This window comes from Lepidothrix coronata, unplaced genomic scaffold, assembly GCF_001604755.1.
Source record: "Lepidothrix coronata isolate B3197 unplaced genomic scaffold, Lepidothrix_coronata-1.0 Scaffold50, whole genome shotgun sequence".
Classification (NCBI taxonomy): Eukaryota; Metazoa; Chordata; class Aves; order Passeriformes; family Pipridae; genus Lepidothrix; species Lepidothrix coronata.
The window spans coordinates 35,868-107,956 of record NW_016690230.1 but is presented as its reverse complement, the minus strand read 5'-3'; the positions used below and the strand labels follow the sequence as shown (position 1 = coordinate 107,956).

General features: G+C 36.9%; 2 long non-coding RNA genes across 2 annotated transcripts; both read left to right on the top strand.

Moving 5' to 3' along the window:
* Positions 1-12,751: 12,751 nt before the first annotated feature.
* On the top strand, positions 12,752-38,359 carry LOC108497617. Its single transcript, XR_001874905.1, has 5 exons — positions 12,752-12,854; positions 21,127-21,257; positions 30,146-30,292; positions 37,545-37,668; positions 38,247-38,359. It is a non-coding gene; the product is annotated as an uncharacterized LOC108497617 (long non-coding RNA).
* Positions 38,360-44,202: 5,843 nt separating this feature from the next.
* Positions 44,203-45,814, top strand: LOC108497613. The gene is made up of 3 exons (XR_001874902.1): positions 44,203-44,261; positions 45,036-45,125; positions 45,751-45,814. It is a non-coding gene; the product is annotated as an uncharacterized LOC108497613 (long non-coding RNA).
* Positions 45,815-72,089: the final 26,275 nt, after the last annotated feature.

The window sequence follows — 72,089 nt, the reverse complement described above, 5'->3', positions numbered from 1 at the left end:
TCAAGATCTTTGAAATTTATGTGTATGTGTGTGCATATATATATATATAGATATAGATATAGATACATAGATATATATATGTCCCTGTATATATTATATATAGATATATCTATTTTTATAGGTATTGAATGTCTTGGAATCCTCTTTCTGGATTGTTCCTTTACTGGAGAAAAAGAGATTTAGTGTTTTCCCTGGTTTGATCTGAAATGAAACCTCTACTACCCCAGTTAAATTTTTACAAAATAGTTTCAGTGTTGAAAAAGAATCAGATTAAATTCCCTTGAGACACTACACACCTTTTATTATGCTCTTCAAGGCCAAGTGAAGATTCTATTGAAATAGTTATAAATTATTATTTAGTTTAATTCAAATATTTTTTTTTTTAAAATCTGACATTTTTAAAAATCTGACAAAGACTATTGCATTGAATGTTATGTTTCAGGTGATTAGATGTATGGTTTGTGTGCTCACAAATAATAAAAGAAAAGCACATCATACAATCAGACCTTTTAGTGGGAGAAAAAATAATTAAAAAATAACAAGGAAGAGATTGTGTAGACAAGTATTTGGTGAACTTGCTTATTTTTCTGGAATAATTTGTTTCCATGAATATTACAGCAGTAAAAATGGAAATTATAAGGCCACGAGACTTATATGGAACATTAAAGTAAAAGTAATAGAGGAAAGTTGAAATCCAAATTAGAAGTCATAAAAAAATCAGGTTTGTATTGATACATATGCATGTGTGAAGCTACGTGTCTATATAAATGGGCCAAATTCAACAGTATGTGGTTCAACAAGACCAAGTGCCAGGTCCTGTACTTTGGCCACAACAACCCTCTGCAGCACTACAGGTTGGGCACAGAGCAGCTAGAGAGCAGCCAGGCAGACAGGGACCTGAAGGTACTGACTGATAGCAGGCTGAACATGATCCAGCAGTGTGCCCAGGTGGAAAGAAGCCCAGTGGCACCCTGGCCTGGATCAGGAATAGTGTGACCGGCAGGACCACAGCAGTGATTCTTCCCCTGTACTCAGCACCGGTGAGGCTCCACCTTGACTACTGTGTCCAGTTCTGTGCCCTTCAATTTAGTAAGGATGTTGAGGTGCTGGAGTGTGTCCAGAGATGGGCAACAAGGCTGGTGAAGGGTCTGGAGCACAAGTCCTATGAGAAGTGGCTGAGGGAGCTGGGATTGTTTAGCCTGGAGAAGAGGCCCGGGAGAGACCTTATCACGCTCTACAACTCTGAAATGAAACTGTAGCCAGGTGGGGGTCTGTTTGTTCTCCCAGGGTACTAGCAGTAGGACAAGAGGGCGCAGTCTTGAGCTGCTCCAGGGGAGGTTTAGATTTGACATTAGGAAGAAGTTCTTTACAGAAGGAGTGACTGGGAATTGGAATGGGCTGCCCAGGGAGGTGGTGGAGTCACTGTCCCTAGGGGGTATTTAAGAAGAGACTGGATGTGGCACTTAGTGCCATGGTCTAGTTGACAAGGTGGTGTTAGGCCGTAGGTTGGACTCAATGATTTCAGAGGTCTTTTCCAACCTAGTCGATTCTGTGATTCTGTGATAATCATGGCTAGGCTTCGCGAACGAAGATTTGGGAAGGCTCTATCCACATTTGATACAGGCACGCTGGTGGCTTATGAGGCCAATACGTGACAGACATATCTGATTGCAAAAGGCCAACAGAAAGATTCCTTAGATGGCGTATTCTGCAATACACGGTTCTTTCTGCGTTGCCTTTTTTCCTCAAGAGTGATCCTGTGTGTGTTCTCGAAGGAGACAGCTGCGTTATAGATGGTGTGTCTCCAGGCCTCCCGATTTGAGGCCAGAGTAGACCAGTTATGGTGATCAATATGGTCAAGGCTGAGATGTTGTTTCAGGGAGTCCTTGTATCTTTTCTTCGGGGCTCCTCTCATGCGGCAACCAGTGGCAAGTTCACCATAGAGCAGGATCTTAGGGAGGCGGTGGTCCTTCATCCTTCAGACGTGCCCTGCCCATCGCAGCTACGTTCTCAGTAACATGGCCTCAATACTTGTGACAGCTGCTTGCACTAGAACAAATGTATTGGTCACATAATCTGACCAGTGGATGTTTAAGATTGAACGGAGGCAGCGTTGATGGAAGCGTTCTAGGAGACGTAGGTGGTGGCGGTAGATGACCCATGATTCGGAACCATACAAGAGAGTAGACAACACTATGGCTCTGTAAACACTGATCTTGGTGCTTTTCTTCAAGTGTTTATTACGCCATACTCTTTTGAGGAGTTTTCCAAAAGCACTATATGCCTTTGCTAACCTCTTGTCTATCTCTCCGTCGATCTTATCATCTGAGGAGATGAGGCTACCAAGATAATTAAACTGTTGGACTGATTTGAGCTCTGATTGGCCAATGGTGATATGGGGATGATGGGGGACTTCCTGAGGTGCAGGTTGATGGAGGACCTCTGTCTTCTTTAAGCTGACTTCCAGCCCAAAGAGCTCAGCAGCATCTGCAAAGCAGGATGTTAAACGCTGCAGGGCTGCTTCTGTGTGGGCAACAAGGGCGGCGTCATCAGCATAGAGTAGCTCCCGGAAAAGATGGTTTAAGGTCCTAATGTGGGCCTTCAGTCGCCTTAGATTGAATAGACTTCCATCGGTACAGTATCGAATGTAGATACCGTCCTGATCATCGAGGTCTGCCGTGGCCCTTTGGAGCATCATGCTAAAGAAGACGGTGAATAGGGTAGGAGCGAGAACGCAGCCTTGTTTCACACCATTCTTAATTAAAAATTAAAAAGGGCTCAGAAAGTGTGTTGCCATATCTGACTTGGCCGTGCTGATCCTCATGGAGTGAGATGATCATTTTAAGGAACTTGGGGGGACAACGTAAACGTTCCAAAATCTTCCACAGACCTTTTCTGCTCACAGTATCAAAAGCCTTGGTGAGGTCGACAAAGGTTACATAGAGACCTTTGTTCTGTTCCCTACACTTCTCTTGCAGTTGTCTGAGGACAAATACCATGTCTGTGGTGCTCCTGTTGGCTCTGAAACCGCACTGACTTTCAGGAAGGATTCCCTCTGCAATGGCGGGTATTAGTCTGTTCAAGAGTATTCTTGCCAGGATTTTGCCAGCAATGGAGAGCAGAGTAATACCACGATAGTTTGAGCAATCTGATTTAATACCTTTCTTCTTATACAAGGTGATGATGACTGCATCACGAAGGTCTGATGGTAGTTCACCGAGCTCCCAACAGCGCACCACAAACTCGTGAAATTTGGTGTGGAGTGCAAGGCCCCCATGTTTCCAGACTTCAGGTGGAATTCCATCAACCCCAGCTGCCTTGCCGATTTTCACCTGCTGTATGGCCTTGAGGGTTTCTCCTAAAGTGCGGGCAGTATCCAATTCATACTTTACTGGTTGTTGTGTGATGGACTGAATTGCTGAGTCTTGGAGTGAATTGCTGAGTCTTGGTTCTGTGATAAATTATTCTCATATACGTACACTTTTTCTTCACATATATTTCTTTTATTGGAAAGTTGAGAACAAAACTTTTAATCCACTGTGGTCACAACAGTAATGCAAATGTAGTATTCCTCATAGAACAATGTTCATAGAAGTTATAAAAGATTGTTTTGCTAGCATGGTACTAATGAAGTGTGTGTTATTTTTTTCAGATTTGTGACCTGCAGTTGACTGCAAGCATTGAGTGTTGCTCTATTCAGTGACTGGGGTATTTATAACATGCCTCTCTGTGGTTTAATAGAAAGCTGAAGAACTTTTCTTTACTGAAATTTTTTTTCACAGAACTTGAGGAAACTTCATTATCCTCATGCCTTTTTGTCTTTATTGATTTAAAACTGCTAGTGAGCTCAAAAACATTTTTCATGATGACATACAGAGAGACAGACACAGGTAAACATACAAAGATCACTACATGAAATTGTTTTCTAAGAAAACAAGGATAAAACCAGCTCATCAGGTAGATATCTCTGTATACCATACTGTTGTTGATAAAATATGGAGTTATGTCATTTTGAATGCTTTCAATATACTGTAATCGGTAGGTGACATAACACTGACACCAAGTGCTTTCAAATTATCTTTCATATTTAGGCCTTCTATATCCATTTGATAGACAGTGCTGTATTAAACAGTTTCTCAAAACAAAATCAGACTAAAAAGTTGCAGTTTTCTGTCAATATGTACTTCTGGAAATGACAGTTCTAATCTTTCTGTGCCTGCAGATAATGGATGTTCAAAGATCCTTTCATCACAAATGACCTCTAGAAATCTGGATTCTAAGCAGGGAAAGACTTCAAAATAAAGAACAGTCCTCTAAGCTGGAAAAAGTAATGAAAATAGTGACCATTATGTCAATCAACTTAAAGGGAAAAAAAGAAAAAGACAAGGAAAAGGAAGGTTTTGGTTTTTGGGGTTTTTTGGCCATATTTTTTGTTTAAGGATAATCTGGGTATGACCATCTCAGCTTTATCTTTCAAAGAAATTCATTATATTATCAGGTAGAGTTTTGTTTGAGTCTCAATTTTTCTGAAGCAATGTCTACTTTGTTACCAATACAATCTTACAAAGCTTACAGATTCATACATTTAGTCATAGATTAATGGGATAATTTTATCAATATATAAAGTTAGCCAAATATTCTGAAGTAGTTTATGGTCAATTTTCAACACAATTAATTTTATTCTTATCTTTTGAGCTATCTTTTTCCAAGGATGTAGTGTAAAAAATGATAGTTTTTGCAAAATCTGAAATCAGAGGTATTTTTTTCATTACTGGTTTTTACCTGAAAATTCATTGGTTCAGATGCTGACATTCTCCTGTATCTGGTCTAATAAATTTCATGCTTATATTAGGAGAGGCAAATAGTACCTTCTGATTTATAAACAGGGCCTAATCATGGTTCAAATAAATCATTACCAAGTAATAATTTATGTATAATATATGTGAACACTGAACCAGTTCACAGCTGATGAAAAAGATTTAAGATTTTTTGCAAAACTTAGTTTATAAGCAGTTCTTGTTCTAATTGTGACTGGACTGACATTTCAGTAAAATTGTTTGTGATTCACACCAGAATACTGAAAGCAGAATTTAGACTCACATAAACTTGTGTGCATGTCCTGGACAAAGGAACCTGAAAGCAGTGCTATAACATGTGGGTTTGTAACATGATTTCTATAGGATAGAATAGACAGAAATTCTATTCTATCAAATCATATAATCATGGTATCTCATCTCTAGGGTTTCAGAGAATCCAAAACCAAGGGTCTTTTCGAGATGTTATTCCTTACATTTCCTTTGTGAGCATCTGTAGCACTAAATCTGATGAGGAACTTGTTTAAACATGTCTTAAAGTGGCTCTTTGTGGTCTCTTTGCAAACACGTGTTTCTTCTCCCTTGCCGATCCCGCCGATCCCTCCTGCGCCCTGCTCCTGCCGCACACAGTACCCCCCAAGGCCCACCATGCGGCCGCAGCAGCCACCGCTCCCCCCTCCGGACGCCAGGACTGCCTCCGAGAAACAGAAGAAAACAACCATTTGGACTCTAATGAAACTAAATTAACAGCAATAAGTAGTTTGTTTGGTTCAGCAGTAAATTGGAAGTTTGTGTAAGTGAAAAACTTGTTTATGAATACATCAATAAAAACCTTTTTAAATTCTGTTTTATAGGGACACCCTCAGACACTACGAGAATGGGGTAAATTTAAAATCCATATATCAATAAAGACATATTCATCTTTAAAGAATAAAAAGGGTTGGGATGTAGCACTAAATCTGATGAGAAACTTGTTTAAACGTCTTAAAATGGCCTTTTGTGGTCTCTTTGCAAACACGTGTTTCTTCTTCCCAACACCCCCCACAACAGGTTATCTCCCATGCAGGAATGTCCTGGGAAAGGTGTTTCCCATTAGACCTTGTTAACCCCATCCTGTGATTGGGTGTTCCTGTAAGCCCCTTGAGACTTCTAATTGGTTACTCTGTGAATCCTCCTATAAATGTAACATCCCCAGCAATAAACGCTCTCTTGCCTCCTCTCCACGCCGGTATCTCTGTGCCTGCCATGGGGCCACGTGCGTGGGGGGAGGGGAGGGCACCTCTCCCCTCCAGGCTCGGGGTCTGAAAAACCCTGTAGCTGGAGTTCCCTTTCCCCATCCCTACAAGACGTCAGAATGGTTCATCAGATGGAGATGGAACTAGAACTGGGCTTCCCCCACGCTGTGGGTGGGGAAAGGGATCCAGAAGCATCATGATATAAAAAGATTACCTCTCTGTCCTGGAGGCAGATACTGTAAGAACCTTCTCTTCTATGAAAGATTCCTGGTCCTTTACTGGGATTGGTGTCAGTTATGAGATGCCCATGAGAAGAGAAAATAGAGTGGAAGTTTTCAGCTGTGTGTATCTGGGAAAAAAAAAAAAAAACCTACAGAAGGTATTGCTTATCTCAGATTTTCTCCTTAACATTTGGATGGCCACAAATTCAAGCTGAAAGGTATTGGGCTGGTAGACAACGTGGATATGTGCAACTCTTACAGCACAATATAGATGTGGTAAAGTGAGGCTTGTAAAGAGAGAACACTCCTGAAGGGAGTTGCACATATCCACACAGTCTACCTGCTCAATAGGATGCCTATGACCTTGCAGTCATATACTAAAGTAAAATCAATGAAAAAGTAAATAAAATGCAGAGGATTAATATGCCACTTTTAAAAGTCAAATAGCAGATAAACAGACACATTCTTTTTAAAGTACCTGCACCCTCCAGTGTAAAGCTGTAATCTTAAAGTTGCTCTGGCAACAAGAGGAACACTTCCATACCTGACAACTGAACTGGATGAGCAAGTAAGGATTTTTATTAACATAACATGTCTTCAAAAAAGTCTCCAAGCTATAAAAATCAGAACTAATGGTAAATACATGCATCAACAACATTCATTATTAGTTTTATTGAAACCAAACTGTAGATGCTAAACAAAAATCAATACTTATCATGAAATCAGATGAAAGGCATCATGTTGAAGTGAATTTAACTCACAATTAATGTACAGCTTTAATTGAAAAACCCAAAATGAAATCTGGAAGACCAGAAGGGCAATAGAACCAAAGAAATGTTTTTATAGTGCGCTTCAGAACAGAATTACCCCATCCTGTCATCATTCTTCATATTTAAAAAAAAATATGTAGTCCAGACAGATGACATTTATTATATCATGATAATAAAGTAAGTTTCTAAAAGGGTAGATTTGAAAATTTGAAAAAGAATAGTTTTCCTCTTCCATTTATCTTCCCATATTATTTACAGATCTCTTCATTTTGACTCATACAAGCAGATGAACACCACCAAAACCTTTACTCCTTGTATTCTCTAAATATAGGTCATCGCAGTTTCTGTTATTCTGTAAAAGTTAACAGAGGGAAAATTAGCATTTTACTCCAATTCGGTTAGCCATATGCTACACTAAATGATAGCTATAGTTTAAGGGATGGAATTATTTCTGGTATGTTGCATACCACTTTATTGTTTTTAATGTTGTTTATGTTAGGTCATGCTTAGGTGCCTCATGCAAGGTTTTACTACCATTGGACAGATATATGTGATGGAATATCACTGAGTGGGCTTCTTATTTCTATGGAATGCACTGGAAATACTCAATTTGTAATTCCTTGATGACTACAAATAAAAGGATTTCAACCCAGAGGAGGGATAGTTCTATATGAAGAAATATCATGGAATGGTTTGGGTTGGAAGTGACCTCAAAGATCATCTAGTTCCAACACCCTTGCCAGGGACATCTTTCACTAGGCTAGGTTGCTCAAAGCCCTGTTCAGCACTTCCAGGGATAGAACATCCATAGCTTCCCTACATGCTCTTGTAAAAATTCCCTCTCCAACTTTCTTGTAGCCCCCTTTAAGTACTAGAAGGAACTATAACTACTGCTATAAGGTCTACCAGACCCTTTTCTTCTCCAAGCTGAACAACCCCAACTCTGTCAGCCTGTCTTTATAGAAGTGTTCCAGCCAGATCACTTTGGTGGCCCTACTCTGGACTTGCTCTAGCAGGTCTATGTTCTTCTTATGTTTGGGACCGCAGAGCTGGATGCAATACTCCAGGTGGAGTCTCATGAAACAGGAATAAGGGGGCAGAATCACCTCCCTTGACGTGTTGGCCACACTCCTTTTGATGCAGCCCACGATACAGTTGGCTTCCTCGGCTGTGAGTGCACATTGCCAGGTCATGTATAAATTCTCACTCACCAACACCTCCGAGTCCTTCTCTTCAGGGCTTTGCTCTCACTCCAGTCTCTGCCGTCTGTGTATGTACTTGGGATTTCCTTGAACCAGGTGTAGGACCTTGCACTTGGTCTCGCTGAACTTCATAAGGTTCACAAGGTTCGCACTGGTCCACCTCTCAGGCCTGTGAAGGTCCTTCTGTATGGCACCACTTCCCTCCAGTCTGTCGACTGCAACCCTTAGCTTGCTGTCATCAGCACACCCGCTGAGTGCATACTTGATACCACTGTTCATGCTCCTGTCAAAGATTTAAAGAAACGTTGGTCCCAATGTCAGTCCCTGAGCTGTGCCACTTGTACACTTGTCTTCACTTGTACATCGAGCCATTGACTCTTTGAGTGCAACCACCCAGCCTGCTGAAGACTGAGGAAAAAAGGCATTGAGTACCTCAGCTTTCTCTGAGGTATCCCGGGTAACCAGGTCTCTCATTTCCTTCTAGAGACAGCTCACACTTTCCCTAGTCTTCCTTTTATCACCAACATGCCAATAGAACCTTTTCATTTTGCCCTTGACATTTCCGGCCAGTTTTAATTCTATCAGGGCTTTAGCTTTCCTAACCTGATTCCTGCCTGCTTGGACAATTTCTCTGTATTCCTCTCAAGCTATCTTTCCCTGCTTCCACACTTTGTAGGCTGCCTTTTTTGTGTTTGAGTTTTTCCAGGAGCTCCTTGTTCATCCATGCAGGCCCCCCAGAATTTTTGCCTGACTCCCTCTTTTTTTGGGATGCATTGCTCCTCAGCTTGGAGGCAGTGATCCTTGAATATTAATCAGCTTTCTTGGGCTTCTCTTCCCTCTATGGTTTTATCCAATACTCTGCCAAGTGGATCCCTGAATAGGCCCAAGTCTGTTCTCCTGAAGCTGAGTATAGTGAGCTTGAGGTATGCCCTCCTCTTCGCCCTAAGGATCTTGAACTCCACCATTTCATGGTCACTACAGCCAAGGCTACCCTTGAGCTTCACATTCCACACCAGTCACTTCTTGTTGGTGAGAACAGCATAATACCTCTCCTTGTTGTCCCCTCTGCCACTTAGAAAAGAAAGTGAAATGTATCTCTATCAGTGAAATGTATCCTCTCTCACTCGCAGAAGGAAATGAAGTATATACATATATAAACTCAGGTGAATTTATTCAGATGTTGTGGTCGGGAAAGGCCAGGATGAACTCAGAGAATTCAGTCCTTCAGTAAAGATTTTCAGAAAAGTTTTAGGACTAACAACGGTTTTGATTCCTATGACAATATTATTATCATCTATTACCACTTTTGTTGCAACAGGATTTAGAAGAACCAGTCTTGCTGAAATCAGTGTGTGTGTACACACACACATACTGCTATTTATATGAAAGATACATGTATGTGACAGATGGGAATACCTTGATTTTTGCCAACTACTCGTTATTTCACAAGGGGCTCTGCTGAGTCTGTTCTTTTGATAGAGGGTATTACTTGGCACCAAAATGATGCTGTACTTACTGACCCATTCATAAAGCTCTCTTGCTCTACAGACTTTAAAATGTAAAGACCTCATATTACAGAAGGATTAAAAAAAAGAACAAAAATAATAGGATATTTTAATACGGACACACTGTGTGTGCAATTTTAGATAGTTGTGGTTTAATCCTAGACAGCTGTTCAGCTCTACACCACTGCTTGTTCACTCCCCTCCAGTACGGTGGGGGAGAGAATCAGAAGAGACACGTGAGAAAACTCTTGGGTTGAGATAAAGATGGTTTAATAGATAAAACAAAAGGCATGTACACAACCCTTAGACTATTTATGAGATCATGTAGTGATAGGAGAAGAGGCAATTGCCACGGTCTGGGGGAGAGGAGAGTGGGACCGCAACACTGCACAAAGGGTCCGAGTCGAGGCTGAAGGTCTGGTGCAATGGCGGTTCATTGAGGGTGTGCAGGGGTTTATATAAGCTCTGGCATGGAAAGGGCCAGAAAATGGGGTGGAGCATGAGAGAGACAACCAGGGGAACGAATAGGAGTAAGGACTCGGGAGAAGAGGGAGGAACTGGGGAGGAACTGACCAATGGTTGCTCTCTCCACACTGCAGTTTCTTCAGCCAATCAGAGGGAGAAGCAGGGAGAGCAGGGGACAGACAACTCGAGGCATGTCTGGACATGCCCAGGTAGTACAACTGTAGGGGTAACATACAATGCACATATTTGAAACCATGTAAGAACTGTAAAATACATATAATAAAGTCCTTTTTCAATTGTTGTATATCTTTTTCCACGCCTGGAACCGTTCCCACTCTGATTCCCGCTCCTCTACAGGTAATGGTTTCAAATTGAAAGAGAGTAGGTTTAGATCAGATGTTAGTAAGAAATTATTTCCTGTGAGGGCGGTGAGGCACTGGAACAGCATGCCCAGAGAAACTGTGAATGCCTCATCCCTGCCAGTGTTTAAGGCCAGGTTGGATGGAGCTCTGAGCAGCTTGGTCTTGTGAAGCTTGTCTCTGTACATGGCAGGGGGATTGGAACTAATTGATCTTTGTGGTCCCTTCCAAACCGGGCCATTCTATGATTCTATGGTGCCATATGGTATAGAATATCCCTTTGGCTAGTTGGAGTCAGCAGTCCCAACTGTGTCCCCTCCCAACTTCTTGTGCATTCCCAGACTCCTTGCTGGTGGGGTGGGATGAGAGACAGAAAAGGCCATAACTCTGTGCAAGCACCGTTTATCAGTAACTAAAACATCCTTGAATTATCAACACTTCTTCCAGCACAAATCTAAAACACAATCCCATACCAGCTACTATGAAGAAAATTAACTCTATCCCAGCCAAAACCAGCACACTATTCAATAGCAGTAATCACAGTAATTACAAGTCATCATCTAGTTAGCCATTATCAGAATGTGGCAGGGTTTTATGTGTTGCCATAGAAATGACTTTTCAGGATAAATTTGAAGGTCCAGAGAAAAAGGCATCTGCCCCAAGAACTGACTACTCTTCAGTATCCAATCTACATGGTATGCAGTATTGTAAGGAATGTGTATGCTGGAGACCATGATATTGTGGTCCTTAAAGAAGACTGAATATCAGAAACTCCAGATAAGCATAGGTGGAGCTTTTCATTCCTGCATATGAATTGTCATAATGCATATTCAAAAGAAGAAATGTTCTTTTCCTTGTGCTGTTGTCTGCATTTTAAAAGAAAGAAATGAAATTAAAGCTAAAGAAAAAATTACTGTGCCGCTGGAAAACTCCAGAGTTGTGAATTAAAAAAAAAAAAAAAAAAAGTGTGTTTTGTTTTCATCCACTCCAGATATCCTTACAGGTAGAAATTATTAACTATCATGTTCCTAAGTTCCATTGTCCCATAAACAAGAAATCTTGGACTTATTCCAAGTTATAGATCATCTCTTGGTTTCCGTACAATTCTATTTGCCAATCCATGAAGCCTATTTGAGTTTTGAAATGCCCTCCAGGGCTCTGCTCCCAGAGTCTGCACGCTGGAACGAGGGCAACACACGCTTAACGAATGTCTGCTGGTTGGAAAATTGATCAGCTGTATGTGGATGTGTTTATCTGTCTTTATCTTCACCATTCTAACAAGAAACAGTAACATTAAACTACTGCTTGTGGCTCTCATTACTCTTACAGTAGCTTATAGCTAAAATCTGAAAGTATAGTTGTAAATGCAATATACTATTTGTTACCTTATTTTTGTTTTTATTGTTAGTCCAGATTCTGAAGTACTTACTGTTATTAGGTCATTACTTCAGATTTCAACCAAAATTAATAAAGAATTTAGGACTTGGCATCATAAACAGCCTTATAATTACTGTAGTTTTAATGAAAGCTATTTTGCATGTCATAGTCCTTGAAAACCTGACATCATTTATGGGAATGTTATTACTATTGATTCCACTACATCGAGGATTTCACGAATGTCTTTCATTTTGATGAGTTGAAGCTTAAGCTTTAACTATTTACAGGCTTTAATAGAAGCCATAAGCTATATTTACTTAATTTGCTGCTGAAAATAGGCCATCTCAGGGGCAATAGCTACTTAATAGTATGTTATTGCAGGGAGGTGGGGTTTTTTAGCCTGGAGAAGAGGAGGATCAGGGGAGATCTCATCAGTCTCTACAACTACCTGAAAGGAGGTTGTAGCCAGGTGGGGGTTGGTCTCTTTTCCTGGGCAACTATCAGTGAGACAAGAGGGTATGGTCTTAAGCTCTGCTAGGGCAAGTTTAGGTCGGATATTAAGAAGAAATTCTTTACAGAGTGTAATCAGGCATTTGAATGGGCTGCCCAGGGAAGTGGTGGATTCTCCATCCTTGGAGGTTTTTAAGATGAGACTGGATGTGGCACTTAGTGCCATGGTCTAGTAACCACGGCGGTAGTGGATCAAGGGTTGGACTTGATGATCTCAGAGGTCCCTTCCAACATGGCTGATTCTATGATTCTATGATGCACATGAATCACAGAAGCACAGAAGCACAGAATCACAGACTGGTTGGGGTTGGAAGTGACCTCTAGAAATCACCTAGTCTAACCCTGCTGCTAAAGCAGGTTCAACAGCAGCAGGACACTGCACAAGATCACACCCAGGTGAGTTTTAAATATCTGCAGAGGAAGAGACTCCATAATCTCTCTGAGCAGTGTGTTTGAGTGCTCTGCCACTCGAATTTTTTCCTAAAATTCAGATTAAACTTCCTGTGTTTTCATTTATGCTCATTTCCCCTTGTCCTGTCACTCACTGGGCACCACTGAAAAGAGTCTGGCCCCATCCTCTTGACACCCTCCCTTAAGATCCCCTCTCAGTCATCTCTTCTCCAGGCTAAACAGGCCTGGACACAGCACTTCAAATGCAACCTCATAAGGGCTCAGTAGATGGGCGGGATCACCTCCCTTCACCTGCTGGCAGTGCTCTTCCTAATGCACCCCAGGATACCACTGAGCTTCTTGGCCACAGGGGGTGGGTTATGGTTGACTTGTTATCCACCAGGACTCCCAGATCCTCCTCTGGAGAGAATGAAGCAACATTCTTCATAAAGGAGTAAAGAATACACTGCCCATTAATATTTCAGAAAAAGAAAAAATTAATAATATCCCCCTCAACTTTCTTCAAACCATCTCTAGCATTTGTGTGACAAGATAACGGTGAATATGAAGTTCTGGTATTAAAAAGATAAGGCTGAGTACTGTTTCTACTTCATTGATTTTCATGATTGTGAGTTAGCAGTCCTGTGTATTATGGTTAGATAGCAGTTGTGTAGCAGAGTGAAGAAATTATTTAGCTAGGTATCACATAATTATTTAGTAAAAATGCTAATATACAGCTTAGATATTGTCTTCAGAATGAAATACTAAAGATCAGACATTTTACAGCTACATTACACTACAGTATATTTGAGAAAATAGCTGAGTACAAAAGTGCCCGATGACTCTAGAGGATATTAAAGGTTGTAAATGGTGGCCATGATATCACGAGATTTGATAGTCTGCATCAAAAGGAGTGCTGTGGCAATGGGAATAATTTTTATAAAAAAATTTTCTTATTAACTTCCAGAATGAAATAGAGCAAAAGTCATTGATATAAGCAATGTGTGTGTTCACATGTGTACAGATGTAGAGGAGATGTAGAGGAAGTTATATGGTTTATGGAATTGGACAGATTGTTTTCTGACCATTTGTTGACAGTGAAATATAATGAATTGCTAATTTGAGGCTGAACATATATGATAATGGAGCTAAAACTGCATTTTGAGATGTGGACAGTCTGTAAGCCCACAATTTGCAGTATTATGGGCAGACTGTAAATAGGCAGACAAAAAATTGACAAGTGTTTTTGAGAAGAAATTTGAAAAAAGGTACAGTGTGACTATTTGAAAGTCAAACAATGGTAAACAGGTCCAAATGACTGGCAGTATTAAAATTAAGGACAAGGAATCATAAAAGCTGTAAGGGAACGAGACTTGATACTGGCATTTTTGCAATGGTTCCATTTAAGCAGTATTTAAAATCTGGAAACATATAATAACAGAAGGTGGTTTCTGTCTTAAATATAATCAAAATAATACATGTATTCAATGTGTATCAAATTTTGTAATCATGTTGTTCAATGCTGGAGTTTTAATTGCAGTGTGTCACTGTATAGCACAGTGTATTTAAAAAAATCCCTCTATTAAGCTCCCAATAGCACAGAAATCCGTCATATGGTAACAATGGCCTCTTATTCAATGAATAGGAGATTCCCTACAAAAAGCTGACTTGTTTATGCTACTGATCAGAACAGTGGTTTTCAAATTCTTTCTGTGTTTGGTATAATTTTTCCAGTGTAAGAGTACACGCCTTTAGAAATTTTCTGTCCACGCATTGATTACTCTATAATATGATAAACTTTCTGTTATAAAATACTTTTTTGCACCTCTGCATGACATAGTCTACATGGTATCTAGATTTATATAATTATTTTTTTTTGTAAAATGAATGATATACACCATTTCACAGCTGTATTATTTCCAGGGACAGAAGTAAGAAAGTGAGAAATCTCAGCGTTACTGCCTATCTCTTTTCCTTTCCCTGCATTTAATTTATGGGTCTGAAGTTATAGACTCAAAGTCTTACCCACTCTTTTGGACCTGTTTACTGTTTATTAACCTGTTCTAGAAGTCAGATAAGTAAGAAAGGCTGCATTTATACACATCCAAGGCCAAGATGTAGGGAACTTGCTCAAGCAGATGATAGATTTTTCATAGCTAGGGTGGAATCTAAATGTGAAATAGTTGTACATGTGTATAATTTCAGACACAATGCCATAAATATGTATTAAATGTGCCTTTATGGTCCTGCAGATGAGAAAATAACAACTGACTATGCATATTTGTGAGTGCAAATAACAAGTTTGCACACTCTTTTATGGTACAGAGACCTGCTGTGAAACATTAAAGCATTCAGGAAATTTGGTATTTAAAATCATCTACTAAATATTTTATTTTATTGTAACTTAAGTTTCTTAAGAAGAATCATAGACTTGGCAGTAAGCACAAAGCTGTGTGTGCATTACAGGATTTTTATAATGCAAGTCTCACCTATGTAAACAAACAATGCATAAGAAACAATATCATCTGTTTATAATTTGTTTTGGAAATAAAACAATACACAGTCATATGGTAGCTAAAAGGACATGCAAAGACATCAAATAAGTAGCTTTTTTTTTTGCCATCATAGAAGAATTTTTAGATTTCAGAAATCCTCTTAAAATGCTATGAACAGAGCACTCATGGAAAGGAGAAAAATGTGTTAAAAATATAATTTAATGCATCTAGCAATCTTCTGGATAGGTGGTAATGGAACCCATCTCAGATGGGCTTCAGCACTCTGGAGTCTGGGTTGAAAAGCTCAGAGATGTCACCTTAGTCTGAAACAGCTTGGATGGCAATTTACTTATATAAAATAAAACTTAGGGATGGGAGAAAAACCTTGGCACTCAAAAGCAAGGAGGTCAGTCTCAAGGACCTGAAGTTGCTACAGTCTCCAAGTGCATCTGTTTTGTGTAATGGAGGAACCATCTGACAGTCTTATTAATTGTTGACTTCTGGCTATAAATAGTAGGTGGATCTTGATTAACCATAGAATGTTTCAGGTTGGAAGGGAGGTTTAAAGGTCATCTAGTCTAACCCCTTGCAATAAGCAGGGATATCTTCGACTAGATTGGGTTGCACAGAATGCTGCTGTGTAAAAAATTTCTTCATTATATACAGCCTAAATCTATCCTCTTTTAACTTAAAATCATTACCCCCTGTCCTGTTAAAACAGGCCCTGGTAAAAAGTCTGTTCCTATCTCTTTTGTAAGCCCCCTGTAAGTACTGAAAGGCCTCAATAAGGTCTCCCCAGAGTCTTCTCTTCTCCAAGTTAAACAACCCCAACTCTCTCAGCTTGTCTTCATAGGAGAGGTGCTACCTTCTTCTAATCATCTTAGTGGCCCTTGTCTGGACTTGCTCTAATGTTGTCTGATGTTCTTGTGCTGGAGATGCCAGAGCTGGATGCACTACTCCAGGTGGACTCTCATAAGGACAGAGTAGAGGGGCAGAATCACCTCCCTCAACCTGCTAGTCACACTCCTTTTGACTCAGGATATGATTGGCTTTCTGGACTGCAAGTGTACATTGCTAGCTTATGTTCAGCCTCTCATTCATCAGAATCCCCAAGCCCTTCTCAGCAAGGCTACTCTCAATCCCTTCTTCCTCAGCCTGCATTGAGGCAGCACCTTTTACTTGGTCTTGTTGAACCTCATGAGTTTTACATGGGCCCACTTTTCAAGTTAGTCCAGGACGACATCCTGTCCTTCAGGTATGTCAATTGCACAGCACAGGCTGATGTCATCAGGAAACTTGCCGAGGGTGCACTCTATCTCACTGTTTATGCACCTGATGAAAAAATTTAACAGTACTAGTCCCAGAACAGACCCCCGAGGGCCACAACTCATCACTGATCTCCATCAGGAGACATTGAGCCGTTAACCACTACCTTCTGGATTCAACCATTCAACCAATTCTTCGTCCACCAAACGATTTATTCATCAAATCCCTGACTCTCCAATTTAGAGATGAGGATGTTGCAGAGGACCCTATTAAAGTCCTTACAGAAGTCCTGACAGATGACATGGATAGCTCTTCCCTTGTGCACTGATGTAGTCACTCTATTGTAGAAGGCCATTAGATTGGTCAGTCAGGCTTGCCCTGGATGAAGCCATGCTGCTTGTCTCAAATATATTATACTATAAAAAGACAGACATCTTTTGTTGTCAATGAAATAAATTACTATAAAATATAGCCAGCATAATTCCTAAATCTTCATCTTCTCCTAAACAAGATCAGGAACCCCATATACAAGAAAAGTCCAGACACTGCATATTGCAATTGACATTTTTCTGCCTTAAGGGGTAGGCAAAACAATGAGAGAAAGGTTGTATTGATTTCTCTGTTTTATAGATGGGTATTTGGAAAAAAAAGTTTTTGAAATTATTATAGTGATAATTGAGAAAAAATATTTCTATAAAACCTGTTTTTATAAATTTGAACTTGTTTCTTAACAACTTCTGTTCAAGCATAAGTATCTTGACCCCTTTACCTGTATTTTCTGGCTAAGAAATCCATTTAGCTTGATCTAGTCTTCAAGCAGTGTTGATGATCACAGGTACAAATTGACTATGAGCTTAAATTATGATTTAAGTCAGCAATATATATGCTGCTTCAAGTTCTGTAATGATGGAAGAGCCAATACCAGCATAAGCAGCTGCTCAGTTCCTGGCTCTGCCAATACAGCTCAGAGCACCTTGCTCCACAGGTTGTCACCTCACAGGCCAAGAGTTACCAGGGAGAATCTGCAACACAAATTAGCTGAATGGAGGTTTCTCTACCGTTGCCAATAGGAATATTGGGAATCACACTGGAAAAGGTCTATGAGACTGGGTGTACACATTCACAGAAAGCTACTTCTCAGCTAGGCTCCAATGGAAAGAAATGTGCTTATCTGTAGCAAATATTATAGCATTCTAAAGAAAACAGCAAAAATTTATTAGATCAATTTTATACTAAAATATTTTGGTTTCTTTTTTTACTCCATAGCCTATAAAGGTAGTAATGAATACATCAGACTAAGCTGACGTGAGTTTCACACTGGACCCCCACTACCTCTCATTTTTCTCCAGGGTCAAACTTAGCAGTTAAACCTAATACACAAAACATGCATATTTTTAGATTCATAACCTACATGGTTGCATGCTATTTTTCTTACTGACTTGCTCTGGATTGCATGGGAAGACATTATAGTACTGCAGCAGTCAATCTGTGCTCCCAGTTCATCAAAATCTTAACCAGTGCAATGCACATGGCCAGTGTTTTTCTCTATTGACATCAAAGGAAATTGCATTAAGCCCATATTATGTACAGTTTAATGAACTTTGTATAATGCTAGAAAGGCAGAAGTGACATGTCTTTGAACATAATTTATATTTCATAAATGTATTCATGTTTGGAGGCTCAGCTTGAGCAATTTGCAGCTAACCAGCTCTAACATTTCTGCCAAGAAAATGATCAAAACAATAAAATTGGCATCGTTACAGGGATTTGGATTATATGGGATTAATGATGTAGAGGGAAATTTACTGCTTTGTAGGGAGGTCAGAAGCATTGAAGCCCATACACTACCTATGTCCAGCTTTAGCTACTGCCTTTTTGCAGCCCTTTTCCTAGCAGGCAGCAGAACTTAAGTTTTATCCTGAAACCTAATGTTAGGTTCAAAAATTCCCATGATTTCTGTAAGAGATTTTAAAGCATTTTAAAACATATAGGACCAGAATGACATTACTATTAAGTTAAGGTTGACTACATGCCCTTTGCAATCTGGGTTCAAAGTCCCCTTTAGCCTTTCATAGGGTGTTTTGTTTTGAGTAGGTATGTTTTTGGTTTAGGGTTTTTGTTTTTTTTTTTTTTTATTTTATTTGGGACTTTTTTGTTTGGTTGGGTTTTTTGTTTGTTTGTTTGCTTGTTTTTTCTGGTATGTGGTTTGTTGTTTTTTCATCTTTCTAAATAAAACTCTAGTATAAGAGAGTTCTGCGATCTGCTCTGTATGGGATTTTTAAATATTTTCCTAGATATATGGATTGGGTTTGTGTGGCAAGGTGTTGGTGGGGGAGGGGAGGCTAAGGTTGTTGCTTTGGTGAGAAGTTTCTGGAAGCTTCCCCCTGTCTTATAGAGCCCATGCCAACCATTTCCAAGACAGACCCACTGCTGGCCAAGGCGAGCCCATCAGTGACAGTGGTAGCACCTCTGGGATATAACATATTTAATAAGAGGGAAAAAGACTGCACAACTGCCACTGAAAAAAGGAGTGAGAATATGTGAGAGAAACCATTCTGCAGACACCAATACCAGTGGAGGAAGGGGAGGAGGTGCTCCAGGCACTGGAGCAGAGATTCCCCTGCAGCCTGGGGTGAAGATTATGATTAGGCAAGTTGTCTCCTTGTAGCCCATAGAGGTCCATGATGGAGCAGATATCCACCTGCAGCCTGCGGAGGACCACATACTGGAACAGGTGGATGTAGCCCAGTGGGAAGCCTGTGCTGGAGCAGGCTCCTGGCAGGACCTGTGGCCCCATGCAGAGGGGTTTGCTGCAGGAGGAGCCCATGCTGCAGGTTTACTGGCAGGATTTGTCACCCTGTGGGAGACTCACACTGGGCAGTTAATGAACTGCAGCCTGTGGGAAAGACTCACAAAGGATAAGTTCGTGGAGGACTCCCTCCCATGGGAGGGACCCCAAGATGGAGCAGGGGAAGAGTATGAGGAATCCTCCCCCTGAGAACAAAGGAGCAGCAGAGATGATGTGTGATGAACTGACCACAATCCCCTTTCCCCATCCCTTTGAGCTGCTGGGGAAAAAGAGGTAGAGAAATTGGTAATGAAGCTGAGCCTGAGAGGGAGGGAGGGGGGTGAAGGAAAGGTTGGCTTTTTTCAATATTTTTTTTCTCATTATCTTGCTCTGATTTGATTGGTAATAAATTAAACTGATTTCCCCAAGTCGAGTCTGTTTTGTCCATGGCACTAATCAATGAGTGATCTCTCCCCATTCTTATCCTATGAGCCTCTTACATTTTTTTCCTCATCTGTCAAGTTGAGGAGGGGACTGATAAAATAGCTTTGGTGGCCACCTGGCAAACAGACAGGGGCAGCTCACCATATCATACCATTTCTATAGTGGTATGATATAATCATACCATTTTATAGGTGATCCATAAAGGCCTGCACATTTCCACATCAGTTGAACTGTGTTGCCTTTTGGGAAGTTTGAAAAGAGGAATATTTCACTGAGGCAGAGGTTTGCTTAATAAATGGAATCGCAGAATGGTTACTGTGCAGTAAGAAAAAACCTAACAAAAATCCCAACCCCCCCCCCAAAAAAAAAAAAACAAACCACCAAAAAACCAACCCCAAAACCAAAACACAACAAGAACATTACTAGCTGCATATCTGAGAGCTAGGTCACACTAAACCAAATTACAGGCTTCCCTGTTACTGATTAACTTATCAAGTAGAAATGTGAATACTTCAGTGAGGTTATTTCCTAAAAGTCTTGCTTTCAGCAAGGAAAGGGCTAACTCCATAAGTTTGTCTGTGTACGTGGGTGGGAATTTTTAAAGTAGGTTGCATGCCTACATTACAAACCAGGGTGTGCCCACAGGGAAAGACTGCTATCTAGGGCAGCACCTGGCTGATCTGAGCTGGATCATCATGAAGAGCAGTGCTCCAGGGGTATAAACACTGATAGCACACTGATGTGAGAGGGATCTTCTACATAGGAAGTAATTTCAAGAAAAAGTTGTAGAAACTAAAAGGGGAAGGGAACAGATAATAATAATAAATAAAATTTTAAAAAGCTTACTTTTTAGTGTTATATAAAGTTTGTATTTCCTATAAGAGAAATTGCTAAGGAAGGGTTACTAGTTTTAAGGATTCCTTTGAAAGCTCTCCAGGTGAGATGTTTTGTTAAGGAACATCTTAATGGGAACCTCTGGGAGTAGTTACCATGTCTTTTTTCTCTCAAAGTACCCGACATTGGGTATTAATAGTGTTCTGGCAGTACATTTGCTAAACATACCCCTAGAATACACTTTTATGTTTAGGCACAAACATGTGAAAAAACCACTTATAATATTTCTCTCTGCAGAGCAGAATTATTAAAAAAGAAATCCTATTATAGAAAGAGAAGTATATGATGTTGCTGTAAGTCATGAGTAAATATAAGGAAAATAGAACATTTTGTTGTTATGTTATACATAATATTCTCTCCTTCTTTCATTTCCTGGTCCTCCCTTATGAAGAAAAACGAAGTGAAAACATTGAAAGAAGGAGATATTGTCAGTGGAAACGCTGCTGTCACCACTGTCAGTTGCTAACACAGGAGAAAGAACTAATCACAAATCTACAGCCAGTAGGGAGAAAGAATTGTAAGGTATATAGCAAATTATTTCCTCTATCTAGATAATAATTTACTAGCTTTAAACTTCTTGAAATATGAATGTCAAAGCCATACAGTCTGAAATTATGTTGGATATCTGTACTCCAGTAGCCCAGCCTCTAAATTATGTGTTAAGAACATAGTAGTTATTGCACTAGGGACTTTTCCCTTTAGCATCCCCTTATTCTATTCCATGCTTCAATGTTTGTCAAGAAAACACTTAAAAAAGATTACTATTTTCTTCCAAGCTGACATTTGTATTGCACAGGCAAGAAGACTGTCTTTCTAATAAAGATTTTGCAGATGATTGCAGGCTATCAGGTGCTAGTGGATCATATTCCTGTAAAGTTTCTTGAATATGCTTATCTTGGGAACATAATTTAAAATGGTATCTTTTCCGTCTTTTATAAGTATGGCTCTGAAAAGCAAGTAAGTAGGCTTGTTGTTGTCGATGCAGATTTTACCTTGATAGTCTAACAGTTGCCCATTCAATTTTTGCCCCCCTTTCTGTTTACCAATGCTACCATCCTGCAAAACTATGATTTAACAAGATAATTGCTTGAGATTTGCTCTAAAGTAGGTACTTTTACAACTGTGTCAATGAACAATTCCTCTATACCCAACAGACATTGTAACTGCTAGAAAGTATTCCCGTAAATTTAGAGATACTATCTTTGTGAACGAATATCAAACACACATATCTTATCATATTAATACAAACTCCCAAACTTAAAGGGAGAAACTGAATAACCAGTCTTTGATTCTGCTTCCTCTTCTTACTACTAAATACTTTTCCTCTATACCAGGTTAAATTTCAGGGGGGAAAAAGCTGTTTCTTTCCTACTGGTATTGCAAAAAGTGATTTTTTTTTAACTCTCAGGAATTTCTCTAAACACCTATTGATTTGTTCAATATCTTTGGCTATGGAAAAAAAAATAATATAGCAAATAAAAAAAGATTCCACGAAGCATAACCCTTGGAGTTTCAACAATATCAATATTTCAACATGGAGGTCTTTTGAGTGGGCATGGAAGGATTCTCTTTTTGAAGGGTGTTTAAAAGTACTCCTTCTGTTATAACATCTTTGTTTTATGAAAATCAAATACTAGACTATTAGATGTAAAAGTAATTTTTTAAAAAATATTTGGATATTAGAGTGCACAGAAATCTGCTAACGTATAATTTATACTTTTAAAGTAATACAAAATACATAAATTTGGGAGTAGAAAATCAACAGATACTGTTCATTTTAAATGAGCATTTGATTTTTATGCATTATGACTGTAACTATTGAAACTATCTAAGTTTGAGGCTAGATTGTTAGCTGGATTATATCTGTTACAAGACCATAAAGAAGAGAATTGCTCCTGTAAACTGCTGTAAAAATAACATATGATTTTCAAGCAGGTATATATGAACAGACTACACCTTGGTGCTTCTTACAGATGACACCAGGGATAGTGAGGCTCTTAATTTTAGGCTTCTCTCCTTCACTTCTCTAGCTAATACAGTTGAGAAAGTGTGAAGACAACAACAACACATAAAACAAGTAAATTGCTCTTTTCTTTCACTAGGTATAAGAAGGAGCTGAAGGAAAGGGATTTGTGTTACTTGAGCTTTCTTAGCTGCTATAGTTTTCATACATACTACTCATTGATTTTGGTCTCTACCTCAAAGTCAGAATTTGACCCTCAGTGAGCTGCTGAGTGGAGTTAATTAATTCAAATGGTGCTGCAGACATTCAGTGTCAGGCCTACTATATGCAGCTGAAACTGGTGTTGGTAGTTCATTCATGCATAAAATTTAACCACAGTTCCTCATCTCAGCTTATGCCTCAGGGTCCTAACAGTTTCTGATGCAGAAGTCTTCCTTTAAACAAGGGCGTATGGTTTTACACTGATTGTGATAAGTACAGCAAAGATTTTACCATTAAGGCAAGCTGAAACTTTTAGAACATGTTGCTGAACTCTATTCAGCTATTTTTCTTCTCCTTTTAACCATGTTGTTGCCAAACCAGGCCTAGGAACTCCATGACAGCCCAAATACTGTTCATCTATGCATTTGCATTTCACCTGACAGTCATTAAACCCCAAACCTAATTTCTCCTCTCTGTGTAGATAGATGATTTGTGCTGGCCAGGTTTGCAAAAGTCTCACTTTTGCTTACATAAAGCTTTCATGATTTCATGAAAGAATGTTGTATTGAGAGTCCTAGCCTCCAGTTAAGATGAGCTGCTATCCCTATTGCAGCTTTCAGAAGAGCTGTTCCCAGAGCCATTCTATTTTAAACTTAATTAGATGCTTTTAAAAAAAGAAGCAAGAAAACTGACAATTGGGAGACTGGCAGGTGTAGTGTGGCTTAGTGTCAGGAGGCAACAAAAATTTCTGTGTTAAAGATGGAATTTCAGTCTTTAATGACATTACTGCAGAGAATGAGTCAAGCAGCATTTTACCTTATAATTGCTCTGACTTCGTCTTTTAAAATAATTGTAATAGAGAGTAAAATAATAAAAAGACATAGAAATGTATAAAATATAATAAAAAAATAGTGAAATTTTATAACCTTCCTCAAACTGTTGCTACTCATAGAAGTGTCCTGACAGAAATATTATCCATCTTGGATCTGCTGTTCTTTTGTACAAAGACAGTTCTGCAGAGGGGTTTAAATCTCAAGTGTCACATTTGTAAGAACTGGGTCGTACCAATTTTAATCTGTGAACATGAAGTTAGAAGGAGTAATGGTAACTTGACCTTGGCGAATATCTACCGAGAGTAGGGCCATAATTTACAAATGCACCTGACAATTCTGATTATCCAACATGAGAAACCTTAAAGAATATGTTGTTCAGAATTAAAAGAATATTCAGAAAGTGAAAGATAACCTAATGCCTTGTCCCCAACTAAACATGCACAGATAACTAAAACATAGAGGTCACTTTTGAAAATCATGCCAGGGAACTTTTGGTTTTAGGGTTAGAATCAACAGCAAGGCAGGCCAGTTTGTGCCATACTTTCAGATTAACTGTATTTAATGTGGGTATAATGGTATAATCTTGTTGTCAGTAGTCAACTAAGTTGCACAGTTTATTGAAAAATTGTAAAAATATCAAGATGTGGCCAGATAACAGTTGTTGGGCACTCCAAGGTGTTTATAGGAACAAAATGCAAGCTCAGTAACATGTTTAATCTGTCAGTTACCACTTAAGACAGTAATAAGCTGTCACACAGGTTCTTTCTGGTCAAGTCTCAGTAAAAACTATCTGTGACAATGGAAGGAATGGAGAATTCACTTTCTGCCTGAATATGAAAATAATGTTATAGATGTACAGACCCTAAAAGAATGTCCTGAGTTATTAACTTAGGAGATGCTAATGTGGCCATCCACATTCTGCCCTCTTTTATTCTCATGTTCATAATTTCTTCTCTCTCATTTTCCTTCCTTCTTGTGTACTTGTTCCTCTCATTTCTAGAGGCAAGAAAATTAACTTCTATTTTCCCTTGCTTTTTTGTAACCTCTTGTTTTGCCATGAAGTTAAGTTTGGCATGTCTTAGATGTTCAGAATAGATTAATCAGAATTTGTCAGACTTTTGCTCCCACATGCAGAGGAACCAGAATGACTTTAGAAAACATAATGCAGATAATATCTGCCTGGAGAAAAAGGTTGTTGTAGTGTAATTCTGCTTTGTTTTGGCTTGAGTTTATGGCAGAAAAAGTAAGCTGTCATGGTAAGACATCTATTTCTGATTCATGTTTATGTGAGGAAGTAATGTAATATTTGCAGAGTTCACCTAGTTTATCTAGTTCATTTAGGTAATCTCAGTCTGCTTTAATAGCAACATCTACACTTAGGTCTTTTGTTTCATTTGGGAACAAGGCCCTGCTTTCTTAGTCTCTTTTTAAAACCTATAGTATCTTTCATAGGATTCAACTCTACTAATTTTTCTGCAAACACTTGCTTTCTTTCTAGCCTCTACTGTTCCTTCTCAGTTTGTCAATATATGTCCCTGAACCTTAATTTTCTAACCAAATCTGTGTATTGATGACCTACTTTTTACAGTAGACTGTCCTATCAATATACCTCGGTTACAACAAGAACATTTTTGGCATTTCTGTTTTCTGTCAACTCAGGGTTCCAAGTTGCTCTTGAATACTGTTTATTTCTAACCTTATGTGGTTTTAAACAAAGGAAACTCCTATATTGTGTTAAAAATTAGTATTCAGCAAAAGTTAGGCTTCAAAGTTCTAATTTTCAAATATTCAGATTAAATAAGGATCATACTGTGATATGTTAAAAGGTATCAGAAATTACTAAGAAGGATTCTTGGGTTTTATTATGAAAATTTACAAAATTTTATTATGAAATTTCTTTTTACAAAGAATTTTTTGGTGTCTTATCTACAGCAGAGAATACATTCACCTACTAGAACTGTTATTAGCCACTTATATGCTTCCTTGTCTGAGAAATTATTAGGTTGTCTCATTGGTTCATTTAATGGTCACAATTTTGTGTTTTGAATGCTGAACCATACTACTAGAGGGTCTGAAAAATAGTTACTTTGTTTTTACACTCAGAACAATACAGACTTCAATCTACTAATAAGTAATTTCTCCATCCAAGTCAAAAGGTAAGTGACAATGTGAAATGAAGAGTGAATAACAGGTAGAAAGACCACATTAGAAAAGTTATGCTCAGAACCTTTACTGCTGAAAAAAGAAAATTTAAGTCACTCAAAGGAAGAAATAAATTTAGGAATGATTGCTATTAATCTATAATGTGAAGTTTATAACTTAGATTTCTTACTGAGACGATGGAAAAAAATCTGGATTATTCAGAAAGTCAGAGTGTGAGAAATGAATAAAAAAATAATTCAGTGAAAAACATGCAGAACAGTTTTGCAAAAGCTGTGTTAGATCTAAACAGAACTTAACTACTAAATTGTATGGCTGTAGACCCAGGGATATTGTCTATGAAGAACCATTCTGTTGACTATCAAACCACTTTCATTGTCTCTCCATGAATAGTATGCAATGGAATCTTTTGCTTTGAAAGGTCTATTTTTGTCTCCTTTGGGTTCCCTCTTCTTCTCTCCTCTTTCTTCTTCTTCTTCTCCTCTGCCTCCTTATTCTTTTTTTTTTCTTTTTCCCCTCTAATATTGCTCTGTGTTTATGTGAAAGAAAGGAAGTTGAAAGAAACGTGCCCTTCATTCAAAACAATGGAGATTCTCAGTTTGTACAAGAATTTTTATCACACTGTGAAGAACTTTGTTTCCTGCACAGATGAGCTTTGTTCCAGTTAAGAATGTTGTCACCATGACAGAAAAAGGACAATCACCAAGAGGTTATTTCATTCTAGTTCATAAATTGCATGTCATTTGCTTTATTTATTTTAGAATTCTTTATTATCCCTTCACTGTTTGGTTGGTAAGAACCCCATTTTAACCTGCTTAAAATTTCCTTGGTTAGCACACAGAGGCAGGCCCCATGTTATGATGGTATAAGGAGGCATTCAACTGCACTGCTGGGGAGATAGAGCTGCAGCCATTATGCTTCCTGTACCTGCAGATTTTAAAGGGCATATTAAAACAACCAGACAAAGATGTTCTTTCCAACATCTCTCATAGAACAATTCTGCACACTGGGAGAATGCAATGAGAATGGACTTCAAAAAATGGCTAGACTGTCATACTTTTCCTAAAGAGCATCTCCTGGGTTGGATGAAGCTGGGCTAACCTCAACAAGAATGTCCTAGGATCACTTCAAAGCATTAGATGAAAATGAGCGGGACTCTGAATAAGGACTGACAGTAAAGACATGTTTTTTAAAAAAGTGTAATGCTTTTTGGATGAAGATGTGTAGAATACCTCTATTTCCCATAAAATCAATAGAGTCTATTATTTATAAACTGTTCTTGAGGTGTATGTATACCTTTGAAGAACTTCAGAAAATGGACTTTTCCTTTCCTCATTGAAGTTGCTCTGGAGATTCTTGCACAATTGTTAACAACGTCTGCTGCTAACTTCTTGTCTCAATAGTCATCAACAGCAACTTCATAATTTTTTAACAGGTTCTCACTGAACTGAAAACTATTATCAGATCAACATGTGTAGAAAACTGCAATTAAAGGAGAAAAAAATTCCTTGTAGGTCATTGATCCTAGTGTAACCCATACTGTTATTAACCAGAAACTATACAACCTATAATCTCTTTGGTGAATAACGCAAACTTAACTGATGATTTTAATTTACTTCATAAGAGACAAGCTAAACATCCCATGACAATCATCTAGGTAGAAAACTAATAGAACTGGATTAATATATGCTTTACAATGCAACTCTCTTAAAAGTAAAACTAAGGTACTATTTAAACAACAAGAAAAACCTTATTCCTCTTCCAGTGTTATGGATTCTTTGTGCCTGTTTCTACTTACGATAGTGCCAATTTGTTCTCTGTTATGAATGCTAATATGGCTTAAAGACAAAGGAAAAAAAACATTTAGGGATTCTTGAGATACACTGAAAGTAAGTATATTGTGGGGGTTGGAAAATGTTTTACGAAATAATGTCAGGTAAGACACTGAGTCTTTCATATTCATTTGGGATATTCCATTGTAGGTCAGGTACGCTGAATTAGTCTTTTCTTTCCACTACTAAAATTAGTAACCTACTCCAGAAACATACATAGAATTGAAAAAAAGAGGTCAAAAGTAGCACAGCATACATCAAAGGGTTTTGGAATGATAACATGACTGTTAATCAACCCCTGGTTATTTACTAACAGCAGGAGATCTGAACCAGCCATTTAGCAGGTTAGGAGGTAATCATGCGCAGATAATTGCTGCTCCTAGAACACCACTTTTTAAAGATGTAGATTTCTACCTTATCAGTGTGCCCTGCTTCAGATGCTTAAAGTCTGAGTTGCAGGAGACTGGCTGTTGTAACTTAGAGAGTCTTCAGGAGTTAACAGCAAATCACCAAAACAAAAGAAAAAATAAAGTCCTTAAAAGCCAAATACATCAATAGCAAATCAACAGATAATCCAATCTTGAGATATAGAAAAAGTCCTAAAACTCAAAATGTGTGTTCCAATTACATGCTGCCTGCAGGTGCTAAACAAGAGATGAGAACAATAAACACATCAAACCATTGGAACATCTAGCAAATCCTATGTCACTTCTACAAATACTACTACTAAAAAAAAATCATGTCTCAGAACTGAACTCCTAAGACAGCTGATAGGAGAAAGCAAAGAAATAAAACTCACATTTCAGTTCCTCTCTAATCAAGTCAGAAAGTTCAAAAATTATCTAACTTCCTCCTGCTTTTACAATGCTAAGCTACTTAATGCACATGGTATCCATAAGTTGTATGATCTTTAAAATTTTCACTGGCATAAAATAGGATATATTGCATGACAACAAAAACATAGCTAAATGAATATGTTTCTTGATTAAAAAAAAAAAAAAGTAACAACGGCAACAAAACCTGAATTACAAATGCTTTTTCTATGCAGACATTTATGTAGATAGCCAGCTCATCTTTATATACGAGTCAACCACCTTGTCAGTGCATGAGACTGAGTTTTCAACTACTCTTGAAAAGGGGAAAAGAGACACTTTTAGAGATCAAGCATAACCAATTGCAATTTGTTTCCATCATTTCCATGGGTATGAGTTCTGTGTGTATGGTTCTGTGAGACCTTTTCTGTAGAGGAGCTGAGCTGACAGAAATAAAATGAAATAAAAGCCACATAAGAATTATTTGGAGAATTTGAAGTATAGGAGGCCTTGAAAAGAACTGTAAAAATGTTTTACAAGAAATATAAAACTATCAAAAGAGTTTCCTTTCACTGATACTATTATTATTCTTTTCTTTTTAAGATGCAAGGTTTAGATATCATCTACATACTGCAGAGAAAATAATTTACTCTGAAAAAAATTTTAAAAAATACATCACAGAATTGGATTGTACTAAATGACAAAGTTTAATTTTTCAGCACGATAAACCTATATTAATGAACTGAATCAATACTCATCAATTCTCGCTACTCAAGGGACAAGCTTGGCAAGATAGAAGCTTGGTCTGTTTATAAAAATATGAGAGAGAGAGAGAGAGTAGTTTTAAAGGACATTCTTCTCACTGCTGTTAATTATGACTATTTGGTTTGGATTTTTATTTTTTGAGTGTGTGGTTTTTAGTTGTTTGTGTTTTTCCCCTGAGAAAAATGACAAACTTACTGAGCAATATTGACTACTAATTTTTAATTCCAAAATTAAAATATACTGTCCTTGTGAGAAATATATCAGCTAACAACTGAAAGCTTGGAGATGAAAACTCAGTTTAGATCTTTCACATCTTGTGGTGAAATTAGTGGAAATAAACATTTTAAAGTGTACACAAAAAACCAGTAGAAAACACAGTTTTCCTTTTAAAGTTAGTTTAAACAAAATTTTTTACCTAATCCTAGTTGTCTTTTATAAATTCCACACAACACTGAATGTTAGCTTGGTTTTTTAATGCATTCTATCAGACAACATCTTTGAATGTGCATTCTCTTAAATATATTTTCTCTTTCAAACTTGTGATTTCAAATCAGTCATATATTGCCTTGTTTTGTAGGGTTCTTCTGTATGATTTACTGTGATCTTGCACAGAGTGAGAAAGCATTTCCATTCTGATTATTTTTGTCTGAATTAAATGTTTGGCCTCTGCAAACACTCATGACTTTTAACTTCATTTTCTATGAGTGTTGGTTCCAATAAAATCTCGTCGTTCGAATGAACATGGAAAGCAAATAACAAAGAACAGACATTTTGGCCAAAGCAAGTCCATTAAATAATGCAAATAAATATTTGTCTATTTTTTGTTTTATTCTCTGTGCTTTAGTGTCAATACTACATTATGTGGAAACTTCATCTTGCTTTCAGAGACATTCATAGCTGTTCAATTGAATTTACCTGTCTGAGAAGTGATATCAGAGGAAAAAGAATAGGGAATCAGTCTCTTCACACTGAAAAAATCTTCAAAAACCAGGTAAATATGATTATGCTTGTGATAACAAAAAGGAATTTGAAATAAAAAAGGTATAATTAGAGGTGAATGAATCTGCTACACTGGTATCCACCAAGTATCCACCATGATCTCTGTGCTAATCTGCAAACCTATAGAATGGGATTCTTTTCAGAGCTCTGATTCTACACCAGTAAGTCATGTTTCAGAAACAGGGATTAAGATGCAACCTTAAAAGCTTTTCAGTGGAGATAGTTAATCATGCACAGACTGGGATTTTGCAGCTCTTCACATATGTCCAGGGTTTGGCTCATACAGGAGCTTGCTCCACATAGGTCTGATGGAGCACACTCCAGCTCCACCTCTGCCTCTGCACACAGATTTCTTTTTAGTGTGTGCTGAATGCCTGTTGTACATCTAATTCCATCATGTCGGCAAAATGAAGCTAGATTGTGTTCCGACCAGAGATATGGAAAATGCTCAAGTCCCACAACAATAAAGTAGCGATGGAGGATCACACACTTCTTCAGTACTTCACTGTAAAAATACAGCTCAAAATGTTCAGGTTGTGTTTCTTGTATTGTAAGACTGTGGAAGAATGGGTCCTGTACCTAAATAATAATAATGATAATGATCATGATAATAATGATGATGATGATGATAATAATAATAATAATAATAAACAAAACCAACAATAAAATATAAGGGTCAATTACTACTACATTGAAGTCAAAGAAAAATCTCTTATTCTTGTGTTTTGCTTGTGTTTCCAATTTAGATCAGCATCAGTGTCTTAATTATGCTTGTAGTAGAGCATGCCTGGCACTGAGAATTTCATTTTTTCATTAAGAACAAAAGTAAATTGTTGAGCCTGCATTACTCTGCAGTGTTGTTATCAGAATGACTTGCCTTTTCTTGACATTACTCCACAATTGAGATTGTAATTTGGTTTTTGACTGAATGTTTTGCACATTGAATTTCACTTTAGATTTTCTCTAGTTTTTTCAAATAGAAGTATGAGTTCAGTTTACTAACTCTTCGAATAGCATAGTATGCAGAGCAGCATCTTGGGTGACAGAAGCTTAAGAAGGATAGAGCTACTGACAGCTCTCTTAGTTAGCCTTACTTGTGTTTGGATGAAGAAAAACAATGGTTCTGTAAAAGGGAGCTAGTCAGCCTATGGGATGGTAATTGAAATTCCTGCCATCCAAAGTCATCGGGAGTCTTACTGCTGCAGAGATGTTCCCTCTCAGCAGTCCATGTCAGGAGAAAAAGAACAGGTGAAAACTTGAGGAGGGCTATATAGAAATAGTTATGATCTAGTTGTATGAGTCAGTTCACAGCTATATGGACATTTTTAAATAGAATAAATTCACTTTTACTGTCCAAAAGGATGGCCATATTTTTCTTCTTGTCCCTAGCTATACATTTCTATTTATCAGCACAAGTATTCATGCAGCTATGCAAATTGATCTCTATGACACATAAATCAAGAAAACAAACAAACAAACAAGCAGTTTTGCACCAGATTAGTGACATAATCTGTTTCTTTGGCCATCTGTTTGGAAAAATGTGCTTACTCTGTGCAGATATGGGAATCAGATGGCTTCTTTCAGCTGCAGGGCAGATTTATGGTGAGTTAGAGCGATAGAGTAGTCATGGAGTCAGCATTCTATTACCTCGTCAGTCACTCGGAGGTTGTAGAGATCCACTTTTATGAGTCTCATGTTAGCCAGACTCAGAGGACCTCACAGACACAAATTCTCTCTTTAATTTCTCAAAGAAGATACAAGAGTCGTCAGGCTCCTGGGGTTAGAGCCTGAAGAAAAATCAAACATCAAAATATGCAACAAAGTCAAGATTTCAAGTGTCAGCATATGTATTGAGATGAATATCATGGCTAGGCTTCGCGAACGAAGATTTAAGAAGGTTCAATCCACGTTTGTTACAAGCACGCTGGTGGCTTATGAGGCCAATACGAGATAGACATGTCCGATTGCAAAAGGCACAGCAGAAAGACTCCTTAGATGGTGTATTCTGCAAGACACGATTCTTTCTGCGTTGTCTTTTCTCCTCGAGAGTGATCCTGCATGCGTTCTCAAAGGAAGCAGCAGCTTTATAGATGGTGTGTCTCCAGGCCTCCCAATTTGAGGCCAGAGTAGACCAGTTACGATGATCAATATGGCCAAGGTTGAGATGTTGTTTTAGGGAGTCCTTGTATCTTTTCTTCAGGGCTCCTCTCTTGCAGCAGCCAGTGGCAAGTTTACCATAAAGCAAGATCTTAGGGAGGCGGTGGTCTTTCATCCTTGAGACGTGCCCTGCCCAACGCAACTGTGTTCTCAGTAACATGGCCTCAATGCTTGTGACTGCTGCTGGTTCTAGAACAGATGTGTTGGTCACATAATCTGACCAGTGGATATTTAGGATTGTTCTGAGGCAGCGTTGATGGAAGCGTTCTAGGAGACGCAGGTGGTGGCGGTAGATTTAGATCCATATAAGAGAGTAGACAACACAATGACTCTGTAAACACTGATCTTGGTACTTTTCTTCAAGTGTTTTTTACGCCATACTCTTTTATGGAGTTTTCCAAAAGCACTATATGCCTTTGCTAACCTGTTGTCTATAGAATAATGTTAAATAACATACCTAAATAACAAATGAATCTTGAATTATTTGAAAAGAAGGAGCGCCACCAAGGTTGCATAACTGCATGGGCCAGGATTTTCAGCAGATGTTTTTTTTTATTAAGAAAGCACTAGAGACTTGAAGACCTTTGAAAGTAATGAAAGTGCTAAGTTGCCTTCACTTTCATTTCATCTCTTTTCTGATGTGCAAGTCTTCTCTGAAGACTTAGGTGTTGTCTGTTTAGGTGTAATCTGTCTCCAGCATGAAAGGTCGTAAGTGAGAACTTGGGAATACAAAGCACAACACAGCAAAACGAGCAGTGTTATGAGGAAGTTGTTTCCTAGAAACTTCTTTATGAAATTGAAAAAGATATTCAAGTGTTTTTAACTATGCAAAAATGTAAAGGAAAACAAAAGCCCTGGAAAGTAAGTCATTACCTTGTTTAACACTGAAGGGGGCTGTAAAGGAGTTGGACAAATCAGGAAGCAGAATCTGATCATATAAGTACATAGTCATATACAGCTTGAAAAAAATGTCAATTTTGCAAAACTGAGCTACCTTAACTCTCTATGTAACTAGGGCTGTGAAGGAATAATTTCAATGCCCCTGAAGATCTCAGGTGCACAATCCCCTCTGAAAAACTCTGGACTTGCAAACTTCATTTGAAAACATTTTTTGACCGTTTCTTTTGCAATTCCCATATATAGGACAAAGAGAAAGGAACTTTCTGTAGAAGGCCTTAGGATTTATATTAGTGAAATTCAGTCACCTACAAAGATTCTCTTCTGTCTCTCAGACAAGAGCTATCCAGTCCAGCCCTTTTCTCACTCCTTTTAAGTTCCGTTCCTCCACTTATCTTCAGCCACTTGACTTCGCTTTAGTCCACTGCAATAATGAGAGGCTTCTTTGATAGAAAGCAACATAAAAAAGATCTCATTTCCTTTTCCTTGATTAATTTTGCATCCCACAGTACCTATTTGCCTTGATAGATCAGAAAATCGTTTCCCAAGAAATGAATGAATTTAAATAGCACTTATCCTAAGGAGACAGTAATTGTTGCAGTGTTTTTTAGGGTTACATTGTTTCCGAGCAGGTTGTGTGTCTGTTTTAGTGTTTGAACACCAGGTTTAAATCTGTAGAAAATGTGTGCCCTCATAAGATTGAAAAAAGAAAAAAAAATTTTTTTCTTTTGCCTGACTTTGGAAGGTTAATGCAGTTAAATATCCATCCTACTTTTATTCTAGATTGACACACACAGACATGTCCTAGTATACTCCCAATTTTATTTAGTAAAAGAAAGCAAGAATTCAAATAACCACTAGAGAAATTACAAATCAGAAGGACAGGAGGATTTTCTTGTTTTATCAAGAAGCAGAGTCTCATGCAGCAACCAAAAAAATTAAGAAGGAGTCAAGAGAATTACTTCAAGCAAAGGCATAGATAACAGGTGATAATAATTAATTGTTAGGAACGGAAGGCAGAATTAGGTTTTTAAAATTCCAAAGAACTGAGTCAGGTACTCAGGAGAGATTACAGTCTGAGAGGCAGAAATTAAATGAAAATACACAGAGTGGGGGAAAAAAAATGGAAGGAGAAATGAATATTGACCAATAGGAAAAGTTCGGATAACATCAACTCTTGCTTGCAGATCTTTACTGTGTTACTCATTGGACTACATATGTAGTATTTGTAAATGGGTCATATGTAGAGGACATGAGCGCAAAAAGTTATTGCCCTTTGCATACTTCTACAAGGGTCATGGATAATCTAAATTGTCTTGCAAACAGCTGGCTAAATTTGTGAAAACCATTTTTAAGCAAATACCCATAGCAAAACCATTCGTCTCTAGCAGTCAAACTGCATTTATTTTATATTATTTTATTTTTTAATTTTATTTTAAATTTTTAAAGAACATCTCCGATACCATTCAACATCTGAATAAGAGCATGAGCTTGCAGAAAGAAATGGCAGAGGTAGAATAGGTTCTTTTTCAAGAATAGTTGAGCAGTGTCAAGATTTCTAAGAAATGAATGGCAGAGAGTGGTTTGGAGCTGCAAAGAACTGGGAGCAGAAATGATAATTTTGACAGGCAAGTGGTCATACTGACATTGAAAACTGTTGCAGTCTCCCATTTTTAAGAAACATAATTAGGCAATAAGTAAATCAATTCACATGGCACAATGGTGAATGTGTGTTTCTTTATTAAATTGTTCTATTTCCCTCCAGTAACGTGTGCCAAATGATGTAATTGTTACCATGGGAACTATCCTTGTATAATAAGAAATTTAGAATAAAGCTCTGAGAGCTTCTAAACCCCACCTGGTGTGCACATATTATTTTTCTCCTTTAAAAAAAAAAAGTATAAATAAATAGTAAAAAAAAAGTAATACACTTCCACTTGTATCCTTAACTAACACATAATTCTTAAAATAGACCTGCTGATAGTGGTGTCACTGTTTCTGGAGTAGGTGTTACCTAGCGTGAGCTCCAGATACATGATCATTTTTTTAAAACAGAAATAAAAGGGAAAATGGTAAGGTAAAAGGGGAAACTGGAGAACTACTTTAGAAAAATGGATATTCTAATGGGCTGGTTTAGAGACAAAGGAATTTTCTAAAATATTAGAGTTTAAATACACTGCTTTTCTAATGAAAATAAAATTTTTATATTAGCATCAGAAAAGTGTATCCAATACCCCTCCTCCCTTTAGTCTATTAATCTTACAATCTTTCTTTCTAATGCTGGAAGAGAAGATAAAAACATTTGCTGCAAAAGCACTTGAAATACTGTTTTGGGAATCTGAATGTTTCACCAAGCCTAATATTTTGCAAATGTTGTAATTTTGTGGCAAAATAACACATTTTAATTTTTATCCAGGGGAAATGCTTAAACTATGGTCCTTTTACTTTCTGTTTTTATGCCAGCATACACATATATCGCATTTCTATAACTAGTATTGAGAACCAAAAGAAAAACAGTAGTCCCTGATGTTTCTTTTTCCTTCCTTGTGTTTATATAGCTAAGTGGAATCAGAGGTGATTAATTCATCTTTAAAAAATCTGACTTCACCAAATAGTCCATTAGATGGAAGGATTTAAAATAATTTTTTGAGAACTTTTATAGCACTGCTCACTATTTGAAATCTTCTGTGAATCAAAAATAAATGCCTTTTGACACAGTGCACAGTAGATTGCAATATAAAAGGATAGGCTGCAAGGTCTCCTTCAGGCAGCCTTAAGCCATCACTTAAAATTTTTCAATACTCTGATTTATTTTTGTTTAATATACGGAATACAAATTTTCAGTATAAACACAGTTCATGTGAAAAGAAATTTTTCTCAAGTTTCTAAAGTTCTGGAGACACTGATCTTTTGCAAAGTCTATGACTAACTTGTGAAAATAAATCTGATGTTTTAATTAGAATCCGCTGTACTCCCATAACATCTTTCATCGTAAGTACTTTACTGACATTTATTAATTAGTGGTCTGATGCTGCAAACCTTACTCATCTGCATATTTTTACTTGTGATCATTCAGACTTTTTGCATGACTAAGATTTACAGAGTCTATGCCTGTTCAGTAGTAAATGAATCTCAAAAATGTGTAACTAAGTGGGGCTTTGGGAAACTAATTGAATGTTGTCTTGATGGGGGCAGCCATGGGTAAATAAGGCTCAGATATGCTTTTTTTGTGCCAGAGCTCTGATGAACCAGGGTGGCTCCCAATGTTATGTTCAGAACTAGTTTTTAACAAAACATGAGGTCTCCCCAAGGAGGAAAGGGTATAAAGGAAAAAAGATAAAACAAGGAGACTATGAGAAAAAATAGTAGAAAAGAAGAAACACTATATATGTTACATAATCAAATTTATAGAAGTTCCCATGTTATGAGATTTCCCAAGTTCTCTGTCCTGGGATTTGACACCATCCAGGAAGGGGAAAAGACCTCACAGTGGTTGTGACTCCTGACACAGACCCCTCCAGTCAAGATTACTTTCCTTGACGGGGTCAACCAGCTTGGATGTCAGGGAACAGCGTGAGGAGATCTTGCAACTCAATAAGCCCTTAGAACATGAGAGTGTAAATAAAAAGGTGAGGGAAAAGAGCAGCTACCACCTTGATAACAAGGACAGGATCCTGGCATGCTTGGAGCCTTTTGCCTTACTTGCCTTCTTGTTGCAGAGGATAACAGTTACAGAATCACAGAATCACAGAATATGCTGAGTTGGAAGGGACCCCCAAGCATCATCGAGTCCAACTCTCAGCCCTGCACAGGACCATCCCCAAGAGTCACAGCATGTGCCTGAGGGTATCATCCAAACACTTCTTGAACACTGTCAGGCTTGGTGCTGTGACCACTTCCCTGGGGAGCCTGTTCCAGTGCCCAACCACTCCCAGGATGAAGAACCTTTTCCTAATATCCAACCTAAACCTCCCCCGATACAATTTCAGAGCATTGCCTTGGGTCCTGTCACTAGTCATTAAAGAGAAGAGATCAGTTGGGTAACCTAACAAAAAAAACATACTATGAACATACTCATGCTCACCACTTTGTTATACAGTTTCATTTAATGTGTGTCCAGTGGATCAAGGAATCTCATCTCAACATAAGGTGACCCACTGGGTTCCTATCCTTTCTTCATGTTGTAAAAGGTATTTTTACTCTGGACGAGGGCAGGACATCATCCTGATGACATCCTGGCGGGACTGGATGTTATGCAGCCTGTGCAGAGAAGTTAGATACAAAGGGAAGAGGCCTGAGAAGAAGTAATGGAGGGTAAGCATGATATATCCTCCTTCAGAACATGCATGATATAGGAGAGAATTCCTGTATTTAAAGTGCTCTTTACTTCCTTGAGCAATCTGTGGGGAAATGCAGCAATCAGACCACCCCATAGACTGTACAAGTAGCACAGAGCCAAACTCTTTGTGCCTGCCATGAACATCCTTGGTACACTGAGGAGAACTCTACCGCTTGCACAGAGGGTTAATGTGGCAGGCATTTGGCCAGAAGGTTTCTCCTTTTATCGGTGTGGAGTACCTAATCTCTGCCAAGTACTTCTAAACGATGAGGAGCTCCTGGCAGGAGACAAGCGGTTCAGTGAGATTCAGAGAAGACCTCTCAGGCTGATGGCCAAAAGCCGCTAAAGCCCTTGCTGCCGTAAGTGGTGCTTTGTTGTGTGGTTTGTGATTACTTATCAAGACCATGTTATGGCTTCTCTCAGCAACATCTCTCACTACATGTGCCAGAATCCTTCACATCTCAACTGCAGAAATAAGACTGTAAATTCAACTTTACAAGGTCCTTTGTTCTGCACTGGGACAGGAGTTCTAATTCTTAGGTTTGTGTCACAGCCTGTCTCCAGCTCTTTACCTTTCTCCTTCCCATGCCTGTACACCTGAGAAGCCTTGAGTCAGCTACGTGCTTCATGAAATATCAGCAACACCTTTGGATCTTGAGTTCAGAGAAGCAGAGTGAGTCCTTTAAAAAGTGGTTTGAATGTGTTTATGTGACATTTCTTACATATGTAAATGGTCTGCTTGATTTAACAGACCTACTCAGGAATAAAAATTGTTCATATTAGTAAAACTTTAAGCATCAATCGTTTATCAGTAAATGTTGCGCAAATGTTTGTTTTTTCAATAAGAAAGTATTATGAGCAAAGACCTGGGCTCATCTTCAGGAGTACAGAATTGGTACTTACTAAATTAGTTTGGATTGTTAGACAAAGCTTCCTCTAGGAACAGAGGGTTAGGAGGGAAAGGATGGCATCTACAGATATTTATTTAGGCCATTAAGGTCTAATTCTCTACCTGCAGAAGCTTCTCTGTCTCTCCTGACAGGAGGGAAGCTTCCAGTAATTAGGCACCTAACTTACACACTGCTGCAAAGTGGGCTGAAGCCAAGTCACTGTACAATCAATTCTATTCCATGTGTCCAGGCCAGCCACGGAAATTCAACTCTTGTAAAATCTGTTCTTACTGTAACTGCTACTGTAACCTCCCCTGCCTCTTCTGGGCCTCGTCATCTATATTACCCTGACCCAGCTCTGATGTAGCTCAGCAGCAGAACCTTGGTCCAGACTTCTGAGGAAATTGTTAAGTGGTTGTAATATCCTTCAGTATCCTATAATGTTCTAAATCCTTTTCTTCTATTTTCTAGCCCTAATTTCTACCTGTCATTCCAATTCACAGTAATTGTGGACATGGCTTTTCTTTCTCCTACTTTTGTTGAGATTAAAAATAAAATGTGGATTCAAAATGGTCAGTCACTTATTTTTCTTTATTATTATAAAGTAAAATCATAGTTCACTTCTCACAAAGGCAAATAGATTGTTTAAACACATTTAATGCAGTGCTTACTGAAAATATTTCAACAAGCTCTGTCATCGAATCAGCACATATTAATAAAGTTATTTAAGAATCTCTGTGTCATTCTTTTTTACCTGCCTTCTTCTATATTTGTTTAAGACTGTCCTCAGTGAGTTATAAGTAATAACTGAAATATGTCTGAGCTCACTAGTCTTTTTCTGCCTTAGGAGCTGTAAGAAAGATTTTCACATTATACTGGCCCATTACATTTTTGTTATTGTATTGAAAAATAAAGAATCCTCCTGATTTATCTTTTTAGTGAAAACCAGAAACTCACAATTTTTGTAGCAGAGAGAAAATGCACCCAAACAGTGAAATTTGTTAATAGCCCTGAGTTCTGTAAATTTCATATCTTTATGATCATAACTCATTAAATTCTCCTGTGTTAAAACCTCAGTTGGAAACATGACTTGCCTAAGGTCAGGTTAAGCTGGTTAAACAAGCAGTTCCTTCCTTCCTTCCTTCCTCCCTTCCTTCCTTCCTTCCTCTTCCTTAAAACCAATATGCAAATTATTGTAACTGCCCATCTTCCTCCAGAAAGCAAATATGTCTAGTCAATTCTGTTACTTTTTCATCATAGCACAAGTAGACTACAAAAATGGAGAAAATTCTAATCTCTCAAATGAAACTAAATAAAAAGACTTAAAAATTACTGTCCACTATGTCCATGTAAGAAATTCTTCCCTCTGCATGGCTTGCTAGTCGAGTGATTTCTAGAGAAAAAAAGTCTTTTTTCTGTCATCAGTCAGGCTTGGCTGTGGGTTTGATCCATGCCTCAGGAAATCCCTCCTACTGCTTACATCTTATGATTTCAGAAGGCTTTCCAAACCAGTGTCACTTTGGTGCTGCTGAAAGCTTTTCCTCTTCCTCTGTCTTGTCCTCTCATGCTCTGGCCTTATGGACTTGTCTAATGCTTTTTTGCAACAGGAATAATTTTCAGTCCATTCAGCAATCATTTCTGGCTCAGGTAACATCAGGTAGCTGCATTTAGTGCGTCCAGTCTCAACTCAGTTCAGCTTAACCACAGCTGAGGAGTCAGTGAGCCTGAAGTCATAGTGCAGGATCTTATGCTGGATGTATTTTTCTCTATTTGCCATGTACTGCATCCCAAAACCACCACTTTGGTGAGCAGACAGAAGTGCTCTAGAGGAAACAGCAAAGCAATCTTTCCTCCTTGGCATAAGATCCTGCCTTGCCCAGTATAAAGCATATGGTATCCACACAGCAAAGGGTGACCAAGCACCATATACCACTAGCAAATTTTATTAATATTTAAAGAGATATAAGATATGGTATTTTGGTAATATTTTATAAGAATCTAGTTAAATAAAATGTGAAATCAAATTTGGGACACTTTTCTTCCTTTCATTTTCTCCTCCTTTTACAGAAAGCATACAGAAGAATTTAGGCCTTTTTTTCACTGAAAACTTAATGTCAACAAGTGCCAACCAATTGGTTAGATTTTCATGAAAACAATTTTTCAGGGTAAATCAGTATTAGTTTCATTGTGTGTTATTTCTTGGTGGCCTTCCTGAGAGTTTGTTTTGGGTTTGGGGGGGAGTTGTTTGTTTGTTTGTTTGCTAAATAGAGTTTGAATAACTTTTACTAATTTCTTTTCAGTTGACTTCTGTACATTAGTCAAAGAATAAATCCTTACCTCAGTATATTTGAACCAATGTTCTACTGAAGGTTAGGAGTAATCAGAGATGTTGTTACATTTTTTCTCAAGCAGCATATAAATAACAGAAATCAAGAATGATTCTATGTGTTTTCTTCATCTATAGTCTCAACTACTTTCTTTTAATTTCTTTTAAGAAAGGTGAAAGCATTTTAAAATTAAAAACTTTCAATGGTTCAGAGATAGCTATAGTTTCCTGTATGGGATCTCAGAGATGAGTAGTATGAAATACTTACCCTGTCCAAAACATATGTGTTGGTCACCATGGCAGTGAATTAGACAGTTGGAGCTTGCAGAGAAAATTATTTCATTTTTGTAAACCCGAATCCTCTCTGCTTGTTGTTCCATAGAGAAATTCCAAACCATGACTTATTTTATCTTTCATTTTTGGATTTGCTTCCTGTCAGAATCATTGAAGATGTTTACGAACGGGTGTTTGATTCAAAAGGAGAAATAGAAGACTGAGATTAAAGAAGTAGAACTGGGATATAAGAATAAATAAAAAGAAGCTAGACTTCTTTTTAGTGAATGAGAAAAAGAAAAAAGACACAATTATCACTCTAAAAATTTCCATGATCACTGACAGATAAAGGAAAAGGAAGTAAGTGTCAGTACCTTGAGCCCAGAGGGACCAGGCACACTACTTCTGACAGTACATTTTTGAAATACATGTGTGATACACTGCATATTTGATGAGTCCTTCTCCCAGAGGAGGAAGCTCCGTGTATACCTTTAGCATAGAAGTTTGATATCCTGAATATATACTGAACGTGTCTGGTTCTACACAGTCACCTCCTACAAATCTGGAGCTCCTCTAAGATGAAGTAGATTAATACACTGTCAATGAAATCAACAGATTTCTCCCAACTTACATTGGTTGAGGTTCCAAGGTAGCTGTAGAGGAAAGAAATGACCCAGGTGTCCCAGAAAACAGAAAGAAAAATGAGAAAATGGAATTCACTTGAGGGTACATCAAAACCACACAGAATTAACTAAACTTGTTTTGTACCAGGTTCTTACAGAAAATGTTGAAGTGCTTTCTATAAATGTACATTCATTTATTTATGACTTGTAACCAGACACAATCAAATCACTTATAAACAAAATAGTAGAAAATGAGGAGGTGACAGCACTTTAGGATGAATTCTTATCATACACAGTGTTTGCATACTGTTTTCAGAAAGAGTCAACTGTTTCCAGAACTGCCACAGACTCTCAGATAAGCAATTAACACTCTGCTTTTATAATTTATTGTAAACAGTTCCTTCACCTCCTTTCCAAACACTGTCCCTATGCCCATCTGGATAGAATTGTTCACAACAAAAACTAATAAAATCTTTAACCCTCAAACCTATAATATATAATAAACCTTGAGCCTATAATTGGCTTTATAGCTTCGACTGAATTATATTGCCTTATCCTTTATACCAGTTGTCAGAGAACTATTTTATGATGTTGTGGTACAGCTGGTCAACTGAACATCTTACTAAGGGAAGAATTAAGTTGATGTCCACGTTATAATTTTTAGGATTTTTTTAGATATCGTATTGTAGGTATATCACTTGGCCTGCAGCTGGATCAACATGGCACAGGTCTTCCATTGCTCCTGTGCCATATCTGTTAACCTTATTCTGAAATTTCTTTTACCCTAAGGAGTGTGAAATGGCACCGGCTGCCTACAGGTTGGCAACTGCATTGAGTCCCATATCTCCATCAATTATAGTCAGAACATAGACACTCAGCTCACATACAGACAGCTGTATTGAAGACAAAAATAATTTGTTGATTTGCATCTCGAGTTGATGCCCAAACACAAATTAAGCACGGCACTAAAAGAAATTTAAAGAATATAGTACAAATATTTGGAAAGAATAGCATAGAAGGGCCTTCTCATAGAGCAATTTGGGCCAAACCCAGATGCCTGCTAGTTTAAAGTAAGTTTAATGACTTGTGATGATCTGAACCTGTAGCTGGGAGTGACTAATAACTCTAATAATGTAATTAAGAACAGAAAAGGTGTGTCCAGGAGAGTCACAAAATGAGACTCAGTTAATGGCCAGAGCAATGATAACAGGGGTCTCTATAAACCTTAAAAAAGGTGGAATCAGAACACCCAATTTTAGGCATTGAGTAGACCTCTGTGCCTGAGCTAGAAACTAAGCTTCTTTTATATACAACAGAGAGAAATACAAAGATATAGGGCAAAGTTCTTCTTTCCTAGTTTATTAGTCTACATTAGGTTGAAATAAATTTCTTCCTAACAGTCTCTATTTCTCTTCACTGGCAATAAAAAGAACCTAGACAAACTAGTTTAAATTCAGGTATCTACATTTGATCAGAGGACTCCCACCTGGGTGTCTGTAGATAATAGTGTGTCTTAGATCAGAGAGAAGCTCTGCACCATCTGCTCCAGACAGGCTTGTCTAAAGCTACAACCCCACCAGAGGTAGCCTTTATCGACATGCCAATTATAGGAACAGCTGTATTTGTCCTTAAATTTGCCCTGAAGCTAGAGGTGTCTAATCCCACCCAGTAATCTTATTATTATTATTAGAAATATTTTAAAACTCTAGCACCTACAAACAGAGAAAGTGCAGAAAAAATTGAATTAAAAAAATCATAAAAATTAATAATTTGTTCTCTTCAGCCATCCTACCAAATATTGCCATTGTACAAAAGACCATATGTGGAAACAAGTACTATCATGAGGGGATTTGAGAAAATATTGTATATCCAAAGTAAGAGACTTAGACGAGGATTTAGAATTCAGATTAATTACAGCCAATGCTATCAGCAAATATAACAACAAGAAAATGGGAAAGAGCATCAAAGGTTGTGAAAAAATATGCAAAATATTATCTTGTTTTGTTATGACGAAAGCATCTAGCAAAAGGTATTTATTCTGCTGTCATTGCAGTCAGTCTCTCAGCAGCCTGGAAGTTTAACCTTCTAGAAGGTACCCAGTCTGTTGTTTGGCAACACAGGTTGCCAAGGCAACAGAAGCTGGTGACAATTTTCCTTCTTCCTGATGGATTCTGCCACTAAAATACAGAAATCGGGGTCCTGAACTGAAATGATGCCTCTTTGGAAGACAGTTTTTTCATGCCGTGAAATCCCTATCTCATAATAAAGAACAGAAGGATTCTGAAATACTAAATGTGTTTCCTTATTTTGACAACACTTACTGATGTGTCACAGTGCATTTCATTTATTGTGATGCAGCTTGGATAGATGCTTGGAAGTTTGACGTAGTAGTCAAAAGAATATTGAAAAAGATACTGCTATTCTTGCCTTAGCACCTTTTCTCTTGGTACAACCAGGTAAGAGTTATAAATAATAGAGATTAAATTCTCCCTGTAGTTAACTATTTAAAATCTATTTATAACGTCTTGCACAACCTGGTGCATGTATGGAAAACTAGCAACCATTTTTGTTGTACAGTTTACAGTGTTTAATTAAGAGCTTCAAGAAATAATGCTTTTTAATTTTGATTGAATATAAATGAAAACATTCACTGAAGCATGGAAACTCTCTTAAGGGAACATGTGAAAGAGAAAAATCTGAACTAGAATCCTTCCTCCCAGTATAATGAAACTCTTGATTTGCTCACCATCAGGGAGCAAACAAAACTCTCATTCCTTTCTCTCCTAAGCATAACTTTGCACACATTCCCCCTTGCTTAAACCCCACAAGATTTTCCTTTGTGAGTCATTACTCAGTTCAATGTAGAAATTCTTTTGAATGTCGCTTAAAGCTATTCTTCCATTGATCTTCACAATGACATGTCTCCCAAAGCAGATGGACTTGCTTTTCTCTTAAATAAAATGTCTCAAATGTTTCCATCTCCTTTTCAGGATAAATTTTGAGCAATAAAATTGTTAAATTTGTTTAATTTTTTACTTTTAAAAAATTCTATCAGTTTTATTGAAGCATTTATTTTTGATGTCTTTGCATACTAAGAGGGAAATCAGGTTTTTACACCTTTATATTAATAAGAAATAACATTCAACTTGAAGATTCAGAATTTTGTTTTCAGGTTTTAAAATTTCCTCTTGTTTCACGTAAGATAATACTTACTTTTTCTGTATTGTCAGCTCATAACTTTATAGAATTTTGAAGATGAATACTCCCATTGTCAAGTGCATGGATATAGCCCACATTCCTGACATCAGCTAATTCACTCTGTGTGTGAGCTAAGCATATTGATGAAAAGTACTTTTGCTGTAATGTGAAAAAAGCAAACCTGTAGTAAGCAACAATAATTACTTATACACTATACCAAAACATTTATTCCAAATAGGGCTACAGGCGACATCTATCCCCTTCTGCAGGTCACAAACACTGAACATGCTGTTTCCTCTAAAGATGAGGCTTCATCAATAGCACTTACTTGCATCTAATTCCAAAAAAAAAATACAGGGTCAGAATGGAATAAAGTGAAAGAGTGGTTGCAGCTGAATTGTCAGTAAGAAGGAATGACACAAAATTCATGTCACAGGTGGGGGACTTACACATTAGAAAAAAAATAAAATACTGAAAACCTCTGAGTTCAGAGGAGAATTACAGAACAGAATGCTTTGAAAATTAATTTAAGACATACAGAGCAACTAAGGAGAATAACAATTCTGAAGTCTAAGTGACATAAAGTAGAACTTTGAAATCTTTTACAATGCTGTAACTATAAAAAAACCTTCCAGAAGATTTATTACAAGGAAAGGAGAGGGTTTGTCACTTAAGAAAGCTTTCCTGCCTGGAAAGAGGTGTCTTTTCCGGAGGCAGTTTTAGATGTTTTCTCTTCTTGAATTCCAGAGTCTTAAGCTGACTCCCTGTTATAAGAAAAGAGAAGTTCTTGAGGACATGTTTGAAGGCCCCCAACAGTGGGGGAGGGAGGAGCTGAGGGACAATAAAAGCCCTGAGAAGAACAGGGGAGTGTCTTTCCTTATTTGTGCTGAAATGTTAAGTGTTCTCAGCTTTCAGAAATAAATTCTCCTAATTTCTTCCACTGCCTGGTATTTTGGGTGTATATTCTCTTGCAGATGCTTAAAATAATTTACACTTGTGGATATGTTTAAAATTATCCCACTGATATTTTTTTCAGTACCAGATCTGTATACTAATAATCTAACCACATATTTATGGAATAACAGCTATACTATCACTTATACTTGCCTGAAAGTTCACATACAATTTTAAAAGTGTAACTGTTGAGGCTTTAAGCAGTTGACCAAAATTTTTAACCTAAGTAGAATACAGTAAGTAATCAAAGAATGCATTTATGTTTGTTTGTTTTAGACTTTTTATCCATTGAAACTTCTTTTCAGGCACTTTTTGCTGTACAAAAGATGTCCAGGAGGTATCATGTGTTCTGTGCCCTCCAACAGAATGTATCAATCATTTGAATTCAAGAAATATCAATCCCCAAAATATACATTTATTTGCTTACTTCTGATGGGCCATTGTAATTTTAGTTTTAACTTACTGTTTCCTTTTAAACTATTTTTACCTTGGAAAAAAGATGAAAGATGTCCCTACCTATATTTTATTTGTACACAAAAAAGTAATGACAGTGGAAATGGCAGTTTCAGACCTCCAAATAACCCAGATGAAAACTTTTCAGGCAAGGAACTGAAAGTAAAAGCTAAATTTAATATGGACTATTTGACTTGTAATCAATCTAAGCTACTATTAACCAAAAATAACGAAGAACTTTTTGAAAAACATAATAATAATAAAAGTAATAAAGAATAGGTAACATGACAAGAAGAGAGAAATAGGAGTTGGGAGTATGAAGACAATTGAAACTCCTGCTTGTATAAGAAAAATTGCTTCTCCATAAAAAGTAGGTTTCTGTACAGAACAATGAGGGTAGAACAATGAAAAAAAAAAACCACAATGAGAGAGTTCTGACAACATCACGAAATGACAGAGGGACAGTTTCTCTTGAAACAGTTTTTAAAATATGATTAATATCATTTAACTATAACCTTTCAGATTTTCAGATTTGCAGAGTGAGAATGTCCTACACTTGTTGGCACACGACTGGTGTGCACTTTAGAGTCTCACAGTAAGCCAGATACCTGATCACTCTTACTCTGAGGATATATTTTCCTACCTCCTTTATACACCCCTGTCTGAACAGATTTCAAGTGCCCCTTCAGTCTTCTATTGCTGCCTCCTCTTTGTAAATCTGGCTAACCATGGATCTTGACTATCACTCCCTTTTATGACTGTGGGATGCTACACATACATTCAGCCAGTACAACCCAGCACTTTGCTAAGTTACAGTTTATCGTTCTTTTTTTTTAGCTTAATGCAGCTATTTAGTGAAGATCCTACTCTCTGGCTTCATGCATGAGATTTGCTTGAAGAACAGGATAGCTAGGCACCAAGAAATTAGATGAAAACAGCAAAAAAATACAGACAAATTTTTAGGAGAAAATGTAAAAATATTTTTCACTGGTTATATGAAATAATGAATAATTTATTCATCTAAAAAAGCAGGTTTTAATTACACAGTGTAGCTATTTCTTTCTTACACCTCCATTTTCTCCAAATAAGTTTTAGTAGCCTTAGGAGGCAGAAAAATTTAATTTATATATATATATTTATGTTTGTTTATGTACACACTTATTTAAAATAATTTGGCTTATCAGGCTGTTTTTTCTAACATTATTTAAAATGTAAAGTAAGTTAGACAAAAAATTTAGTGTAATGTATTTGCTGATCATAGAATTATGCAAATCTTTCTATTATTCTACACAGACATGTTTGAAAGCTCAAAGAACCTTTTGAAGTTTTAACTAAGCAAAATATTACAGGTAGATAAAACTGAAAAATTATTCTCAAATATTTAAAGATGTATATATAAAGAGTAATTATTATTTAGGAAGTGAAATAAATATTTTGTTACTAGCCTCAGTAGTTTTCACCATCATCTATCAATCACAGGATAACAGAAACTAGCATGTTATTCAAGGACAGAAAAATATTGGATTGATTTCATTAATAGAATGTCTGAATTCTAAACATAAAATACTTATTAATCATTATTCATGACACTTCAAATATGAAAAGTTATGGTTTTAATAGAACAAAAGGATAGCACTTTAAATTGTTCTCACCTAGCTACTAATTCTGCAGCTGTACTGACTTACAGGTATAATTAAGGTCAACTACTGAATAATTTGTTTATACAGAATGACTATAAAACTTGGCTGTTGGCTGAGCTTTATTTGCATTGTTGATTAAGAAAATTTAACTTTAAAATGTTGATTTTCATCATAAAGTGTTGCTTTATCTCTAAATCTTTAAATTGAAAGAGGTTAGACCATGATTTTTGAAAGCCTTTAACAATTTCTTATGTATCATTGTGTTTTGTAAACATGAACTTATACATAGGTTCCTATTTTCGCAAATTAGGTATAATATAAACATGTCCTTGATTTAATATTGACCTTGCTGTTATTTAATCGGTGGTTATACTAAACTCAGTGTACTTAAGCACTGCAGTTCCCAGTGTTTACATGGAGTTACTACAACAGATAAATTTTTCATGCCTTGCACAGCACTAGACATCCATAAAGCAAACAAAAAGCAATTAGCAGAGACTGATGGGTTGAAGTAAAAATTTCTGATAGTATGCTGTTTGGTAAAAGTTGAAATTTACCCCACCCAACAGTTATTTAGACCAGATGGCAACATTCTTCAGTTTAATTGCAAATAAGGTTCTGAGTGTACATTTCCCCTGTTCATGAAGACATGGCAAAGTTTCACATATATGGGGCTACTAAGACACAAAGGAGAGTTTAATACTTTGAAGGAGCTAGATAGGCTTATCTCTTCTATAGCATATATTTTACATGCCTACAAAAGTCTGCTACAAACCTAAAGAAAACATAGTCTTTGAACTGCCTGTGCTCTAATATATACCTCATATATATTCAGAGAAAGATGAAGAGGATACCATACCTATCGAAAACTATACTTACAAGTGAAGCATTTTTAATACAGTCTCTGGCCATCTCTCCCTTGGGCTTTTCCAGTGGAACAACCAATGAGGGGTTTTATTCTGATAATACAGTGCTCTTAGGTCTCTGCACGTATTAACTGTAGTTCTACTAAAACACTGTGTCACGTCCAATTGTAACTCTGAAATACCCCTCTTCAAAATGATTTTTAAAACTTTTGCAGCAGAACACAATATAGTACCTTCTTCGTTGCCACCAGAAACAATTACTGAAAGTGTTTGTGGGATGAACACTTTATTTAGAAAGGTTAGGATCATGTTAATTATTTGCATGAGGAGTTGGTTGGCTGTGGCCAGAGAGTTGTGGTTAAGGTCTCCAAGTCTAGATGGATGCCGGCAGAGAGTAGTCACTCTCAGGGCTTTGTCTTGGGACCAGTGGTCTTCAGTATGTTTACCAATGACACAGACAGAGGGATTGAGCTTTCTGGTGACATGAAGCTCAGCAATGCAGTTGGATGGGATGCCATCCAGGAGAACCTGGACAAACTCAAGAAGTGGGCACATGAGAACCTCATGAGGTTCAACAAGTCCAAGTGTAGGTGATGCACCTATGTCGGGGCAATCGCAGGTATGAGTACAGACTCAGGGGGATGAACAGACTGATAGCAGCACTGCAGAGGTCTGGGGGTTTCTAGTGGACAAAAAGCTCAACATGGTCAGCAGTGTGCATTTGCAGCTCAGAAGGCCAACTGGATCATGGGCTGCATCAAAAGAGGAGTGGTCAGCAGGATGAGGGAGGTGATTCTGCCCTTCTGAGACCCCACCTGGGGTACTGCATCCAGGTCTGAAATCCTTGGCACAAGAAAGACATGGACCTGTTCGAACAGGTCCAACCATGAAAATTATTTGATGGCTGGAGCACCTTTCTTATGAAGACAGGCTGAGAGAGCTGGGCTTGTTCAGCCTGGAGAATGAGCAGCTCCACGGAGACCTCTTTGCAACCTTTTAGTACTTAAAGGGAGTTTATAAGAAAAAGGGAGCTTGTGAGAAGAAAGGAGTTTGATTTTTTACATGGTCTAGGACGAGTGGGGAAGAGCTTTAAACTAATAAGAGAGAGATTTACATTATATGTTAGGAAGAAATTCTTTATTGTGAGAGTAATTAGTCACTGGAACAGGTTGCCCAGAAGAATCATGAATGCCCCATCCCTGGAAGTGTAAGTTTAAGTTGGATAGGGCTTTGAGCAAGCTGATCTAGTGGAAGTTATCCTTGCCCGTAGCAGTGGAATTGGAACTAGATAATCATAAGGTCCCTTTGAACCCAAACCATTCTATGAAATTGTGATACTATGATTCTGTGTGCCCATGGGAAAAAAAAGAATAAAGAAAGAAGGTGGTGGGAATAAGGGCAAAAAAGTGATCATTTTTAAGCCATATAAAATCTGTGTTGTATTAACCCAGGCTGAAAGCCCACTTGAAATGACTAGGGCTGTGATAATCACATTCAGCTGGAGTTTTCTTTCAACTTTATTTACTGCAATAAGCATTCTAACTCACTTGAGTACAGCTGATCCATGTATTATCTGAGCTACACTAAAACAGTTATTGAAATTTAATTTTAGAAACCAACCTACAAATAGGCAAGTGATAATTGCTCCATTTTATTTTCCTGTGAGGTGTATAACAGTATTTTGTGTGAATGAATTACCCATTAATAGTCTCAACATGCTGGTTTTGACCTAACGTAAACAAGATAGACTCTTAATTATAATTTATCTAACTGTACTGAATGTACCACAAATTAATGTGCTGCATTTAACAAATGGTATTAAAACTAATAACGAAAAAAGGATTTGATGTTGGCAAGTATTCAAGATTACTCTTTCTAAATCTTTCAAAAACTACACTATTGCAAGTCTGTTTTAAATGAGACCTTTATCAAAAACAAGTATGAAATAAATTTATTATGCATTCCTAGGTACATACATAAAATTTTGGGGTTTTGCCTTTTTTTTAATTGAAGGTTTAATTTATTTATTGTGATATTTATATGTGAGATTATATATATACACACATATATCCTTGATCCTCTTAAAGGATATTAAACTTATATAGTAAGATCTACACGCACCAGTAAAATATTTTGTGAATGTTTTAACTGTGTAAGAAGTGTTTAATATATATAATCCTTTTGTGTGATCCTTACTTACACATAATCTCATCTACTTCCTCACCAATGAGAAATATTTCTGTTTGTGACTGTTTGTGTCCTTTTTCCTCAAGAGGGAGAACATTATATGTCCCCAGTTAGCAGCATGTTATTATTATTATTATTTCTATATAGGTCAGATAATTGGTGCAAAAAATTTGGAGGGACATAGAATTTGCTAACTGAAATTTCTAGAACCTATAAAACCATCTCCAAAACATAGAAGGACACGTCAGAAAAGAGTTATGTAAAATAATTAACATTATGAACAGATTTCTGTTGCCTAAATATGGGTTTGTGGTGCCAAATATCTACTCTATTATTCTACCTGACCTCTAATTTGAATCACAGAATCATAGAATCAACTGGGTTGGTAAAGACCATGGCACTAAATGCCACATCCAGTCTCATCTTAAAAACCTCTAGAGATAGTGAATCCACCACCTCCTTGGGCAGCCCATTTCAGTGTCTGATTACTCATGAGATATCAATGAGATATCATGGTTCTTCCAAAGGTCATGTCATACCTGTTAAGGCTGTACAATTAACTCAGACATCCTTAAGTATTCTAAATGACACCTAGTTGTTATACGACTCTTTAAGAGGTTGTTCTCGTCCCTGCTCAGCAAAGTCACTGGAGTACAGGATTTAGTTTCTGAAGGATATGTAGCTAGAGCCATTTGGATTACCCTGAGGTACTTGAGACAGGGACTTAGGTCAGGTAGATACAATATTAGACTTGAAGGAAAATTGTAGCGTACCTAGAGCCTTCTCATCTGGAGGCCAGTTTTTATACTCAGTGTCTTAAACAGCACCAGATGCTCATATTCAGCACCTGTAACAGCAGCTTAGATTAAAAGCTAATAGACTCGTTTAGCTTTCTAAGTCTAGGACTGGCTCATATCCTATGCCTAATATTATGCTACTTACATGTAGCATAAGTTGAAGAAATCTTTTTTAGCCTGTTAATTGGGACTAAGATCGTGTGAAAAGCTAAGTTCTTTCAGTGCAATTTCAGTTGCAGAAATACAGAACTGTGGATGAATGGAGGACTAAAAAATTAGAAATCACACATTTCAAAAGAGATTTTAGGGTGTCAGAGTTCTCTGGGAGCTTGGGAGAGACAAATTATTTCTCTTTTCCAAAGTTTGTCTTTTCTGAAATGAGTAAACAAGTGTTCATTACTCATCTGAGAACATTTAAGCAACATATGATGATGACATGTTGCATGTGTCCATAAGGAATGCTATAGATTTTCTACCCATATGCAGTTTTCCTGAGGATTATACAGATTATGAAAAAAAAACCAGCAAATAAATTGCAACATCTTCTAACTTGTTAAGTTCTGTCTTGATTTATTTTATTAATATTGCAATTATTTTGGAGAAAGAATATATGGTTCATTCAAAATTAATGGTGTTATCTGATGGTTTCTTAATTCACTCTCTCTACTGTAAAAGATGGGAGTTACTTACAACATCTAAAAATAAATTTCTATCTCAGAGAATACTCTGAGTCTATTTAGAGCCATAAAAGTATGGCATTGATACATATGTAAGATACATTAATTTTACAGAATAATCCTTAATTCAATGAGAAATCACTTTGTGGCCCCTCACTACCACTCAGTCATGGCTCTGCCAAAACCCTGTAAGAACAGAGTGAGAATCAGTTTGTGATTGAACCCTGTTTAACTTCTAATTTTCTTTGTTCCTTTTGTGAAGGACTGATGCTATTGTAAATAGCGTTACATTTTGTGTAGTATGATGCTCACTTACTCATTTTGCAATGAAATGCCACAAACAAAGCCCTTTTTGGCTCTCCACCCTTCCCTGCCCATTTCTTCCTGCATCAACCAAGCAGTTGAAAACGGTCCTTCGAATGTTGTAACCTTCTTTTTCTTCCCCCCAAGGCTTGAGGGCTCTTAACCATTACAATTATATCTGAATTCCTGCTTTGATTAAGTTGTTTAGAGTCCTAGGACTGTATTAAAATTTTCCATACATAACAGCTAACCTATATGAAAATATATCAAACTGAACTCTTTGGAAACAGTAAAATGAAAGCTGAAAAAAAGGAACATTTTCTGCAAAGTAGAAGAAATTTTCCATAGGATTCCAGAACTACTCTAACACAAATCCTTCAATCCAACTTTGGTATTTAGTTTTAGCCCTAATAATTTCATAAGATGCCTTAGTTTGGAAGTTTAAAGTAATATTTGTTCCCTAGTATTTTCACAGTTACTATAATCATAGAGATCAAACAGAATAAACACCAGTAATTATTAATAATTTTGATCCATTTCTTCTGTTTTCATAAGACTGCTTTGCCTGCTTTCAGTAAATCTTTTGCTTTTCTCTTAGTAAAGCAGTTCTCACTTATGATAAATTGATGTCTGGTTAACTACAAGATTGTATGGTAAGTGACCCATCTATCACCTTTTTAAGCCCAAATTTTACATAATTTGAAAACAGAAGATGGAGCAGAATGCCTAAAAGATATATTGTACCAGGATTTCCTGTCTGTCAGACTGCTTTCTCAATAGGAGTCTCTATTTTGGAGAAAGAAAATTAAATCTCTGTATATCTCATTTGTAAACAGATAGTATTTTCTCTCTAACAATGAAATGCAGATTGCCAGAAGCAGGCATGAGGATGTTATTGAAAAATTCCCAGCAGAGTTAAAGTTTTGCTCAGAGGCTTACACCTCAAAGCAGTCTCTGCAATTCCAGAAATAGATCTGTTTGTGGCAAGATAAATAAAATTAAATGATTTCTGAAGTCCTATTTAAAATATAAGCAAAATGTGAAAAGAAAAAAAAAAAGAAAAAGTCTGACAAGCAAAACAAATAGAACATAACGAATTGTCAAAAAGTGTCCCTGCTAGGTGTTTAAGTACAATTTTAAAATTATATAAAGTAGAACAAACTGAAGGAAATCTCATTCAACCCCTATCAGATAATATGAAATATTTGCAAACTGTATTACCAAGACTGAAATAAAAAACTCCTCTTTCAGCAAAGAAGATAATATAAGGTGAATATCAATAAATATACTTGGACATCATAATATAGTCATTATGTTAAAAAATATCAGGTCAGATCCTGTGGTCTGTTTAATTCTTTTCAGCAGGTGAATAAATGAAAAGATGAAAGAAAATGCCCTCTGAAGACTAGTATAAAGCTGAGGCTGAACCAATTTCTGCTGTAACTCCTTATGATAAATGTTACTCAAAGTGAAACATAAAGTTCTGCTCAGGATAAGTTACTGACTTAAGTTTGGCTTGTTTGGGAAATATTTTAAGTTTTAACTCACATGCAGATCAGAGCCTTAGGAAAGAGATTAATAAACCTGTCAGTGAGAAATACCTTTCTATGGGTGAAGAACTGTTTGTCAAAAAAACCCTAGCAATCAACTGGATTTCAGAAAAGCAGAACTTCAAATCCCTTGAACACCATCCACATTTAAGGACCTTAACTTGTGTAGGGTTAATTCTCTTATGAAATTTAGGTTTTCTTGGTTTTTAGTATTCTGTATCTCAAAGGAATAGGTCATATGAAAAAAGCATTTGGGTTGGAAACGACTTTTAAAGGTCATCTAGTCCAACCCCCTGCAATGAGCAGCGACAACTTCAGCTAGACGAGGTTGCAATTTGCCCCATATTTTCTCTTTATCACTTGTGTGGTGAAATGATAGAACTTACAATTACAGAACTATTGAGATTGGGAGTGGTCTCTGGAGAGAATTGGCACAAGTCCTGAATAAACTTGCATTTCCAGTTAAGGAAGAGATATTCCTATCAATCCATGTGAAATATCTAACCTATAGGAAAAACTGATCAGAGGGTTTATTTTAAATATCATCCCCCTAAGTCCCTATATTTCCCAGGCTATAGAGATACATTTCCCTGCATTTAGAATTTAAAACCACCTTTTGGTGATATCAAAGACTGAAGCTATAATTTCTGGAAGACAGGAAAAGGAAGTCTTTTAGTGGTTTCAGGAAGAATCCAAGCTCCACTATCTCATTAGTTTTAGGTGTCCAGCTGTATAACCTATGCTACAAGATATAGGGCTTTCTTCCTCGGACTTGCTTCCGACTCCCTGAAGATGATTCCATTTTGCTAAAATAATTATTCAATCCATTAGAGGAAATAAGCAAACATAATTTTGTAGCATGGTAGATATCACAGGATAAGAAAAATCAAGTTCTATTAAATTCACAAACATTTTAGACTAAGAAATAATGGACAGCGGGAATGGAATCTAATCTTTTGCTTCAGAAAGTATAATATAAGTTAATGCCACAAATTTCAATTGGTTATGACAGATGCGCAATCTTTAAAACAAGGGAGTCTCTGCTTTTAAACTTGATAATATCAATAATATGGTACACCAATATTTTGTTCATGTACTTGATTGTATGATTTTTCATATACAAATGTTGCCATAAATTTCTGGATGGAAAACAGTATTTCAGTTAGGAAAAAAAAACAAATCACAACAAACAACCTAAGAAACCCCAAGCCCCCCAGTATGAAAACTATATACTCTGGTATTACTACGCTCCTAACTACCTAGAACTTTATTTAATTTTAAAATATTACCTCCCACTTCAGACAAAGCAAGTTTTTTGGGACAATAATTTTCAGCATAACCCCACATAATGCCTAGCACTATTGTACTGTGAGTTGTAGCCTATAATATGAAATTTCAACAGCTGGGAGAAACTAGGCATATAACACCCTTAAAATTCTCATTTTCATAGGTCTCTTGGACACCTCAGATCTAGATACATTTGATACAACTGTTAGAAAAATTCAAACAACTGGCACTCTAGTTAAAATATTTCACTACCTCAAAAGAGAAGTTTGTTATTAAAATACCATAATGCAATGAATTTTAAACTTAATCAGTTCTCAATGATATCTCTTATTGTTTTACTTGTTTCATTGTCATCTTAATTAATAAAAAAATTAAGAAAATCTTACTTGAATTCTTTTTTTCAGGAGTGCTATATAAATAACAAGAACAATTTTTTATATAACTTTTTTTCATGTATTAATAGCAACAACAACAAAGAAAATCACAAGCATGAAGTTCACTGGAAATTAGTCCTATGATTTGGACCCTAAAAGACCCTCTGTAATGTTAGAATATTTTCATTGCATACTATTTTTTTTTTCAGCTTTTGATTCTGTAATAAGTTGAAAGGGCAACCTATTGCTACAGCCTTAACTACTATAACTGAATCTGGTGGTGCTGAATTCTGTATTATTTGAAGTTGAATACTTCAGCTGATGTAAACTGATCTTCTGTACATTTTTTTTCTCATATAGAAATTCTTCAGAAACTTTCTTCTTGAATTTCAGGCTGCTACATATACATGGCACATATTTTTATATTCTTTCAATATATATTATCTCTGACACAGCACTAAAAGGAAGAAACTTCACAGGTTGCCTATGGTCTTTGAAATTTTTTTCTTTTGCCCAGTTCCACAAAGGCCAAAAAACACAAAGAATTTTTTTTATTATTATTATTTTGTGAAACAAGAGATGCCTATTAAACAGAATTAATCCCAAAATACAAACTCGTCATTTTCAATATTTTTTTCTGAAACACAAAATAGATATATGTGTTTAATGTAACCGTAGTCTTTGAGAAATTTATTGACAACTTAGAGTTATAATACACAATAACCTCACAAGGCATTATTAAGAATTATTAGGAATTAAGGCATGAATGACAAACTAGTAATGACTATTTATTTTGTATTGTTTTAACCACAATAAGATTTTCAGTTTGCCAATATCTTGTTGCATAGAGCACTTTAAAAGCTCATTGTTCCCATATGTTCATCTGTCAGGTCCTCTTTAAGCTCAAAACTTAATATACTTAAAAAAAACCACAACAAAACAACCACAACAAACAGTCTTAGATGCAGAACTGCATTTCCCCTTCCATTCTTTTTAAAAACGCTTACTGTTTGACTTGTCTGGGACAGAGTCAGCAGATCATGAGCTAAGCTGGCTGTTTTCATGCAGTATATATGCTGTGCAGAAACTGTTAGAGGTAGAAAACTGATCTTTCAAGAGAAACATAGACCAAGTCACCTTGGGTCAGCTAGTCATAGGCTGCAGTTGCTTAAAGAGTCTGGAACAAGGATGAGGTGTGGCTTGGTATATGGAATTGAAGTTAGAATAGTGTTGTAAGCATGAAATGGAGGCTTCTCCTGTAACTGTAGTTGTGGTGCAGTGTGTTATAAGGACTACACTCTGTGCTCTCAGTCACCAGGTTCCTGGTGGGCCAGAAACCATCTCGTTAGCCTCTGACAAGGAATGAGGGACACTCAGATGTGGAAGCAACTCAGATCTGGAGGCACTTAATGTGCAGACTCTGTATCTGAATCCAGGTAATGGCAGAATCTGCATCATACATATATACATAAATATATATAACTGTTTATATGGTTTTATAGGTAGGTACAGATGGATGATTGATACACAGATGATGGATAGATAGATACAGAGATAGAGAGATACATAGATATCTGGTGTCAGCTCATAAGAAATGAGGAAAAGGAACGAAGTTGCGTTGGAAGTTCAGGTTAGACATTAGGAAAAGGTTCTTCACACAGAGGATGGTCAGAACCAGGCTCCCCGTGAAAGTGGTCATGGCACCAAGACTGTCAAACGTTAAGGAACATATGAACAACACTCATAGTCACATGGTTTAATTTTATGTAGCCCTATGTAGAGCAGAGAGTTGGACTTAGTCTTTATTGGTCCCTTCCAACTTGAAATATTCTATGATTCTATGATATATATAAACTTTATGTATATGAAAAGGTTTCCCATTAGCAGACCGTCATCCTGATCAGCCATGGAGAGGGGCCAAATGAGACCATTGATGCTTTTTGTTCTTGTCTGAGTGTGTTGTGCTGCACTCTGTCTCTCTTTATTTGTGTGGCCTTCAACAAACACATGTGTATATGCTTTTATGTATGTTGTGTGCATACTTTTTTTCTGTATCTGCTGGGCAGACATGCTCAGCCTTGCTACTAGTTGGACCTGAGGGCATGGAGCTGCAGCAACCTGACTGTCAGGGGGCTTTTAGACAAGACCCAGCAACATTAGCCTGTGGATGAGATGGGTCATGAGAAAAGAGCAGGAGAGTACTTCAGGGAGTCTCACCAGCTCCAGCTAAGGGTGCATCAGAAACTGTCATTATCATCCAGAGAAAAACTAACCGTCTTGTTTTCAAGGTTTGCTTCCCAATAGGAGAAATGCAAAAAGATGCCAGTGAATATGGCTGTTTCTACTGTGTAGAAGGGCAAGTGATACATGCTGCACCATGGCACTTGCATAATCAGAAGAAATAGCTTTTCTTTAAACTTTTTAAATTTTTTTCTAAATAGAAGTCGGTAGAGAGGATGAGGATGAACAATTTTAAGAGAGAAAGAACATGCATGATCTTTTCCCCTCTGCAGAGGGACCTGGACAGACTGGAGAGTTGGGCTGATTCCAACAGGATGAGGTTCAACGAGGCCAAGTGCCAGGTTCTACACTTTGGTCACAACAATCCCATGCAGCGCTACAGGCTGGGCACTGAGTGGCTGGAGAGCAGCCAGGCAGAAAGGGACCTGGAAGTTTGGATTGACAGGAAGCTGAACATGAGCCAGCAGTGTGCCCAGGTAGCCAAGAAGGCCAGTGGCATCCTGGCCTGGATCAGGAACAGTGTGGCCAGCAGGACCAGGAAAGTGATTCTTCCCCTGTACTCAGCGCTGGTGAGGCCACACCTGGAGTACTGTGTCCAGTTCTGGGCCCCTCAGTTCAGGAAGGATATTGAGGTGCTGGAGCAGGTCCAGAGAAGATCAACAAGGCTGGTGAAGGGACTCGAGCACAAGTCCTATGAGGAGAGGCTGAGGGAGCTGGGGTTGTTTAGCCTGGAGGAGGATCAGGGGAGACCTCCTCACTTTCTACAACTATCTGAAAGGAGGTTGTAGCCGGGTGGGCATCGGTCTCTTCTCCCAGGCAGCTATAAGTAAGACAAGAGGGCATGGTGTTAAGCTCCACTAGGGGAGGTCGAGGTTAGATATTAGGAAGAAATTCTTCACAGAGAGGGTAATCAGGTATTGAAATCGGCTGCCCAGGGAAGTGGTGGATTCTCCATCCCTGGAGGTTTTTAAGATGAGACTGGATGTGGCACTTAGTGCCATGGTCTAGTAATCATGACGGTAGTGGACCAAGGGTTGGACTTGATCATCTTGGAGGTCCTTTCCAAGCTGGCTGATTCTACGATTCTGTGATTCTATAACTCTATGATTCTTTTAGGTTCTGAGTTTAAAAAATTCCTTTCTCTTCATTAGGACTATGATGTGCCATTTATATATGAAAATGTAACTCACAAAGTCCAAAATGAAACTTGCTAAGAAGTTTCTCTAGAAGTGCAACTAAAGTTTGGCATTTTTTCTTGATAACTTCTTCTTTTGTGTTGGACTGCTTAGGGCAAATGTCACTGTCCAAAGTACGTTACCACTCACACATTCCAAAACAAAATTCTCTCTGCTGCTTACAAAAAAATGGTGTCTTTAACCTTTGTACACACAGAACATGAATTTTTTGAGAATTAAGTACTTCTTTCTTCTTTGTATGTTAAAAACTCATTTATGAAGCCCAAGGATCCAGAATGTGTTGTCATCTCTATTATTTTCTACCAAACAATTTGAAATCCTTTTCCTTTGCAAAGCCTATAATAAATTAATTATTATAGCAGAATAAGTGCTGAAATTTTCACCAGGCTTTGCAGCTGAATTCACTGCATATTGGTTTTATGGACTTGGTTTTTGTCTACCTTTGTCACTTTAGGGAATTTAGAACCTGGGTTTTTTTCTGACATTTTAAAAGTCTGTTTATGAAGTAGGAATCAAAAACTCTCTCCCACAAAAAGCCAAAAAACCACAGAAACATAGTAGCTAGCAGAATATAAAGAAAGAGTTAGGTAAAACAAACAAACAAAAAAGAAAAATATTATATTGTTGTTTGAAATTCAATTTCCTTTTGCACAAATCCTGTGCAAAACAATGGAAAGATTTTTATATATTTTGTGTTTCAAGAGAAGTGGAAGATCAAATTTTACTATCCAACTCAAACAATTCTATGGTTCTAGGATTCTAAGTTTCCTTGTTAGTCACAATTTCTGAACTGCAAACTGACAGGACTTTATGGGAATCATACTATAAATAGTTAATACCTGGTATTAAACATTTTTTTGCACAATAAAACAGAACACTGAGAAGGAATATATAGGGGTAAAAACAAAAGTCAAATTTAGTCCAGTCAAGTTAGGAAAAAAAGTATAACCACTTTTACCTTGCTTGACTAAGCTTTTATCTGGAGTGTTTAAATTGTTTTCCAAAGCAGTCTATCTATGCCTTTTGTGTTTCTTTTCAGTATAAGATCATCCACTTTCTATCTAAACATAAACCTACTGAAGTTCTGAAGTTTTTCCTTTGTTGTGGTTGAACAGATGTGTAGATGCACAAGCATCTCTTTTTACAATGATATGTGAGGGGTGAGGGCAGGTGAAAGAGTGAGGGAGAGAGAAATTATTCTATCACTTTGAATATCACATTATAAATGTACTGCATTTTAAAGAGACTGCAGGGTAAATACAAATTCTCTAGTCTCACATTATAAGAAATTTACTTGATTTTTATTGGATCTCTTTTCTTGCTACAAAAATTACCAAAATTGAAGGTTCAATTTAATTTATATAGTAAATTAAATTCTGACATTCTGTATGAATCATTAACATACCTGTAAGCTCTCAGATGAGAGTTGTACCTTCAGAAAGGCTACTATATCTCCTCCTCCACAGCCAAGTGTCTTCAAATAACTAGAAATATTTGTTTAACTTCTTTCTCATTAAAGTTGATCTCTTCCCACGTGTAATCTGTAGCATCATGAATACTACAGTACCACAATTTATTTACTATAATATAAAAGTTGAATACTGTTTGAATCAATAATCTTGCTATAGGGAGTTATATAAGTGCTAAAATTCTTTCATTTAATGAGTTTCCTTTGGGGTCTATTGACTTCCACTGCACATGTTGTAGAAAAGAAAGCACCAGTATAAACCTTTATAAAGTTGCCACCTGATATTTTATTTATTTTTTTTTAAAGAAAATCTGCAGTAATTTTTACCTATTATTTCAACATAACTCCAGGGCTGTATATTAAAGTGTGATAGTTGGCACATATAGCCATGCCTTAGAAAATGCTCAGACTTCAGTGGAAGACAAAATAGAAACTGATGATGAAATCTTTATGGAAGTATGCTGTAGTTCCTGACAAAAAAAAGGGATTTAGGTTTGAGGCAGTGCAAGACAACTAACTGTAAGGAAAAGTCCCTCAATTCTTAATTTGTCTTGGTAATTTATTTGTGTGTGATCTTAAGCAGTTCTGTTTTCCTTGTATTTTGTTGTGTTTAGTTTGTCACATCTTCAGGGCAGGGGTCATTTCAGAAAGCAAGTCACTGTCTTCAGCTTTATTAATATCAGTGGAGTCTTGGAGCCACTTAAAGTAAAAAAAGAAAAAAAATTTAAGAAGCTATTATAATAGGGAAAAAATATAATTAGCATTTTATTTACTATACATTACACTGCACTTAGTATTTATTTGAAAAGAAAAAAATGGCAGAGTAAGGGGGAGGATTTTTTGTAGCTTCCATAGCTAGTTCAAATTGAGGATGTGACTACTATGATGTAGTTTTCATTACATGGTAAATATTTTCAAGTAATGATTTCTACATTATGTAAGGATGTACGGTAAAATCAGAAATACCACAAGACCGCAATCCAGAAACCCAATTCATTTGATTAATGGTAATGAAAAGATTTAGACATTCAAACATAAATGTATGATTCAGCATTGAAGTGAATTGGTGTCTGATTAGCACAGACAGTTAGCAGACCAAAAGCTGTGAGTATGGTAGAATAGTAAAGCAATTATTTATAAAGAAAGAGTTTTTCTGAGAACTAAGTCCTTGAAATCAGCTACGTAGAAGACCTACACAACAGAAAAGGCAAACAAAACCAACCCCCTATTTTCAGTTGCATTTCTTCATTTAGCTTTCTGAAAGAGAAAATTAGTATTATGTATGAGTAAGAAGTAATTAAATTAAGTAACCATGACATTTGTGATAATGACACCAATTAACCAACAGCGAAAGGATATGTTCAGTGAAATACAGAACTATTGTCTAAAATAACATTAATATGAGACTTCATACTGTTGTCTTTTATTTAGAGCTGTGATGTTTATTCAGAGGTGAGCATTTCAAGGGCAAAATTTAGCACAGGACAGGAGGAAGCTTACTGAGAACTGTTCCTGTTAATAGGGGGAGTTTGATCTGAGTATGTCTGACATTGATTTGTCATCACTGCTGAGGTCTGCCTTCATATGCCTTCTTCATCGACTCTTTCAACGGTAGGAAGTCTTGGCTGAGTACAAGTTTGCACACACACACAGAGTAGAATCTCAGACAGTGCTTATTGCTAAGTAAACAACACAAATAAACATTTATAGCAATTCACTATCAAATCACACATTACCATCACTGAACATTTAATGGGAATCTGTACTGAAATCAAAACATACTGTGGATTACGAATGAACTGCAAACTATTTCCTATAGAATTGTGGACCATCAGTAATTTTCAGACCAATTAGACTATAATAACTCAGTGAGAACTGTTTTGGTTTGCATTATGTGAAGGCAAAACAAAAATAAACTCTGCACACCTATTTTCTCAAATGGTAAAAAACAAGATAGGAATAAAATAATTAGACTCATAAATAGTTTATAAACAGTAAAGGTTTAGAACATATTTTTCAGTGTTTAAGTTTATCATGAACTTTTTTCATTATTTATGTTTCAAGTCAGGTAGAAATTGTAGAACATGAAAATTCTACAATTCAAAGATTCAAATATGTCTATTTAGTATGAGTATGTAGGCATCTGTTTGAGATTAATGATATAAAATTTTAACCATAGAGTAACCTAATTCCACATGTGTTTGCTGGGGTAAATAAAAATTACAAGCCTTTGCTAGAAGGCTTTGAGGTGTGCAAGAAGGTAAAACAGAAAGTTTGGGGGACTTTTGTTAAATTTAATTACTCAAATTCTATTTTTATATGATTTTAGTACCAAAAGTTAAATATGTCTATAGACTTTAGGTGATATTTAAACTATTGAAGTCTGTCATCAAAACCAGGTATTTACCTTTGCTTTTGTTTCTGGTTTGGTTTGGTTTTAAATACACATATCTAGGAGACAATAATGTCCCATTTGAGCCATAGTGATACACGGTGTTGTACAAATAAAAAAATGGGTTAAAAAAAATACAATATAGATATATTTAATTATTTTTTAAAGAAGCACTAGAGGACTTCTAAATAAAATGTTAATATTACATAAGTGTGAATATAAAATGTATGTAAAAATATATAAATATATAAATATGTAAATATACTGTATGGGGGTATTGGTTTGGAAAGGGAAATATAGGACAATTTATGTTTCTTAAAGGCACTAAAATATAACATTTTAGAGATTAAAAGGTAGAATATAATATCATTGATAAAAGTAAAACCAAAATACCATTGAAATGTTTGTTACAAAATAGCCAGTATTCTTTTCAGTCAGGATTAGACTGTTTCGATACTGACTCCTCAAGTGAAGCTAGTTCATACCACGCCCATTGGTTCATTATTACTGAATTTCCTTCAGCCAAAACCACCAGTTAATTTATTTAAAAGCTGTAAAACACTTGTTTCCAAATCACTAACCTACATTAGGTTTAACTAGTTAATAAAAAAGGCCTCTTACCCTTTTCAGCTTCGAATGAATGCTAGATGAGAGAGAGAGAGAGAGAGAGAGAGAGAGGAAGTGAGGGAGAGAGAGAAAGAGAGAGGGAGAGAGAGAAAGAGAGAGGGAGAGTTCACCATAATCAAGATAAGAATGGGGAAAACAAGATTTTTAATTGAGTAATCTAATACAGATATAACTATTACAATCATCTGGTATATAGTTAGGAAATGGGCTTAACTAATGTTGCATAAATTATGGTCATGTCAATGAAGGTGACTGATGGTTTCCCACACGATAACCAAGATCAGAATTAGGAGCTGGGACTTCACATGTGAAATTGCGGTCACTTGGTAAACTCTAAAGCACAACTCTTTTAGGTGTTAACACAGATCAACACTGTCAGTTGCTGCAGTCTGTTGCACTTTGATTTTTAGCAATCTGATCATTTTACTGAGACTGAAATGACTTTGATTAGTGTTGTTCAGAACACTCATTTTATTAAGACATTACGGTTTTTCCCAGGAAAGAAAAAGTGGATATCTAATTTATTAGATTTACTGAAGCACTAGCCAATGAAAGCTGCTATCAGATTTGCATACAAAAGCACTGCATCTCTTTAAAATATATATTTCCTTAGTATATATATATTTATATTTTCTATATTGACACAAAGCTCTAGGATAATTCTCAATTCAGAGATTTTCTTCTTTTTTATATATTTTAACCTCAATTATGCTAAAGGCTGATAATACAATTAATAATTTTAATAAGATGATCCCTGGAATAAACATAAGAATACACATAATTGACTAGGGAAAAAACTCCAGATTTGTAGCTTGTGACATTAAATTGGATGCTAACAAACAACTTGTCTGTAGTCTTCCAAACAAAGGAATATTTATTTTTGAAATCATCATGACAATATGATAAGTAATCATTAATGGAAAAGTAATTATATCTTTCATGAAAAAGAAGGAAATAGACACAATTGAATGTTTATGTTAATTACATTTTGTGGTTCAGATCTTGTAGCACTATCAAAGTTCCCCTTCAATCTCTGTGGAAATTGGCATGACTTCATTTAGGCTCATGTTGAAGTTGGTATTTTATGCAAATTCCAGGGACTTATGATAGACACATTTTAGGATTAAAAAAAAAAAAGAAAGAAAAAAAGAAAGAAGGAAATGAAGAAAAAATGTTAACAGTAATGGTTGAAAAACATGTTCATAATAAAAAATAATGAAATATGAAATCTTTTTTCTGATTCTGTTTTTAAATAGCACCTAAAACTAAACCTCCTTGGAAATGTTTGTTGCCTGCCCAGGAAGTAAGAGATGATATTGATTTTCCACTTAATTGTTAGAATAAAGAGTCAAAAAAAGTGCTTAGTTTCATATTAGACTGTGACCTTGATGTCATCAGTGACTGCTGAGGGACAGCTATAATTCCCAGGAGGAATAATTTTTTTGTTGAATAGATTTCTTCTGAGCAAATCATGCTGATGCATCCACCGTGCAAGTTTGTGAGAAGCTGGGTGGCAGCAGGAAAGGTGAAAGTCTCTCTATGTGCCCTCTGGAGACCTTGTGTCTATAGAAGACAGTAATATCTCAAAAGCTTAGGGTAATTAATCCTATTTTGTTCTTTCAAAGACTTTCAACCAATCTTTATAGGCTTTGGAGCTATGTTTTATTATTAGAAAAAATTATAGAAATCAATGATTGCTACTACACTATAAGAATTAAAGATATTCTTTTAATGAGTACAATAATCTTACTGTTTGGAGAAGTAATTGCAATACTATTAATACCTTGTTATTGGTAATATGAATTCTGATAAATATGTTATATTGGTTATATTTAATTTTTCAATATTTTTTTAGTAATTATTACTCCTGGGACATTGGCTTTTATTATTCTAGTTGTATCTTGCATTGGCTGCTGCTAGAGTGTTGCTTGAATAAAAAGATAACTATAAAAACCTTCTTTCAGTTCTCTCTTCCTTTTTTTTTTTTTTTTATCTTTTTCCCCAGGTGATTGAACTTGTCTGGATACTCCACTTTCTTTAGACTTCCCTATAGGGTCTTATGAATAGACCTAAAGAAGTGTAGTCTGACTGGCATCACCCATGAGAGATTCATATTGATAATATCCCACAGACCTTTGTGATTCTCCCTGTTTGGTAGGGTATATTTCACACTTCCAGGATGCACAACAACAAGACTTTCACACATAATTATTTCCAGAACAGATCTTAATTGTGTCACAATTCAGTATTAGAATGTCTGATTTTTAGATGACTATAATCTCCAGTACTGCAGATAAAGACCAAGATATCCATTATAGTGTGAAAAAAGCCTTACAATACCTGTTTCTTCTATACAAGTAAATAGCCATATCTTATTCCCCACAGTAAATAAAAGTATTCCATGTGTACTATCCCTCCATTTCTCTTGCCAGCTAAACTTACTTAACCTGTAAATAAATGACCAAGTTAATTTTGTTAGAAAACACCTAAGTTTACTTACTGTTGATAAGGCAAGGGTAATAGAGATGGGGGTTGCTTACACCACAGTTCAGACCTTTAGTACTGTAAACACTTTAGTACTGGAACAGGCTGCCCAGAGAGGTTGTGGAGTCTCCGTCTCTGGAGACATTCAAAACACACCTGGATGTATTCCTGTGTAGCCTGCTCTAGGTCACCCTGCCTGAACTGGGGGGTGGAGTACATGATATCCAGAGTTCCTTTCAAGCTTAATGATTCTGTGATTCTATGAAATGATTCTGTGATTCTGTGAAATAAACATGTATATCTAGTGGAGACAACGAAGGCAAAGAAACCTGTATTGTGGTAGCATTGTAAGTAATGCCTAAGTCAGATAGGGAGTGGAGCTCTCATCACTGCCTGAATGGCTTGTTCTCATCTCTAGCTCTCAAAATTTCATTCCCAGATGTCCTTCAAGCACTGATAAATCTAGTAGGAGTGCTCACAGGAAGACATATGGTTGCTTAGGGATTCTCCAAGTGTAAAGTTACACATTCTTAAAGATAAGAGATTGGTACATTTTATGATTCAGAGTAGTGCACCAACCACTAAATTTGCTACCTGATGTGGCATTCAGACACACACCTAAGTCTTTTTCTGCTAGCACTTCTGGTGCTTGTGTGGCTGTGCAAAGGAAAAGAGTTGAATCTTCACAAACCTGTCAGAATCTGGTTCCGGTTGGGAGTCTTCTCAATTCTGATAGCCTTTTCATGCCATTTTGACTCATGGAAAATGTTATCTTACTTTGAAAGCATTTCTATTAAAACCAGAAGAACTACTTGTTTGTTTAAAAATGCATTTGGTTCTTTGCTTACAAATTGTCATGAGCTGCTCGGCAAGACATATCACAGGAACTTTTATTACCTGACCACTCTTACAAAGGCTATTTTTTGCTTGTTATACCGAATGGAATCTATGTCAACTATAAAATCAAAGAAACATTTGGATTGGAATGTATCTCTAATAACAGTAATTATATTTAGTGCTTACTTTGCAATTTTCATCTGTAAAGCACTTACTACCAGTGTTAGATGCTTAATTCTCACAGAACCTCAGCAAGGTCCACAGCTATTAAACTGTTCTGTAAGGAGGGATTCATTGTTGGCTGATAAAAGATCATTCACTGAATAGAATGGAAAAGAAAAGAAAAAGAAATTTCAGCTAATCCAGAACTTTAAAAAAGAAAAACTTTAATACTTTTGGGAGTAAAATAAAGCAAGACGAAATAATTTTTTTCCTTAAGACACACAAAAAACTTAATTGATAATAACTCACTATACTCTTAATCTTGTGAAATCTTGTCATGATACAAAAAGTTTAGTTTTCAACTCAGAATTTTGAATAACTATCCAAACCCAATCCTGTACCATGTGCTCTTGAATGACCTTACTTGAGCAGGAAGGTTGGATGAGATGACCCACTGTGGTCCCTTCCAACATTACCCATTCTGTGATTCTGTAAATATGGAAGTTAAAAAGAAAATTCTCTCTTCAGAAGGTGTGCTGGTTTAAAGGTAAACCAACAGGGGAAATGAGCTCAACTCAAAAGAGAGATTATAAATCAGAATAACAATTTAATAAAATAATACAATAAGTACGATTATACAGACAAACAATTGGTTTTAACCCAGAAAACCCAAATGTATAACCCAGCACCCCGGGGCATGAACAGAGTGATGTTCTTTGGGCCCCCTGAGTCCAAAGTAAAAGGAAAGGGAAAAAACCTGCTGGTGAGAGCGCTGTTGCAGTCTGGTCAAGAGTGGTGGGTCCAGTCCAGTCGAGAGTGGTGGTTGCAGTCTGGTTGAGAGTGGTGGTCTGCAGTCTAGTTGAGAGTGGTGGTCTGCAGTCTTCCTCTGGATCCCATGAGTGGTTAAAAAAGTTCCAAGATTTCAAGATTATATATTCTCCAGTTCAGACAGGAATGCCCAGTACTTCCCTCAGGGCGGGGAGTTCCACAATAGGTGTGAGGACAGGGGGCACCCTCCTATCTTGCAGGCCTCTTAACACCCAGTTTTTAGCCTGAGGAGTCAGGCTACTCTGGGCAGAGGGTGCAAATAGTGTATTGACAACAGTTTCTGGAAAATGGCATGGAAGGCCATAGAATTCATAGTTTTGGGTTACACCCATCCAGTGATGAACTGGTCCCAGCTGTTCTAACTAGGACAGAAAGTGTTCTGCTAATCATTGTTTTTCTGAAAATGGGGAGCATCAGAAAGTTTTCTTCAATCTCTCTTCCTACTTGATAGCCTCATAATTTCTGCAAGTTCTCCAGTATTTCACTGTTACCCCAAGGCAGCCAATCTCTGAAGTATACTACCCAAGATACATCCCTCTGTTCCTTCTGCTCTTGGCATTTAGAATATTGTTGGTTGCCCTCCAGAGTAAAACAAAGGAGATGAAATTTGCCTAGCTGTTTATAAAATAATTTAATTTTTCCTATTGTACCTGTTTTCTATAACTGCATTGACATTGCCTGTCATTTATATAACTGCAAGAGACCATCTTCTTGTGAAAAAAACTGTATGATCTAACCAGATATTATTTCCATTAACACTCCAAAGAGATTGCGGGTGGGAAATAAGTCAAATAAAAAGCTATGGACTTATCTCGAAGATAGAAGTAGTAGTAGTAATAATAATAATAATAGTTAGCTTTAACACCTAATTAGGATGGTTTAAATATGATCTCTCTTGAAGGAAATACAATACACAATAATAAGTTCTTAGGTGGTAGACCTAGATTTATACTTTTCTGCAGGATGCTTTTTTTATATTGAGAAGTGTTGATTCCTTAGCACTCAAACTTTACATCGATGAATTTTTATCACATGTTTTTTCTAGAACCGCAGCTTGAAAACACTGCAATTCCATATTGTAATTATATTTTTGAATATAATTAGCATTAGGAAGACAATATGGTGTAAATATTTTATAGTTCCTTCCGCCTCTGCCTTTTCCTACCAGAGCTATCTGGATACAGTTCATCTTTGTTACATTTCATGATCTCCTATTTATTGCATTGGTCTCTGCGTGCCTGTATTTCCTCACATTTTGCTGTGCACTACTCTTTATCTTGCTCTTCTATTATCTTTATTTATTCTCTCAGCTTACGTGTGCACTTCTGTCTTACTTTTTGCTCACTGTATCCCATCTTGTCTCCCTCAAAGTTTCTGTTTCAGTCCCAGTTGCCTGCCATTTATTTGCTTCCTCTAGTCTGCCTCAGGCAGATATACTTTAACACTTTTAGGAGTTCATTCTTCACCTTTTAGTTTCCTTTTCCTTCACATATGAGCATGCTTGGCTCCTGCTCCCTGGATGTGACTTTCTATCCCGCACGACAGAAAGTAAAATCTGAGTTTGTTCAATCTATCTATCCATCTGTTTGTTGATCCATTGAAACTTCCACTGCAGTACTCAAGCAAGGCTAAAGGAAAATTTTCTGAATAAAATCTATCAAAAAATTAGACTATATCTAATCTATATTTACTATGACTACTGTTTACTAGAACATTTTCACACAACTGATCATGATTTGTTGCAATACAATAATACACAAATAGGCATTATATCAAATAATAAGTGAATAGAAGTATACATCAGTGATCTTTCCATAGTTTGGAAAGTTATTCTTCTTTTAAAAAAGATGAGAATTTTTTAGCATCTATGGATTAACTCAGCATGTACGGCATACTTTTCTGCAATCACTGCGATAGAACTGATTTTGAAAAAGTATATACTATTCCCAACATGCATAACAGATTAAATAACGCAAGATAAGAACAATATATGAAATAAACTGTGCATACACTGGCGCAAAAAACGGATGATGAATTCTTTTTTCTGTCTTGCTTCTTTGCTTTCCTTGTAAATACTGAAAATTTCAGCAACTGGTCTTCTGATCTCAAAAGCCTGACTAGATAGTATTAGTCAAACGTTCAGATTCTAGGTCAAAAAATTTTTTCTTCTGAGGAGATTGGTAGTGACATTTTTATTTTGAGTGTTTGCTTCTTCCTTTGGGAACTGCAGTCTGCTCTCAGGATTATCTGGACATTTTCACTCAAATTCCCTGCTATGGGATTTAATGCCTTGGAACACTGTCAATGCGACTTCATCTCTGCAAAACTTTTTCAGCTGTTGTTCTAAAGGTCTTAAGTTTATACATTCTCGCATGAGACTTGTGCTGTATGCTAAATAAAAGAAGTTGAGAAAGACATGGAGTTAATGTAAAGAACTTTCAGTGATAAATTTTAGAGATTCACTTTACCTAACATTTGTGCTAGACATCTAAGTCTGAGCTGTTCACCTCAGGCTTCATTTATGGTTGTTGAAGACAACTATGCACTTGCAGAGGGTGGCCGCTTTGATCTAATTTGCTTGCCTTTAATAGAGTGAGATTAATCTCTCTCGGGAGATACCTGTTTCTTTTCACTGATAATAGCAGAAGCCCAAGATGACTAGCACAGCACTAGCCATTGAATTTTAAAGCATTGATGTTCAGGTAAACCAGTCCTACCTGACATTTCTTTTATGACTGTCTGCACTTTGATATAATAACTAGTCCTTACAATTCTGTAAAAGTAGGGTATGTTAAATGTCTTTGATGTCTAACTCTTCTGATTGCTTTATTTTGCCATTTTAAAAAATAAGTAATTTTTTTTAAATGGTATAGAAAAATAGTTGCAATCATGGAACCGTGGTGAGGTGACTCCTACAACTGGAGTGCTGCAAAGGGTGCCTAGAAACTTTTCAGAAGGGATAGGCAAGGAAGGAGAGGTGGTGAGGTAACCCTGTATGTTGTGGAGTGTTTTGACTGTCTAGAGGTTGATGATAGTGATGATAGGGTTGTTTATGTGTCAGAATCAGGGGGAAGGCTGACAAGGTAGATATTCTGGTAGCAGTCTGCTATAGACCACCAAAACAGGATGAAAAGACAGACGAAATATTCTATAAGCAGCTGGAAGAAGTCTCACAAGTTCCAACCCTTGTTCCCATGGAGGATTTACTTATCAGCAAGTCTGGTGGACTTATCAGATGTCTGCTGGAAATACAGTACAGTGGAGGGGAAAGAGTCTAGGAGGTTCCTGGAGTGTGTGGAAGATAACTTCCTGATACGGTTGGTGAGGGATCCAACTAAGAAAGGCAACTGGATGTGTTGTTCGCAAACAAAAATTACACCAGAGGAGATATAAATTGGATATTAGGAAACATTTCTTCCTTGCAAGGGTCGTCAAGCATTGCCACAGGCTGCCCAGGGAAGTGTCTGAGTCAACATCCTTGGAGATATTTAAAATATGTGCAGATATCTCACTTAGGGACATGGTTTAGTGATGGGCTTGGCAGTTTATGGTTGCAATCAATGATCTTAAAGGTATTTTCAACCAAAATGATTCTATGTGGGGGGCTCTTTATTAACTTTTTTATTCTAGTTGTGTTTTGCAAACTGTACTTTTCTTTCACTTTAGACCACTATTTTCTCACAGTTTGTGTGCCACATTCCTGAACCTTCAGTTTAACCATCTTTTAACCATCTTTTCAAGGCAATAGATTTTTAGCAAGAAC